This window comes from Manis javanica, chromosome 2 (assembly GCF_040802235.1).
Source record: "Manis javanica isolate MJ-LG chromosome 2, MJ_LKY, whole genome shotgun sequence".
NCBI classification, from domain to species: domain Eukaryota; kingdom Metazoa; phylum Chordata; class Mammalia; order Pholidota; family Manidae; genus Manis; species Manis javanica.
In genome coordinates this window covers 43,683,065-43,755,153 of record NC_133157.1, presented here as the reverse complement: position 1 = coordinate 43,755,153, position 72,089 = coordinate 43,683,065, and the positions used below count along the sequence as shown (strand labels likewise).

The window sequence follows — 72,089 nt, the reverse complement described above, 5'->3', positions numbered from 1 at the left end:
GTACTTGAGAATTGGAAGAATGAACAAAGATGAAGCAAAATGACATTTTCCCCAGATTTGAAGAATTAAAATGAGTTTCTGTGGTGGACAAGGGGATAAGCAAAAAGATATCCTAGACATTTTCTGTCGGAGTCTCTCCTAGACACATTACATAACCAGCCTTAGTTTTCTAATGAAATATTAAGAGTGGGACATAGGAACCTGGATGCTTTCTCATGCTATAGTTTCTAGTAGTTTCTCAAGGTTACTGTTACTGTCTTGTAGCCTGCTTCCCTAAGGACCTGAGAGTTTACACTCTTAGACCCTCACGAGAAATCCAAGTTACTAAGTTACAGTCTGGTCTACGGTCTGGACCCTGTGATTCCACTAAGCAAGCGTCACACTCACAACTCTAGACTCACAGCCAGTGGTGCCTTACCTTGACCACCACATCTCACCCAAACGCTGTGTCACAATTAATCCTACCTTTTTTTCTGAGGTAATTATTCTTCTGGTCTCAGTACTTTGCCTCTTGGAGTTAGCAGTTTAATTGTATTCAGTGATTTTTTTTGGGGGGAAAGGTGAACATCCAGAAAATTGACAAATATAAGAAGGCCATCCCTATTGCAAAGAAAAGAGTTTACTCTTTATGCTCTTTTATTGTGTGTTCTGTATCTTTTTTCCCCCGTCTTTTACACTGAAGGAAATTTAGAACAAAGTTATCAAAGGTTTGAATGATACTGACATTCAAAATTCTGCTGCTATTCCAGCAGCAAAATTCTATTTAAAATCCTCAACTTGTTTGCATTCTGCTGTGTGATCCTTCTACAGCATTGACTTGAATCGAAGAAATAAAGGGTCATCAGTGTTTGTGTGTGATATTGTAAAAGGTTGACAATGACTACCTACAACTGAAAATTAGGTATTACATATACACAGATAGGTATGTACATTTATATATATATAATGACTGAATCTGATAAAATATCACTTCTGAAATACCAATAGTACCATTAGTACTATGTACCATGATACCAATGATACTGTAAACTGGTATGCAGCTGGAGACCTTTTGATTTTTAAGAAAATAAAGGGTAACTAAGTAAGGAAGGCCAGTGGCATTTATTTTAAAGTTCATATTTTACATAAAACGATTTTGAGAGGTAAATTTGGGCCATAATAAATTCTGATTTATTTTGATACTTCAACAGTACATTCCATTTAGTTCATTCCTTATTTGCACTTTTTTTTGTTAATTCTCACAGACACAATTGTCAATTGTTGGTTCCTCTTACAATGATTTTAGTATTTCTACATGGGTATGGCCTTTTATTTAGACAGTTCTTCTCCTTCTATAAACTGATTTATTAAAGCTCATACTTTATCTTGAGTATTACTGGGAAATATCATTAATAATAGATGAATGTATTTGGAGGTTTTTTCAGCTTGTTCACATGATGGCTCATTATTTTTGTTATCTAGTAAAAATTCATTAAAACCTGAAGTCATTATATAAAAGTATTAAAACAAAATTATTTGCACATAACTCCCATCTTCTATCCACACTAAATGCAGGATTTAATGGGAACAGGCAATATGTATCTGAATTGTACTAAAATTCTTTCCACTTTAGCACAAGCAGCCCTTTAGAAGCTAAGAATTCAATTCCCTCAGCAACCTGGTATATTACTTTTTAACACTTGCTATTAATTTTAATGAAAATGATTGAAAGTAATATTCACTAAATGTTTTGGAAATTTTCCAATCTATGTTAATACTTAATTGAAATGTGCCTAAGGCACTTAACATATATTAGCCTTACACTGATGGTTGTTTGGTTTTGTGTAAGACTAAGAAAAATTGTAAATAACAGCAATGCCTTTGGGCAGGAAGCCTGGAAATTACAAACCTAAGGTTAATGAAAATGACCTTTCTGCACAAATGTTACTGTCAGAGGTAAAAAGAATGAGTTATTTGTTAGTTATGAAAAATAAACAAAAAATAAAGCATGCTCTCATATCCCACTCCTATTTTGCAATGTCTTGACCTTTTACTTACTTTCTGTGGGATATACATTTTTATCAATTTTGTTCTAACTTACAGTACTCCACTTTTACCTGATTTCTCCACTTGTGAGTTGAAAATATTTACCTTGTTGATAACATGGTAAAGAGTTTCCTTTTAAGCATGTATGTAATACTGTCAATTTGATATTTATCTTACAAAAAGTCATAAAAATGATTTGGGATAAATTCTGAATTATGTGTAAATGATACAGAATTAAGAGAAACAGGGATGTATAAATGTAGAAGATTCTTTTGGATCCATTCAACAGACATTCAACTTACTAGTGTGTTTCATGTATATTGTGCTGCCACATGACTAGGTGGAAAAGGGAAAAAAACTGTCTCTGCCCACAATAAGCTTACAGTTAACTTGGGTAAATATGACATATGCACAGAAGGAAATAGAGAAGCAGCTAAAATATTAAGAAATAGCAAAAATGAAGTAGTTTAGAGACAAACTTTGTTCCTGACTTTTCCTTTAAAGCTATGAGAAAAAATTGTCTTGATCACTCTGTTAAAAAAATCATCAAAAAAAGAGTATTACAGAAATAAAAGCACAAGAATTCTGCAAGACTTTCTTGGTTGATTATCAAAAGGAGTTTTCTATCCAAAGATTAAAAGTCACCAAACTCTATTGTTACTACTGTAGACATGTACAGCTTACAAATTTTAATGGAAGCATTAGTAATTTTTCTCTGAAAGATGCTAAACACACATTTAATTAGAAATGTTAGGGCTCACTTGAGAAATCAGAGCTCTTGTTAGCAAATCTTTTGTGCAAAGAAAAACTGGTTACAACAGAATATAAAATCATGTACAAGGCACTAGAGAAAGTATGTACAAAGACACATGAAATTAAAAAGAAGCACGTATGGATTCCTCTTTTCTGAAATAACCAGAAAAGACAAGGACAAAGGTATGCAAATAAATGAAAAGATATTTACAGATAATAACTATCAGTTGCTGGAGGTCAAGGGTAGAAGTGGCAATATTTGCACACAGCTAATATCTACTTCCAGTTCAACCACATTCATTCTTTCTGACATTACATACACAATTAACGTTGACTACCCTTAGATCCTTTCTCCTCTCATGGTTTTGTTCTGAGTATGCTCTTCTAGTTTGTCTATCACTTCTCTGATTCTTCTTTCTCTGTTTCCTATACCTGCTTGCCTTCCTGTTCTTTTAAGCTCTTCAGTTTGGGCCATCCTAAGCCTTGGAATACTTGTCTTATTTCTTGTTATTTTATCTATAATCCATCATGGCCTGTCACGAAGCTTCAATTATTATCTCTCCTCAGATGGCTCAGAATTCTGTACAGTTGACCCTTGAACAACATGGGTTTGAATTGTACAGGTCCACTTACATGTGAATTTTTTTCAATAAATACATTGGGAAAATTTTTGCGGATTTGCAACAATTTGAAAAACGATATTCTTTTCTCTACTTTAACGTAAGAATACAGTATAATGGATAAAACCTATAAAATATGTGTTGATTGACAGTTTATGTTATCAGTAAGGCTCCCAGTCAACAGTAGGCCATTAGTAGTTAAGTTTGGAGGCGTCAAAAGTTATACGTGGATTTTCGACTGCACAAGAGGCCAGAGTCCTCTAGATTGTTCAAGGATCAGCTGTATCGCCAGCTCTAAGTCCTCTCCTAAACTTCAAATCTGAATTTTTACCTCCTTCCTCTGCTGAACCCCTTGATATCTTTACCTGGCTTAACACATCTTAGTCAAACCTCTCCAGACAAGTTACATACGTCCTGCCGTCTCTTCTCATGCCTTAATGTCACTTGATCCCCGCTCCTCAATCTCCTCCTCTTCCTTAGAGGCTCAGGTTTGATGCCTATTTTTTAAATATCAAATTCCACCTTCCAAACAGAATGACAGCTCCTATTTTCTTCAAACTCCCATAAAACAAGTCTGCTTGATAGCTGTTTATCTTCTATTAAAATATTCTTTTGATTTTTAAATTTCTATTCATGGCACCCAAGCCCTAGTCTTTCAAGGTTAAGAACTTTGAGTAAGTTGATTTCTTTTTCTTTCTTATCCTCACATTTACTTAGTGATGAGAAAGTGTAGTTTTCACCCTGCAAAAGCCTCTGGTTTGATGCCTTATTTTACAATTCCAGATCCCCCTTCTCAGGAAGAAGCTGCTTCTTTCCTCTAAACTCCATCAAGCAAAGTGCTTTATTGCTATTTGTGTTCAAATATTTTATCCTTAACCATTATTATACTGGTGATAATAATGGTACCTTTTTCATCTACCTCTCATAGTAACATCAAACAGTCAATGATAAATTTCTTTATTTACTAGTAAATTATTATTTTATTATCTGTACCTATACCAGTCTACCTGCTATGCTAACTTATTAAAAACAGGAGGTATCACACCTCTTACTATTCTGCTCATTTCTGTAGCACTTCAAATCATATAGCCTTTCTTATCATCTTTTTTGTAATCACCATCATCTTAATCACCATCACATCCATCATTATTCTGATAGTGCATTCCATTTATTTGTTCATAAATTTTCATTTTCAAAGAATTTTCATACATGGATTTGTTAAAAAGGATAGCATAACATTTAAAAATCACATTACTAATTTTTCAGAAGATAATGAATAACCTGAAGCATTCAGAAATGTATAATAAAAAAATGTTCCCTGAACTTAAGAGGTTTAACCTTATCACAAATAAGTAATAAATACTGTATGCTTGTGAACTTTCAACTAGAGTTTGGAGACTTAAGTCTTAAATTTGAGTAATCTTATCTTCAACAAGTGACTAATGCTGAAGATATGCTAATGCAGGTGTCATGATATGAGGAACGTGTACAAGTATCCTTATGAATTTTTAATTTTGCTCTCAAATACCTGCACGGAGTCTACTTTAGTAAAAGATTTCTCACCTAACAATATTTTATTTCAAGAACATCAGTGCTTCCTGAAATGCACAGGAATTAAAGGGAAGTAAATTCTAAATCTCGAGAGAATAGTCCATGACTACTTAGAAATTTAAACTACTAACTTGGTCAGTGCTCCCAGCCAATCCATTAACATGATTTAAGAAATTATTTTATTCTTCTAGGTTTAATGAATACATCCTAGAGTTGTCATCCTGAAGACTTATCTCTGGCTTACAAGGATTGGGGACCTCTAATTTCCATTCTCCCCTGCGATATTTATATTCAAAGCCTCAAACCTTCTTTCTTAATCTTTTATTTCATCACAATAAATGTCAACAACTAGTTTTTTACCCTATTCAACCACAGGTCTAGGCAGAAAGCAACAAAATGCAACTTGAAAAAGTGACCTGGATTTGCCACCCTGGTAACTAAAAAGTTGAAGAAAGAAGGAAAAGAAAGCACAGAACAAAAATGAAAGAAGAGTTCATATGTCTGCTATGAACAAGATACTATGTAAGATAGTTAAGCATGTTATCTATTTTAGTTATTATTTAGAAAGACAGGTGTTATTATTGTCTATTTATATCCAAGGACATGAAAAATCTGAGATCTTGATAAAGATCAAGTTTAAGTCCTCAGTAACCAAAGAAACCACATTTAAAGCAAACCAAAACTGATAAAAAAAAAATTTTAAAGCTCATTCACATAATTAATGCACAATATAGAGATTCTGGATTTTTTTCAACCTTTTTTGCAAAGCTTAAGTTGCTTAAACATGTAAATTGGGAGGTTTAATTCAATGATCAAGCATATACCTTCCAAACAAAGGAAGTTTTTCTCAGTAAAAAGATGTTCATTGAGTACAAAAAACCTATATAGAAACAGATTCTTGGGGCTCAGTAGTTAGCCATGCAATTTGACTTAAAAGAGTATGCTTAAAAAGTGTGCAAACATCATTTTAGTATCGTATCAGAAATCACAATTGCAGCCTACCTGGTAGGATGCAAACTACCAGTACTCCAAAGCTTCCTTATGTACTTATGAATTAAAACAACCTTTTAGTATAATTACTTTTGATCCAAATTTATGCTCAATATACAAAATAAAGACTCCTTCACAAATCATAATTCATTGACCTATGTCTCTAAGCATTCAGGTCTCATCAAATACATTCTCCAAACCAATGAATTGGCAAAATTGTACCTGAGACCTTGAAGATAAACAACTGGATGGACCTCCTAAATCTTATAGGAGCTGTGCTTCAATCTGTCTTGGCTCAGCATCAATGAAAATGGTAATTTTTATCACCACATGCATATAATGTTAATTATTCCATGATACTCAGTCTGAATTCTATTTCTACTTTGTCAGTGAATTTTAAATCTAGTTTGAAAGACAAAAAATGGCTTTTGTTTGTTTATACATGAAACAATGACCAGCATGTTTGCTGACTAAATCAAATCATTTCAAGCTGTAAGGTCAGGAGGTCCTGACAGAACTGAAGTCAGAAACCCTTAAGTTAAAAATTCATACTCTCAAATCAAATACCTAATATTTTTTTTGACCCTGAAAAGTTAAATAAATAAGGTCAGAAAAAATTAAAGAAAACATAGTAGTGGCAAACCATGCTGTCATTTTCAATATGTCTTACACAGAAGCTGAGTCATTAGGTTCTGTGATTTTATTTGCTTTTAAATTATTTTAGAACCTTCTTAATTAATATTCCTAAGTGTCCCTTACCGTCCTTTTTTTCTAAAATTAATTTGATTTTAAGACTGCAACTCTTATGTTTGGTTAAGAGCTTAAATCTATGCTATTTCAAGTTACGCAAAATCAGTTGGAGAACTAAGGATAATTATCTAAATAAATCAACCAAAAACAAAGTTTTGCAGCATTTGACTGTGATGATAATGGAAATATGGCTCAGATACAAATTGTACAGAGGATATTTTCAGCCCTTTATTTTAAAGGTCTAAAGCTAAGCATGATACTTAGACGTACGGAGTCTATGGTGAGCAGAATAATGCCCCACCCCCCTGCCAAGGATGTGCAAGTTTTAATCTCTGGAACTTGTGAATATATTACGTTACATAATGAGGGGGACTTAAGTACTAATAAGATGACCTTAAAATAAGGAGATTATCTTGATAACATATAAGGAGATTATCCTGGCCCAAGGTATTCACAAGTGTCCTTAAAAGTGAAAAAGGAAAGCAGGAGTCAGTATCAGAGTGACATCATGACAAAGACTGCATTGGCCACTGGGTGCTTCTTGGATTTGAAGGTGAAGGCACCCTGAATCGAGGAATTGGGCTGCCTCTAAATGCCAGAAAAGTGAAGGAAACAGACTTTCCCCAGAGTTTCCAGGAGAAACACATTCCTGCCACCACCTTGATGTTAGCCTACAAAGATATTTCACACTTCTAACATCTAGAACTCTAATAAATCTGTGTTGTTTTAAGCCACCAAGTCTTTTTTATAGATTTTTTATAGCAGCAATGAAAAATTCAATACAAATATTTTCACAAATACAGCACTAGTAGCTCCTGGATGGATTACTGGTAGCCATGCTCCTACAACCCAATTCAGTGTCTGGAGCATTGCTAAAGTAATTAATTACATTTGACTGATTATCAGATTCCACTTCACAAAAATGTAAATCAATCAGAAAGACACAATATATTAAGTACACACTTAATATATAACCCCTAATACAAGCCATATTATAATTTGCTTTTTGAAGGATTTTGGAAGACTAGAAAGAAGAAAAGACTTTATCCTCAATTCTACATTTTTTGGGGGGTATAGAAACAGCAAAATTTCACATGGAAAAAACAAAGAAAAACACAATGGCATATTGGTAAAACTTGACAGCTACATGTAAGAAACTGAAACTGGATTATTGTCTAACTCCATACACAACAGTAAATTCAAAATGGATCAAAGACCTGAATATAAGTCATGAAACCATAAAACTCTTAGAAAAAAACATAGGCAAAAATCTCTTGAATATAAACATGAGCAACCTTTTCCTGAATGCATCTCTTTGGGCAAGGAAACAAATCAAAAATGAACAAACGGGACTACATTATGCTAAAAAGCTTCTGTATAGCAAAGGACACCATCAGCAGAACAGAAAGGCATGGTACAGTATGGGAGAATATATCCAAGGGGTTAACATCCAAAATATGTAAAGAACTCACACCCCTCAACACCCAGAAAGCGAATAAGCCTATTAAAAAATGGGTGGAGGATATGAACAGACACTTCTCCAAAGAAGAAATTCAGATGGCCGATAGGCACATGAAAAGATGCTCCACATTGCTAATTATCAGGGAAATGCAAATTAAAACCACAATGAGATATCACCTTGCACCAGTTAGGATGGCCAACACAGAAAAGACTACAAACAACAAATGCTGGCGAGGATGCAAAGAAAGGGGAACCCTCCTACCCTCCTGGTGGGAATGTAAACTAGTTCAACCATTTTGGAAAACAGTATGGAAGTTCCTCAAAAAATTAAAAATAGGAATACCACTTGACCTAGGAATTTCACTCCTAGGAATTTACCCAAAGAAAGCAAGATCTCAGATTCAAAAAGACATATGCACCCTATGTTAATCGCAGCACTATTTATAATATCCAAGAAATGGAAGCAACCTAAGTGTCCATCAGTAGATGAATGGAAAAAGAAGATGCGGTACATATACACAATGGAATATTATTCAGCAATAAGAAGAAAGCAAATCCTACCATATGCAACAACATGGAGGGAGCTAGAGGGTATTATGCTCAGTGAAATAAGTCAGGCAGAGACAGACAAGTACCAAGTGATTTCCCTCATTTGTGGAGTATAACAACAAAGCATAACTTAAGGAACAGAATAGCAGCAGACTCACAAACTCCAAGAAGGGACTAGTGGTTACCAAAGCGGAGGGGTGTGGGAGGGATGGAGAAGGCGATTGTGGGGTATCATGATCAGTGCACAAGGTGTGTGTGGGGTCACAGGGAAGACAATGTAGCACAGAAAAGACAAACACGGACTCTGTGGCATCTTACAACACTGATAGACAGTGACTGCAGTTGGGTTTGGGGGGACTTGATAATAAGGGTGAATGTAATAATCACTTTGTTTTTCTTGTGAAACATTCATAATAGTGTATATCAATAATACCTTAATAAAAAAATAATTAGCACGGAACCACAACAGACTGAAAAAAAAATGACATAGATGTGTATATAACAATGCTGAAACAATGCTACCAAAATACCACCAAAGTACTGGAAGTCAGAATTAATTTTATGGGGAAATAAACCAGAACATTATTTGAGAAAATCTCTTTTACAGCTACAAAAGCAGAAATGGAATTCAGAGTCTCCATTTTTAGCAGGAGTCAAATGAAAACTACTGATAATTAATAATGCCTACTAAAATTGACCTTACCATGTATTGTTATTTATATCTATATAATAATAATGATATTTTCAGGACTGTTAGGTTAAGGGAAATTACTCCTTCTCAAAGAGGCATATGACCTCCTATTTCACAGTTAATACTACTATGAAAATACATAATTGATTTTAGTAGTTTGTGATTATATAGAGAAAGCATTATTTTGCTATCTCCCATATCTACTCAATGAAAGAAAATAATGTAGTAGTGGAAAGATTAAAAAATAATTCACGAAGTGCTTGTAGGCCACTCCTTTTTAATAGTAATAGACAGGATTTATATAGGGGAATACTTTCTGGTATACTTTTTTTTCCAACTAACAAAGAACAATTGGAAGTAATATAGTAAAAGTGGGGGAAACAAAAAAGTGGACACACTCAATAGTTGTGATAGGACAGATATGATTAGAAAGACCAGAATATATCTTAGTTATTCTGTTTGCTTCAGATACCAGAGTAAAAATAACACCAGAAACATGAACCTATAAACTTCCTACCCTATTATAAATTATGGGAAAAGTATTGTTTGTTTATTTGTTTTTTAGATGTATACAAACCTGTGTTAAATTGTGCCTATTCTGAAATTACTTAGGGAGTCAAATTGCATTTTTCTCTGGAATCAGTGTCATGTGGGTCATTTATGGTATTTGTTACAATGTCCCAAATAAGTAAGAAAACTTTGCCTTTGTCTCTTGGAGGTTGTTTCATTACCCAAAAAATACCATTATTTCTGGGGAAAAGGTCAAACTACCTTAAGATAATCCAAATATATTATATAATTGGTTAAGTTGATTAAATTGAGGGTTATTTAATATACTTTGAGGCCATGGTAAATATAAACTGAAATTAGAGAAGCAGCTTGAAGGAAGTGTGGGAAAGAGCACATTTGATGTGCAATGATAAAATTCTGTTTAAGGTATAGAAGACTACATGTTAATCTCATTTAGCATAGATGCAAAAATCACAATCAATATTTTAGAGAGCTACACTCAACATTGCATAAAAAAGATAGTACATGTGATTGATCCCAATTAATCCAGTAATACAAGGGTGCCTCAACATCGACATGACTTTCAGCTTCATAGACATTTAAAGGAGAACACTGTATGATCACCTCAATCTTTATGGAAGAATTATAGCACTCAGTAGCAAGCCAACAAAATATAAAGTACAGGAGAAAAAAACCTTAGAGAAAGTGTATCCTCCAAAAACATAGTCCTTTTAAAATTAAGAACATTATCACTGCTTCTATTTAACTTACTTTACTTCTGGAAACCCTAGTTAGCACAGTGAAGAAAGGGAAATAAATAAACTTACTAAATTATTAGTAGTATAAAAACATTATTAATTCATAGATACTATTATTACACATAAAAACATTAAAAGGATCTACAAAAACAAGTCAGAGAAAATAAGTTTAACAGTGTGCCTGAATATATGGCAATATACTACACCAGGAGGAAACAGAGAATGCAACACAATCATCATTTTAATCAAGATCATTGTTATTTATAATAGCTATCAAATATACTTAGGTAATTTTTAACAAAAGATATTTAAAAGGTATATAGAAAAATAAAAAATTTTATTGAAATACATTAAGGAAGATTCAAATGATTGTATATACCACTTTCATGGTTTATCTCCTAATTTATTTATTTGAGAATAACTTGTTCTCACTCTCCAAATTTATGTATAGAGTCAATGTAATATCAATCAAAATTTTAATAGACTTTTTTGGAACTTGACAAGTTAAATATGAAACTTACACAAAGGATCAATGACCCACACAGAGCCATAGACACAAAATTTCATTTTTACAGAAATGTGTATATGCTGGAAAAAATAAGAATAGTCACTGCTTCCTGGAGGAATGCAGAAGTTGACATGGAGGAGCCATGGGAGAATTTTCTGGCATAATGGTGTTGTGATGTTCTTCTATAAACTGATAGCCATTTTTGTTACACAACAGGTGTATGCATGTGTCAAGATTCATGAAATAGCACATATCACATATAAAGCTTGTGCCTTTCACTGTATGCTTATTTTACCTTAAAAAGTTTACCTAAACAAATACTGAACTCAATAATATGCAATAAAATAATAACAAAAATAATAATGAAGTGTTTGCGGTGAAGAATAATGACATCCTCAACTTATTTGAATGCATCAAAAATAAGATGACTTGATGGATGGAAATTGGGATAGATAGAATGGAGAGATCTGTGATAGAGCAAATATTTTTTTAAAAAGTTGAAGCTAAGTTTATGGGTCACCAAGTAATGTTATAACACTTATTCAAGGGTAATTGGTGCAATCACTTTGAAATAAAATGTAACAGAACCTTGTAAAATTAAAGAGGCCCTGCAATTCTACCTGCACTAATTGATCAGAAATCATGTACAAGGTACAGTATAGTTCCTAAATAGCAAAATAATTGGAAACTCAACCTTCAAAAAAAGACAACAAAATTTTGTTATATTTACTAATGGAATATTTTATAATCATAAAAATACACAAAACGTGCAATGCATGGATACATTTTAGGAATATATTGATCAAAAATATTGTCAACAGAAACTATACAAGCAAAAAAGCAAAATAAACAATATTTTAGGGATACTTCCATATATGATAAAAGTATAATTTTAGAAACAAGAATGATAAATCCAAAATTCAAAATAACAATTACTCCTGACCATGAATCAAGAGGAACAGATAGTAAAGAAGACTGAGTTAACAAAGCAATGTTTGCTGTATTTCAGTTCTGAAGGGTGATAACTTCATAGCTGTCAGTTTTACTACTGTGGTTCATATCTGGCACATACATTAAATACATAGTTTTATGCATCAAATATTAGGAAATAAAATACAAATTACATTTACCTACAATAAATTTTCATTTTATTTATTTATTTATTAAATTCCATTTTAATAATGAAAAATGAGAAGTCCAGTAAGAAAGATGAGGAAATTAAACATCTGAGAACCTCTCCCTCCATGAAGAAATTTCCACTTAAGCTGCCTTCCACAAATGCAACTGCCATTGCTGCTGTTGCACACAGGTGTTAAATACTTTCTGACATGTTTAATATTCATCTTCTCAGTTTATCCTTACAACTACTGTGCAGGTACTATGATTTTCCCCATTTTACATGAGTTTGAGAAGTCAAGTGACCTACTCAAGGTCGAACAACAACTCACAGGAGATGGCAGAACTGGAATTCAGGATTGCCTGACTCGAGAGCCCAAGATTTATCATGTTATACCTTGAAGTACCCACTAATTTTCAGGGATCAACTGTCTCAAATGTCTCCAAATTGAACACATTGTAAACTTACTATAGAAACACCTTTTAAGAAAGCCCTTAACATTAAAAGAGAGTAAAATTACAAAATGCTTATTCCAAAACAGATTGAAATTGAAAATCTAAAATTTTTATCTAATTAATAAAGTGATAAAGAGAGGATTCATAACACCAATTAGGTAAATCGAACAATATTGGCTATTACCAAAAGATAATAAAATTAAGGTTTTGGTGTTTTTAAAGTAATATTTGTAGGTTCTCCTCATATCCAAAGATCTTCAAATATTCATCAGCTAAGAACTCCAATACTACCTTAAGTTCTAACAGGTAGAGAATGACCACTCTAATACACAAGTTATAATTCAGTGTGAAGTTGTCACATAAAAATAGGGCTACTTTAAAAATAAATTGCAATAGCATATGATAATCACAGTTCAAGTACCAATCTTCATGTGTGTCTTTTGTTATCAAATTATCTGTAGCTCTGAGGAAATAAAATAGATGCATTTATTTGGCCTACTCCAGTTAGGACATGTTTTGTTTTTTATATTCTATGAACAGAAATAGAATCTATGATCAACTTCTACATAAACACTGTTTCAGGGAAATGTAAGCCTACATTTAAACCTCAGGCAGCCTTTGTATGGATAATCTCTTGGCTATCCTCCAGTTTTGCTCTAAGTATCGATGACTCAAGAAATAAGGAAAATGTGGTTGAAGTGACAATTTGGTGTATATTCTAGCCTCCACATCCCACTCATAAACCCTATAGTGTAAGAAGTGACATAGAATTATCAAACATCCGAGCTGTAGATAATCCTCCAAACATTTAGAATCATGTGTAGAGCAGCGGATTTACTTGGAAGGAAAATGTATTATACAACCTTGAAAACAGGTTCAGACAGTTTCTCTTAAGAGTCAACAACTTCATACTTTTTATACTATATATATGAAACTATTCTTTCCATCTCACCTGATGACCTTGCTTCACACTTTGTTGAGAAAATAAAAAACAGAAGAAAGAACGCCTTCAGAGTCCTTCCAATAAAGCAGCTGCCTCACCTGTTTGAGCTTCTTTCCTTCTTATGACCAAGAATGAAGTGTCCCTACTCTCTTCCAGGGTCAGTTGTCATATATGTGCAGGCTCCCATCCTCTTGGCCCTGGCTACCCTGCCTCTTTTGGAGGAGGTACACCCTCTATCCTCTATTCATCTGATCTGGGATCACCAACTTCCTTCTCTATTGTATAATTCCCATCATTTAAAAAAGAATAAAGCAAAAAAACAAGTTTCTGTAATCCTGAATCTGCTCAATTATTATTCCATTTGTTGTTGGTGCTGTTCTTTAAATGGGAAAGTGTTGAAAAAGTTGCTACTAATTGTCCATCCAGGATCTGCTTTGTCAGCTGCCGATCTTTCTTTGAACCTGCAGCACTGAAACCACTCTTGTCAATGTCAAGCGTCAGTGATGACACATTTCATTACTGCTTTTGTGTTCTCTTCTTACTCACCTTATCCACAGTGTTTGGCACACTTGATAATCACCCACATTCCTGTCACAGGCTCTTGGCATCCATGAAGCAAGCTCCTGGTTTTTGTTCTACTCCACAAGCTGCTCCTGGTTTCCTATTCTGGTTTCAGAATCTCTAGATGAAATCCAAATATTTAGGTATTAAAGATCCCTTGTCTTTTCCATCTTTATTTACTCCCCGGAAGATTTCTTCTACCCTCTGTATGTCAGTACCTAAAGTTACATATCTAGCCACAATATAGTCCCTGAGCTTCAAACTTCCATATTCAAGTATTTATAACACATCTTCATGTATATGTCTAAAAGGCATTACCTTGATTTCTCTCTTGGCCCCCAGAGCAGACTGACTGATGTTATAGAAGGTAAAATGATATTCTATAGTTCCAGTGCTCAAAACCAATGACTTAACATCACATTTAAAGTAAAATCTAAATTTCTTTTCAGAGTTTACAAGGGAGTTCTGGCCCTCAGCTACCTCTCCTATACCATTCTTACCATTTCTTCTTATTTCCCACTGCTCACTTCAATTTTATATCTCTTTCAGACTTGACTAAAATGCATGCATTTTTAAATTTCTCATATTTGATCCACTTCAATAATTCTTCAGGTTTTCTTTAAAATTGCTAAAATATTTTTCTCTATTTGTACTGCACAACTTTTAATTGACCTCAAGTTATACTTTTTGAATAAATCAATCCTTATATTTTTTGATCATTCATGGTAACATTGAAATTTTTCACCACTGGTTTTTCAAATGCTCTGGAATTTGATGAAGAAGGCTGTTATTGTTACTATCATGATGTCATCATTATTTCAGAACAAAGATGCAAACACACAAATGAAACCATGTAAGTAGAGTCATCAGTAGGGTAACTACATAGAGCAACAATAGATTCTTAAAGATGTGATTTTCCTTGACTGACAAGGTTTCTGTATTCCACTTTTTTCATGATACAGAATGATTTAGAGGCTATCTTATAAGAATTTCAGTTTCTAATAATGGGTAAATGGATGATTTGAAATTTTGATTTTACTATACCATATGCCAGGAAGACTGATGGTCATGCCTTCCTTTTCCTCTTGTGAAAACGACTAACCAATTGCAGTAAACATTTTCTCTCAGAATGAAACCTATTCTTCCTCTATCATTTTGTTTCTATTTGATTTCATCTATAACTGCCATGTTTAAATATATGTTATGGTAAATTTTGGCAAAATCTTGTTGCAAGTAAGTGGGATATGTAAATTTTTTATATAAAATAAACTGTATAACAGTGTTGAGAAGCTTTCCAGCAGCTCGCTTAAAATGGAGCTTATGGTTTTAGCAGATGAGACATTGAATACAAACCTAAACTGTGGAATAAAGTTTGTAAAAATCTCTGTAATGCAAGGCTCCAGGAATGAAATACGTATTCTCAAGAGGGAAAAAATACTCACACTGTATTCTGTACTTATTCGTAGCACTGTTCAACAGAAATAAAAGGCAAGCCTCATGTGTACTTATAAATTTTCTTGTAGCCACATTAAGAAAGTAAAACAGAGAAAACTAAGTTCATTAATAAAAACATATTTCACTTTACCTAATATGTCAAAAAATGCCATAAGATCAACAATTAATATAAAGGTATTGTGATTATTTACTTTTTTCTAAGTACTTTAAATCCAGGGTGCATTTTACATTTATAGTGCATCTCAGTTCGGACTACTCAAATACTCAACCACTAGAGGTACCGTATTGGCCAGTGAATTAGACTATAGCTGTAAGTGAATACAAATTTAACACATGAGTACATTTAAGAGGGTATTAGAGTAATCAAAATCCAAATTGCCACTATGTGGAATACACAGGAAGTTTAAATAATATAAACAGAGGACAGACTTTCATTTCTGCTAACTGTACTTCAGAGATTCCATAATATAGCATTTTAAAACTTTCTATTCAAATAAACATGATTTTCTACTTTACCTCCTGCTGTAGCAACTTTAAAATGCTTCAAGTAAAAAGCTGCTAAAAATTACAAATTGCCACCTAAGCTTCCCTGCCTACTTGATAATAATTAGTCCTATTTTTGAAGGACCACAAATTATTGCCAAACAATTAGGTACATCTCTAGGAAAACTCATCTCTTTCCTTTCAAAATACATTTTTGGAAGAAGAGAAAAGTAATCTATTTCCATTTAGTTTGGGAATATTCACTTTTTTCCCCAAATTTATAAATAATTATTTATCATCTGCAGTATTCTCAGTATTTACCAGGGACGCAAAATGAATAAGATATTATCCTTCCCTTAGAGAACTTGCAATCTGGTCTCTTTATATAACATTGTCCTTCAAGAATATAGATATTGGAGGCGGAGCCAAGATGGTGGCATGAGTAGGACAGTGGGAATCTCCTCCCAAAAACATATATATTTTTGAAAATACAACAAATACAACTAATCCTAAAAGAGACCAGAAGACACAGGACAACAGCCAGACTACATCCACATGTGCAAGAGCCCAGTGCCTGGTGAAAGGGGTAAGATAAAACCCCTGGCCCGGCGGGACCCGAGCATGGCTCCCCCCAGCTTCCGGAGGGAGGAGAGGTATTGGAGCGTGTGGAAGGAGAGGGAGCCTAGTGGTACCCAAGCGCCCGTCACCCCAGATCCCGGCGGGAGAAGAGGACTGGGAGTGGGGAGGGGGAGGGAGCCCAGGACTGCTAAACACCCAGCCCTAGCCATCTGCAAAAGAGCGCAGACACAGTGCATGCATGGAGGGCTGGAAACTAGGGAAATAGGTCAGCAAGACCTCTGAGCGGGTCCCGAAGCTGATGCCCCTGTGACAAAGAAAAGCGAGTGCTTTTTGAAAGTCTTAAAGGAACAGGGATGCAACAGCTGGACAGGAACAATCCAGGTCACAGTCCAGCAGCTGGAAATTCCAAGGAATCCCAGGCACACTAAACCCCTGGGCAGCAGCTCTGAGACCCCTCACTGAGGTAAACAGCCAAACAGACCCCATCCATTACCCCTCCAGGGCACGGCCATAGCAGAGAAGCACCCTGAGGCTGGCCACACCCTCAGCAAGGGAGCTTCCTCCATACCCGCAGGGCAAGACAAAAAGACCCAGTCTACACGCAATTACCCAACACAAGACACTAGGGGTCACAGTTGTCCCAATAAAGAAAGGCCAGTAGCAAGTGGAAAGTATGGTTCTCCCAACTGACAGTCAATACCACATATCAACATGAAAACGCAAAAAAATTTGATCCAGACAAGACTAACCCAGACAGCTTCGGCATCTGCTACATCTTCCCCTGAGAAGGAATCTGGGGAGATAGATTTAACCAGTCTTCCTGAAAAAGAATTCAAAACAAAAGTCATAACCATCCTGATGGACTGCAGAGAAAAATGCAAGAACTAAGGAAGGAGAATACAGAAATAAAACAAGCTCTGGAAGGACTTCAAAACAGAATGGACGAGATGCAAGAGACCATTAATGGACTAGAAAACAGAGAACAGGAACGCAGAGAAGCTGATGCAGAGAGAGATAAAAGGATTTCCAGGAATGAAAGAATTCTAAGAGAGCTGAGTGACCAATCGAAATGGAACAATATCCGCATTATAGAGGTACCAGAAGAAGAAGAGAGAGAAAAAGGGATAGAAAGTGTCTTTGAAGAAATAATTGCTGAAAACTTCTCCAAACTAGGGGAGGAAATGGCCTCTCAGACCACAGAGGTACAAAGAACTCCCATGACAAGGGATCCAAGGAAGGCAACACCAAGACACATGATAATTAAAATGGCAAAGATCAAAGACAAGGACAAAGTATTAAAGGCAGCCAGAGAGAAAAAAAAGGTCACTGACAAAGGAAAGCCCATCAGGCTATCATCAGACTTCTCAACAGAAACCCTAAGACCAGAAGAGAATGGCATGATATACTTAATGCAATGAAACAGAAGGGCCTCGCCTCGAACCACGACTACTATATAAAGCACGATTACCATTTAAATATGAAGGAGGGATTAAACAATTCCCAGACAAGCAAAAGTTGAGGGAATTTGCCGCCCACAAACCACCTCTACAGGGCATCTTGCAGGGACTGCTCTAGATGGGAGCACTCCTAAAAAGAGCACAGAACAAAACACCCAACATAAGAAGAAGGGAGGAGGAGGAATAAGAAGGGAGAGAAATAAAGAATCATCAGACCATATTTATAATAGCTCAACAAGGGAGTTAAGTTAGACAGTAAGATAGTAAAGAAGCGAACCCTGAACCTTTGGTAACCACAAACTTAAAGCCTGCAATGGCAATAAGTACATATCTTTTAATAATCACCCTAAATGTAAATGGACTTAATGCACCAATCAAAAGGCACAGAGTAATAGAATGGATAAAAAAGCAAGATCCATCCATATGCTGCTTACAAGAGACTCACCTCAAACCCAAAGACATGCACAGACTTAAAGTCAAGGGATGGAAAAAGATATTTCATGCAAACAACAGAGAGAAAAAAGCAGGTGTTGCAATACTAGTATCAGACAAAACATACTTCAAAATAAAGAAAGTAACAGAAGATAAAGAAGGACATTACATAATGATAAAGGGCTCAGTCCAACAAGAGGATATAACCATTATAAATATATATGCACCCAATACAGGAGCACCAACATACCTGAAACAAATACTAACAGAACTAAAGGAGGAAATAGAATGCAATGCATTCATTCTGGGAGACTTCAACACACCACTCACTCCAAAGGACAGATCCACCAGACAGAAAATAAGTAAGGACACAGAGACACTGAACAACACACTAGAACAGATGGGCCTAATAGACATCTACAGAACTCTACATCCAAAAGCAACAGGATACACATTCTTCTCAAGTGCACATGGAACATTCTCCAGAATAGACCACATACTAGGCCACAAAAAGAGCCTCAGTAAATTACAAAAGACTGAAATCCTACCAACCAACTTTTCAGACTGCAAAGGCATAAAAACAGAAATAAACTGTACAAAGAAAGCAAAAAGGCTCACAAACACATGGAAGCTTAACAACACACTGCTAAATAATCAATGGATCAATGACCAAATCAAAATGGAGATCCAGTAATTTATGGAAACAAACGACAACAACAACACAAAGCCCCAACTACTGTGGGATACAGCAAAAGCAGTCTTAAGAGGAAAGTATAACTCAATCCATGCATATTTAAAGAAGGAAGAAAAATTCCAAATAAATGGTCTAATGTCACAATTATCGAAATTGGAAAAAGAAGAACAAATGAGGCCTAAGGTCAGCAGAAGGAGAGACATAATAAAGATCAGAGAAGAAATAAATAATATTGAGAAGAATAAAACAATAGCATAAATCAATGAAACCAGGAGCTGGTTCTTCTAGAAAATAAACAAAATAGCAAAGCCTCTAGCCAGACTTATTAAGAGGAAAAGAGGGTCAACACAATCAGAATCAGAATCAGAATCAGAATCAGAAACAAGAAAGGAAAACTCACGACAGACCCCACATAAATACAAAGAATTATTAGAGAGTACTATGAAAACCTATATGCTAACAAGATGGGAAACCTAGGAGAAATGGACAACTTCCTAGAAAAATACAACCTTCCAAGACTCACCAGAAAGAAACAGAAAATCTAAACAGACCAATTATGAGCAAAGAAATTGAAGTGGTAATCAAAAAACTACCAAAGAACAAAACCCCCGGGCCAGATGGATTTACCTAGGAATTTTATGAGACATACAGGGAAGACATAATACCCATTCTCCTTAAAGTTTTCCAAAAAATAGAAGAGGAGGGAATACTCCCAAACTCATTCTATGAAGCCAACATCACCCTAATACCAAAACTAGGCAAAGACCCCACCAAAAAAGAAAACTACAGACCAATATCCCTGATTAACGTAGATGCAAAAATACTCAACAAAATATTAGCAAACCGAATTCCAAAATACATCAAAAGGGTCATACACCATGAACAAGTGGGATTCATCCCAGGGATGCAAGGATGGTACAACATTTGAAAATCCATCAACATCATCCACCATATCAACAAAAAGAAAGACAAAAACCACATGATCATCTCCATAGATGCTGAAAAAGCATTTGACAAAATTCAACATCTATTCATGATAAAAACTCTCAGAAAAATGGGTATAGAGGGCAAGAACCTCAACATAATAAAGGCCTTATATCATAAACCCACAGCCAACATTATACTGAACAGCGAGAAGCTGAGAGCTTTTCCTCTGAGATTGGGAACTAGACAGGGATGTCCACTCTCCCCACTGTTATTTAACATAGTACTGGAGGTCCTAGCCAAAGCAATCAGACAAAACAAAGAAATACAAGGAATCCAGATTGGTAAAGAAGAAGTTAAACTGTCACTATTTGCAGATGACATGATATTGTACATAAAAAACCCTAAAGACTCCACCCCAAAACTACTAGAACTGATATCAGAATACAGCAAAGTTGCAGGATACAAAATTCACACACAGAAATCTGTAGCTTCCCTATACACTAACAATGAACCAATAGAAAGAGAAATCAGGAAAACAACTCCATTCACAATTGCATCAAAAAGAATAAAATACCTAGGTATAAATCTAACCAAAGAAGTGAATGACCCATACTCTGAAAACTACAAGTCACTCTTAAGAGAAATTAACGGGGACACTAACAAATAGAAACTCGTCCCATGCTCATAGATAGGAAGAATTCATATCGTCAAAATGGCCATCCTGCCTAAAGCAATATACAGATTTGATGCAATCCCTATTAAATTACCAGCAACATTCTTCAATGAACTGGAACAAATAATTCAAAAATTCATATGGAAACACCAAAGACCCCGAATAGCCAAAGCAATCCTGAGAAAGAAGAATAAAGTAGGGGAGATCTCACTCCCCAACTTCAAGCTCTACTATAAAGCCATAGTAATCAAGACAATTTGGTACTGGCACAAGAACAGAGCCACAGACCAGTGGAACAGACTAGAGACTCCAGACATTAACCCAGACATATATGGTCAGTTAATATTTGATAAAGGAGCCATGGACATACAATAGTGAAATGACAGTCTCTTCAACAGATGGTGCTGGCAAAACTGGACAGTTACATGTAGGAGAATGGAACTGGACCATTGTCTAACCCCATATACAAAAGTAAATTCAAAATGGATCAAAGACCTGAATATAAGTCATGAAACCATTAAACTCTTGGGAAAAAACATAGGCAAAAACCTCTCAGATGTAAACATGAGTGACCTCTTCTTGAACATATCTCCCCAGGCAAGGAAAACAACAGCAAAAATGAACAAGTGGAACTATATTAAGCTGAAAAGCTTCTGTACAGCAAAAGACACCATCAATAGATCAAAAAGGAACCCTACAGTATGGGAGAATATATTTGTAAATGACAGATCCGATAAAGGCTTGACGTCCAAAATATATAAAGAGCTCACATACCTCAACAATCAAAAAACAAATAATCCAATTTAAAAAATGGGCAGAGGAACTGAACAGACAGTTCTCCAAAAAAGAAATACAGATAGCCAACAGACACATGAAAAGATGTTCCACATCGCTAATTATCAGAGAAATACAAATTAAAACTACAATCAGGTATCACCTCACACCAGTAAGGATGGCTACCATCCAAATGACAAACAACAAAAAATGTTGGCGAGGCTGTGGAGAAAGGGGAACCCTCCTACACTGCTGGTGGGAATGTAAATTAGTTCAACCATTGTGGAAAGCAGTATGGAGGTTCCTCAAAGTGCTCAAAATAGACTTACCATTTGACCCAGGAATTCCACTCCTAGGAATTTACCCTAAGAACACAGCAATCAAGTTTGAAAAAGACAGATGCACCCCTATGTTTATCGTAGCACTATTTATAATAGCCAAGAATTGGAAGCAACCTAAATGTCCATTGGTAGATGAATAGATAAAGAAAATGTGTTACATATACACAATGGAATATTACTCATCCATAAGAAGAGGGCAAATCCTACCATTTGCAGCAACATGGATGGAGCTGGAGGGTATTATGCTCAGTGAAATAAGCCAAGCAGAGAAAGAGAAATACCAAATGATTTCACTCATCTGTAGAGTATAAGAACAAAGGAAAAACCGAAGGAACAAAACAGCAGCGGAATCACAGAACCCAAGAATGGACTAAAAGGTACCAAAGGGAAAGGGACTGGGGAGGATGGGTGGGTAGGGAGGGATAAGGGGGGAGAAGAAGAAGGGGGTATTAAGATTAGCATGCATAATAGGGGGGGTGGGAGAAAGGGGAGGCCTGTATAGCACAGAGAGGACAAGTGGTGATTCTGCGGCATTTTGCTATGGTGATGGACGTTGACTGTAGGGGTTTTGTGGGGAGTACCTGGTATAGGGGAGAGCCTAGTAGACATAGTGTGCTTCATGTAAGTGTAGATTAATGATAACAAAAAAAAAGAAAGAAAGAAAGAAAAGTGGTTTTACTTCCTGATAGGATAAAACTAACTGTAAATCAATGATTAATGCATGCTTTAAATATCCTTAATTTTGATCACTTAAAGGGTGCCAGATAATCGGCTATGGAGGTACATTTTTCTGATAATATTCCTTTCTCTTAAAAAAAAAAAAGCAGTTCCTATGTGGTGACCTCCAATGAGTTCTACACAATTGTATAAAGGGCATATCAAAGTGTGGGCAAAGGGTCTGTTTGTGTTTATACAGAGGATCAAAGCCTAATTGGGCTACCCAGGAAATGAACTAAGATACGATATGAAGAAGAACTTCTAACATCAGCACTCTCTGGAAGAGTCATACCGGAAGGTGATCATCAAAAAACCTCAGCAAAGATCCAGGCGCTGCTACAGCTCTAGCTGCATTCATCCCACTGGTTCCTGGACTTGCCATGGGAATGAAGAAGGAGATATCTAAGCTGGCCTGTCCATACAGTAAAACAACAAATTTGACTGAATCTATACTGTTGGAACTCAACCAAGAATTAGGAGAAGTACAAGTTGTAGCACTCTAAAATCTTACAACTACAGACTATCTACTGTTAAAAGAACATATGGGATGTGAACAGTCCCCAGGAATGGGTTGTTTTAACTTGTCTGATTTCTCTCAGACTGTTCAAGTTCAGTTGGACACTATCCATCATATCATAAATTTTCACAAATGCCTAGGGTGCCTAACTGGTTTTCTTCGTTTCATTGGAGATGGCTGGTAATTATAGGTCTGCTTTGGTTATGTAACTGTATTCCTATTATGTTAATGTGTGTGCACAATTTAACTAGTAGTTTAAAACCTATACATGCTTAAGTTACTCTACAAGAAGATATGTCAAAGAAATAATCAATCTTCCCATGTTTTCTTCCGTCTGCTACCTCTATAGCTTTTCTTCTTCCTTCGTAATTACAACCCTTAAATAGCATTCGTGCCTTATATCGAATTCACTGAGTATCATAACTCCTCCAAGTGGTAAAGATACCTGAAGACAAATGCTGGGCATAGAAGCCACAGGGCATAGATCTGCAAAGAAGTAAAAAGCTAACCTTTTCAAACAATATTGCTTCTCTCTCACCTACCAACTTTACATTTCCCTTTATGGCCCCGGAAGATGACTGGTTAGCTAGAGACGGGTAAGATTCCTCAAGGGAGGAACAACCTAAGACAGGCACAGTCACAGGGGGGCCATCAGGTGAGAAATTGGGGATCAACAGAGGTGAGGCCTAGAACCTCCCCCCCCTGTTTTGAGAGAAATCTTCTGCATCCGTGGATGTTTTATTGCCCTTGTCTAGCTTGAATTAACACTTAGTCTACTGGCACACACCTGATCATCACATTTGCTCTCTTACAACACTAAACTATGTTTTCTACCTTTATCTTGCATCTACCTACCACTTCAGCATTTAATTTAAAAAAAAAAAATAATAATAATAATAATAATGGAGAAATGTGGGATTCATATATAAATCAAGTATAAAATTCAAACGAATATTCATATTTACCTGATTGTTTATAGTTCATAATGCGTGATCAAAACCGAAAGTTTCTGTGATGACTGCCCTTGTACTGTTCCCCATGTAAGAACTTATTCACTATGTAGGAATTTGTTCACCATGTAAGAACTTGTTCGTTATGCTTCAGAAGTTTGGAGACTGATGAGAATTAGGCTTGGGGTGGATTAATGATTGTGCATTGAGCATTGACTCCCCTATACAGAATTTTATTGTTGTTAACAACCATTTGATCAATAAATATGAGAGATGCCCTCTCAAAAAAAAAAGAAAAAAAAAGAAACCTATACACACACATTTTACCAGAAAAAAAAGAAAAATAATATAGATATTGATGTTACTTCAGTGAAAGCTTCTAAGAGCAAAAATCTTTTTTTTTAACTACTTTGAGGTATGACAGACATACAAAAAGCTGTACATATTTAATATATACAATTTGGTGACATTGAAGATAAGTATACACCTATGAAACTATCACCACAAGCTATGCCATAACATATCCTTCACCTCCAGGAGATTCCTCCTGATCTTTTATTTGTTTATTTATTCGTGATAAGAATATTCAGATCTACCCTCTTAGCAATATTTTAAGTATGCAATTCTGTGCTGTTCATTGTAGGCACTATGCTGTACAGTAGATCTCTAGGATATATTCATCTTTTGTAACTGAAAGTAGCTACCTTCTGACTAACAGCTCCCTATTTCATTCACCCTCAGCCTCTGGAAACCAGCATTCTACTCTCTGCTGCTATTAGTCTGACTCTTGTAGATTCCTCCAAGTATTGCCATGTAGTATCTGTCCATTTGCATCTGCTTATTTCACCTAGTATATGTTGCCCAGGTTCACCCATTTGGCACAAATGTAGGGATTTACTTATTTGTTAAGGCTGTGATACAGAGATCACATTTGCTCTATCCATTCATCATCAATGAACATTTGTTACATGCCCTAATTATTTGGAATAATGTTGCTATGAATGGAAAAATTCAGATATCGCTTTGACATATGATTTCACTTTCTTTGGATGTACACCCAAAGTGGGATTGTTGAATCATATGGAAGTTCTACTTTTAATTTTTTGAGGAACCTGTGTAGTATTTTCCACAGAGGCTGTACCAATTTACATTCCCATCAATAGTGTATAAGGTTCCCTGTTCTCCACACTCTCACTAACACTTGTTATATTTTGTTGTTGTCAATAATAGCCATCCCAGCGTGTGTGAAGTTGCATTTACATGATAATTAGTGATGTTGAGCACCTTTTCATGTATCTATTGGTCATTTCTAGGTATTCTTTGGAGAAATGTCTATTGAAATCATTTGCCTATTTTTAATCAGATCATTTATTATTATTATTATTATTATTATTATTATTATTATTATTATTATATTGAATTGTGGATTTCCTTCTATATTGTAGATATTGGTTTGCACATATTTTCTCACATGCCATAGGTTGCCTTTTCATTTTGTTGATGTTTTCCTTTGCTGTGCAAAAGTTTTTTAGCCAAGGCCAATGTCAGGAAGCTTTCCCCTATATTTTTTTCTAGGAATTTTATGGTTTCAGGTCTAACATTTAAGTCTTTAAACCATTTTGAGTTGAGTTTTGTATATGGCGTAAGAGTCCAATTTCATTCCTTTGTGTGTGACTATCCAGCTTTTACAGCACTATTTGTTGAAGAAACTATCCTTTCCACATTATGGGTAATATACTAACTTTCAGGCTATTTCTAAAATCAAATAAGCTCGTGAGAAATTATACAGATCAAGAGAATCAAATGGGAAAATAGACCTTTGTGCACATAAAACTAGTTCAGTTACAGCAACTCACAGCCACCTACCCATACTACTATTTTATTACCTCTCTGGGTAACATTCCTTTTTCATCTTGTCCTCCCAATTAACCTAAAACAGAATGTGAAAATAAATTTTATAACATAAAAACAATGGTATATTGGATTTTTTTAAGAAGATATTATTTATCTACCTTTGATCCTTTGTAACCTCTCCAAGATATTGAACAGATTATATTTGCAATTTTAACTAGCACTTGGCACAGTGCCTGTCACAAAGCGGGTACTCATCATACATTTCACAAGTGAATGATCGTTACTTTTGTTAATAGAATAATGGGCTATTTTTTTTTTAATTTCTCACTAAGATCTGATCTCCATAATGCTAGAATATAAACTATTAGGGTGAATTATATTGTATCTGTCCCTGCTTAAGACAGCAGAGAAAACATATCAATGCTCCAAAATTATGTGTCAACTGGTTTTATAATGTATCAATATCCACAGACCAACAGAGCAAATAATCCTCATCATGAAAGGCTTACTTTCAAGCAGCACAAAAAATGATAAGAAAAATATTTCCTATAAATATTGCATGATAGAAGCAGTAATATATGTAAATCTGGTGGAGTTAGAAGTAATCTAACTTTATGTTTCTTTAGTGAATGTTGAATAAATACAGTGAAAGAGTGTATCTACAAATTTTTTTAACATATAACACTCAAGGTATTATTTTAACCTCCTATGACAAATGTTTTAGATTAATTGCTTTGATCATTTTGACAGTACTGTTATTTTTAAGTAATGTGAGGCTTATTCCTTACATCATATAAAAATCAATTTTAATAAAATCATCTTAAATATTGTTTCCTTTAGCTTTAGCAAATCCTTATTGTTTGTATAGGGTTTTATATTTTCAGTGGACTTTCACATACACTCATCTCATTTGATTTTCTCAAGAAGTCTGTGAGTTGATGTTACTATGCTACAAGTAAAGATGTTGAGTCCCATTGATTTTTCTTACTGCAGTTAAGAAAAATAAATCCTGAAAGACTGCCACAAAAATCCAGTCTTCCCTTCCTTTATAAATGTACCTTCACTTTATCCTTTGCCTTTATTAATATCTATGTCTGTTCGGCATCCTGGAGATAGTCTGCCACAAAGGACCCAGGAATTTTTCTCATCAACCTCACAATCTTTATGTTAAGCCTGATAAGTAAAGAGAGGGCATTGTTTTCTTTACATTTCTATTAATATTTTATATTTTTCCTCCTAACACTAATCCTAGTTGCAAAGTCTTTACTAGTCCCTCCCTTTCACCCTGCACACACACTGACTCCAAAATTATGAAATATTCAACTCTGCACAAGCATGATCTATATTAATTCTATTTATTCTAACAGAATTAATTCAAGATACATAACAGAAAGAAATAATCAGAGCTGACTTACCAATAAGACTATTTAGTGAAATCCAAGTTTTGAAATAAAAAGTTCTCTTCTACATCTCAGATATCTTTCAGAGTTGTCTCTTGCATGCTTTCCTCTTCATGTCCAATATGATTTCTACATTTGTAGTGTATTTTTTTGGTATTATTAATGTACAATTAGATGAGCAACATTATGGTTACCAGACTCCCCCTATTATCAATTCCCCACCACATACTCCATTACAGTCACTGTCCATCAGTGTAGTAAGATGCTGTAGAGTTATTACTTGTCTTCTGTGTGTTATACTGCCTTCTCCATGTCCCTCCCTCTGCTACATTAGGTATGCTAATCGTAATAACCCCTTTTCCCCCTTATCCCTCCCTTCCCACCCATCTTCCCCAGTCCCTTTCCCTTTGGTAACTGTTAGTCCATTCTTGGGTTCTGTGAGTCTGCTGCTGTTTTGTTCCATCAGTTTCTTCTTTGTTCTTATACTCCACAGGTGAGTGAAATCATTTGATACTTGTCTTTCTTTGCATGGCTTATTTCACTAAGCATAATACCCTGTATCTCCATCCATGCTGTTGCAAATGGTAGGATTTGTTTTCTTCTTATGGCTGAATAATATTCCATTGTGTATATGTACCACATCTTCTTTATCCATTCATCTACTGATGGACACTTAGGTTGCTTCCATTTCTTGGCTATTGTAAATAGTGCTATGATAAACATAGGGGTGCATCTGTCTTTCTCAAACTGGGCTGCTGTACTCTTAGGGTAAATTCCTAAGAGTGAAACTCCTGGGTCAAATGGTATTTCTATTTTGAGTTTTTTGATGAACCTCCATACTGCTTTCTGCAATGGTTGAACTAGTTTACATTCCCACCAGCAGTGTAGGAGGGTTCCCCTTTCTCCGCAACCTTGCCAACATTTGTTGTTGTTTCTCTTTTGGATGGTAGCCATCCTAACTGGTGTGAGGTGAAATCTCATTGTGGTTTTAATTTGCATTTCTCTGATGATTAGCAATGTGGAGCATCTTTTCATGTGCCTGTTGGTCATCTGAATTTCTTCTTTGGAGAAGTGTCTGTTCAGCTCCTCTGCCCATTTTTTAATTGGATTATTTGCTTTTTTTGTTGAGGTGTGTGAGCTCTTTATATATTTTGGATATCAACCCTTTATCAGATCTGTCATTTATGAATATATTCTCCCATACTGTAGGATATCTTTTTGTTCTACTGATGGTGTCCTTTGCTGTACAGAAGCTTTTTAGTTTGATATAGTCCCACTTGTTCATTTTGCTTTTATTTCCCTTGCCCAGGGAGATACGTGCATGAAGTAGTTGCTCATGTTTATGTCCAAGAGATTTTTTGCCTTTGTTTTTTTCTCAGAGTTTTAAGGTTTCATGACTTACATTCAGGTATTTGATACATTTTTAGTTTACTTTTGTGTATGGGATTAGACAATAATCCAGTTTCATTCTCTTACATGTAGCTGTCCAGTTTTGCCAACACCAGCTGTTGAAGAGGCTGTCATTTCCCCATTGTATATCCATGGCTCCTTTATCATCTATTAATTGACCACATATGTTTGGGTTTATATCTGGGCTCTCTATTCTGTTCCATTGGTCTATGGGTCTGTTGTTGTATCAGTACCAAATTGTCTTGATTGCTGTGGCTTTGTAGTAGAGTTTGAAGTCAAGGTGTAGTGTATTTTTTTATATCCGGACTCACCTGGGCTCTCAGAACCACTCAGCTATCTTTTTATTTGTCTCCCAATTTACTATATTTTAAATATCTTTCATCAATGTTTGATGACTACCTTTCATCAATATTTGTATTTTCTATACTTTTAGAAAAGAAAATCAGCTTATTTCAACAAATAGTTTTACTGCTTTGTTGAAAGACATGACCTCTCTCAGTCTACTTGTCTCCAACTTCATTATTTTTCTTTATCATCACCTGCCCTTTCTCTTTATCTTCTCTTTAAGAATTTATTCCTTTTCCAAGCTGTTTTAATCTGTGAATTTGAGTTCACTCATTCTTGAGACTGTGTTACCTTAGTTATATCTTCTTCCATTTGCCTGTTGATCTCACTTTTAATTAGATTATTCTCATTGCCTTAAAACACAGTCAAATCTATTCTATACAGATAATAAAAATAACAATGCCTTCAGCTAATTTTCCTACTCTGTTCTTCTCTTCAGGAAGATATTTATTTTAAAATATTGATTTCTAATTCCTGGTAACTCCTCAGTAATTTATAATCTAATAGCTTGCCTCTTACTGTCACTACTCTAAACTTGCTTATGCAAAGATTTCTCCCTGTATCAGTTATCTATTGATACAGAAAAAGCTACCTCCAAACTTAATGACTTAAAATAACCATTAATTGTTCTTCACAAGGTTATTTGTCAGTGGTTCTGATCTGAGCCTCACTGAGTTCCCCGAACAAGGCTTGCCTGTTTCTGTGTGATCAGCTGGCTGGTTGGTTGGCTACTGACTGGTTTAGGATAGTTGGGTGCCTACAGGCTAGGGTAGCAGGAGTTATCAGCTTACACTTGTTTCATCCAGCATAGTATCCAAAGCCTGTTCATAAGGGAATAGTAGGATTCTATGGAAGTGTAGAAATGTGCGTAGTCTCTTGAGTTGTATATGCAAAACTAGTGCATTCTCATTTCTATTGACAATGGCCACTGGCCAAAGCACATAAGGACAAGGAGTAGGGAAATAGACTCCCTCAGTTCACAGGTTACCTTACTTTACAAAGTTAGTTTACTGGGGTGGGAGAATTGGACCATTTTTTACTTGAATTCTATCCCATCTTGTTTAGCTTTTTTATAGTATCAAATATATCTTCCCTGGGTGTTCAGCAATTACAGTCTCCTTTATTTCCCCTTCCATTTCTATCCTACTCTCTTGTTACTCTTCTTAGTTGGCCTTTGTCAGTTCTTTGAATGTATGCATTTCTCTAAGTTCACTCTTTGATCTTTATCTCTTATAACTGTATATGTTTATTCCATATTACTCATCTTTTTCTATTGCCTTGTCACAGGCTCTGCTTTTAGAAGAAATGAATTAAAAAACATATTTTTCCCTAAGAGTTTTGACTGTGTTCAAAATGGCTTTTTGTTCAAGCCATATTCCCTCTTAGTTGAACCACTTCTCTAATTTCTTTCCTGGCATTCTTACTTTCAGCTTAATTTTTCCTATAATTATCTGCTGCCTGTGTAAGCTTTCTTAGAACTATATCTGATCATGACATGAGCTACTCTACAACTCTTAAACAATTACCTGCTCAAATAATTTTTACTTTTTTCTATTGAAAGATTAAATTCTGTTTTGAATTTAAGGCCTTACACTATCTGACATCAGTCTACTTTATTCAAATTTCCCTACAATACTATATACCTTTCACTTCAGTCATGTTACAGTCTCTATTTCTAGAGCATTCCCTACCAATCCCTGTTCTCTTAGCTTGAATAATCATTCCAAGAGACCCTCTACTTAATTCTCTGCCTTTTAAGAATCAGCCCAAATAACACTTGAAGTGAATCCTGTTCTTTCTACTTTGGGCAGTTAATATTCTCTCCCTGATTGCCTATTTTACATTATATGTCTGCATTTCTTCATTTTTTGAAGAAATTCAATATGTGGATCAATAATATGGAGGAAAAACATTGTGGAAGGAGAGTAGATTGAGAAACCTTTTATTATAGCTTTCTGCTTGAGTACATAATCAACCTCACAGTCAGATATTTTTATGTCTTAGAACTATTAGTAGTACTAATGTGCCTTATTAAAAGCACAAAAGTGGTTTTATTCTCAGAAAATGTTTTAAAGCACACAGATTCAGTAATATAAACTTTGAGACTTGCAGATTAATCTGATAAACTTCTAATACTGCATAGATACAAACCCACCCTGAGTTCTCACTTCATATACATAAAAAGCCAGGTGAAGAGATACATACCAAAAATTCTGATAAATTAATCCTTAACTTTAAGAAGTAGTTACAAAAATCAAAAAAGTCAAAAATCAAAAAATTTTAATGGATAATGATTTTTGTACCCAAAGCCAAGGGACATAAAGAAATTAACCTTCAGAAATACTAATTTTCTTACTTTGGCACTGTATTTTAAAGCATAAAATCCAAATTCAAATATAATATCTAATTTAAGTCTCATAAGAAAATTAACTATGATACATATCTGGCCATAATGGAATATATATACATATATATTCCATATATATGTATGGTACATATACACAATGGAATATTATTCAGCCATAAGAAGAAAACAAATCCTACCATTTGCAACAGCATGGATGGAGATAGAGGGTATTAATATAAAAATCTGCCCAATTTTTATATTAAAAATCTGTGTATTAGAAATTAATATTCTTAAGGTCCAAAACTAATAAATGACAAATCTTGTAAATGAGCTTTCTGACTCCCAGTGTAGTATACTTAAGACTCTACCAGTATCTATTAAACATTTTTAACACATAACCAAAATTTGTATATCATTTACTATACTAAAAACATTTTTAAATATACACAAAAACAATAGTTTTTAAATAATGAGATAAAAATAAGTATAAATAAGAGATCTGAAATTTTTAACCTGCTCCTAGCATACTTGCATACTCTCCTTGAAGATTATTAGTCAATAGTATATGCACCAATTTATTCTCTGAACTAAATACATTTGTAGTCCTCAATGTTCACCTACCAGAAAATAAATCCCAAGGTCCTTACACACCCTAGGCCTCAAATTACAAATGAATAAAAAGGAAAAACTGTGGACAGTTTTGAGGGAAAAATTATAGGTTTGGTAGATATAAGGACCATGAGAAGATGTTTAGAATGATTTCTAAGTTTTTTTCTTCATCCATTAGACAAATGATGATTGAGTCCAGGAATACAAGTGGTAAGACATCCAAGTTTAGTTTTATAGTACTACTAATCTGAAAATCTTTTGGTATATGTTTATTGGCTATTCAGTTTTTCTCTATTAATTTAAAGGATCCATTAAGTCTTTTGCCCTTTTCTTGGCTGAGATGATTTTATTTTTCTTGTTTTAAATTATTAGATATTAGCTTTTTGTCCATTTTATGTTCTTCTCTGTCTGGCTTCTTTTCCCAACATTGTGTCCGTGAGACACTCATATTTTGGTGTATCATTGTAGTGTTCATTTTTATTGTTGACTGTTGTATAGTATTCCATTTTGACTTCTAAAAATATTGCCTAACTCAAATGACTCAAACAATAAGGAAATGTATTTTCTCACATAGCTGGAAGTCCAGATACAGACAAACTCTAGGAGTAGTAACTGGACTGGCAATGATATAATCAAGAAAGAATTTTATTTCTTCTGTCTGTACTGCCGTTCTTATGATCACATGATAGCTGCCAAGAGCAATGGGGCTATGTACTTCCTTTCTGTGTCAAGCAAAATAGAGGGACAGACTCTTTCCTGACCAAAGAATATAAATCTTTCCCTTTAGCCTCTTGGGCCAAGTTTGTAAAGAAATAGAATTCCATCTCCAGTGTGAAATTTACCAAAGTTTAAAGAAACATATAACTCCATTGTTGTTTAAACTGTTCTGCAGCACAAATAGAAACAAAATATTTTTTATGGAATAAGCATAATTATAGCTATGACAAAGCCTGCAAAATTAGGAAACTACTGAACAATCATATCATGCTTAATAGAGAAGGCCAGAACTACTGCTATTAAAATAAGAAATAAATTACTTGAATAAGTCCTGGGATATAACATACAACACGGTGACTATACTTAACAATACTGTATTGTATATTTGCAAGGTGCTAAGAGCGTAGAGCTTAAGTTCTCATCACAAGAAAAAAAATTGTAACTGTCTCTGTTGATGAATGTTAAGTTACTGTGGTAACCATTTTGTAATATATACATATATAAAATCATTATATCTGTCCTAAAACTAATGTAATATTTTAAGTCAATTATATCTCAATTTAAAAAATTAATAAATTTCTTTTTTGCCTTGGACAACTTTCTTCATTGTTTGAGGAGGAAAGTGCCTCATCAACTTTCTTCATTGGTTTTCATTGGTTTTCTCATTCATAAGCATGAGAGAATAATACTACCTAGGATCATATACTAAGTTATAAAGAGCAAGGTATTTATACATAGTTCCTTGTGAAAGCTGTTAAGTTGTTGGGGAAAAAATGTCTGAAGGATGCTGGGCTAAAGCTCTTCAATATCTGTTTCAACTCTAAAATTATAGAATGCTAGTTTATAAGATACAAGAGGAACAGAAAACATTTCCACCTCAAGTTCTAAATCTAGATTTACATATGAAATGTTTACCAAGCATGGGCTGTTAAAACCATATTTATGTGACATACATATTACTCAGAGATATTTCATACTTTATAAGGATTTCCTTGCTTCTTTTAAACAACATCTTAGATTTTGTACTCATTGTAGTGTTCATTTTTATTGTTGACTGTTGTATAGTATTCCATTTTGACTTCTAAAAATATTGCCTAACTCAAATGACTCAAACAATAAGGAAATGTATTTTCTCACATAGCTGGAAGTCCAGATACAGACAAACTCTAGGAGTAGTAACTGGACTGGCAATGATGTAATCAAGAAAGAATTTTATTTCTTCTGTCTGTACTGCCGTAAATAGCAAAACTTTAGTCAGAATTTTTTCTTTTTAATCTGTACAGCAATCACATTATATTTCTATTTTAAAATGTTATGTAGTTTCAGAAATGCTATACCAGGGCTTATAAAGTCTTGAAGAAATTTAAGTAGATGCCAGCCTCTATTAAAGTGGTTGCCCACCAAAATCTGTTCTATCCTTCCACAATAAAGAAATTATATCTGGACAAAAGATTCTACAGCTTGACTACGTATTTCAGCCTCCTTGAAGTTAAATGAATCATATGATGAAGTTTTATCAATGGACTGTGTCCAGAGGAATTCATGTCATTTTCAGATCTGGGCAGACGTCCTACAAGTTCTCTTTCCCTTTACCACATGCTAAAACCTGGATCTGAAAGTAACTTACTTCTACCATGTAGATTAAACAATGACTCAGGGTAAGGCAGGAATCTGAGACCCTGAATGGCCACAATGAGCAGAACTTGCTGACATCCTAAAGGACTTGAATCAGGAATACATGTGACAGAGAAAAAAAATCCTCATTATATTTATAGTCACCAAATTGTTGAGATTTTTTGGTTATTAGTAACAGAGACCTCACCATAACTAAAAGCAGATCATTAAGTTTAAAATTCAATAGAGGTTATATGCTTAAAATGATATAATCAAAGATAAAATGATGAACCTGGAAAAATAAAAGACCAAGGAAAAACTTCTAAAAGCCCTAAGTATGAGATATGAGATAGATTGTTGTTCATTTTCCTCCCTCACAGAACACAATTTTTAGAGTAGAATGCTTATCATTCAAACAAAAGGAACCCCAGGAAGATAACACCAAGACATATAATAACTAAAATGAAAAAGATAAAGGATAAAGAGAGGGTATTGAAAGCAGCTAGACAGTAAAAAAATTACTTATAAGGGCAACCCCATCAGGCTATCAGCAGATATCTCCCAGAATCTTTACAGACCAGAGGGAGTGGAAAGAAATATTTAATGTATTGTAACAGAAGTACCATCAACCACAAATGCTCTACCCAGAAAGGTTATCATTTAGAATTGAGGGAGACATAAAAAGGTTCCCAGATAAATTAAAGTTAAAATAATTCACCACTATGAAACCAGCCTTAGAGGGTATGTTAAAGGGACTTCTGTAGATGGAAATGTTCTTAAGCCTAAGTATTTTTCATCAGTGAAAATAAACCCAGAGTAAATGCAGTAGACTAATTACATACTAAGTAAGTATGAAGTTAAAACAAAAGTAGTAAAATCAACTATGCACAAAATCAGTCACAGGATACAAAAAACTCCCTGCAGATTATGACATCAACATCTAACACAAAATGTGGAGGAGAAAGGAGAATAAAAAAGTACTTATAGAGTATGTTGAATACAGAGTGACCAAATATAGACTGTTATATTAGGAAACTACCTATGAACCTTATGGTAAGCACAAGCCTAAAGCATATAATAGCTACATTAAAATTTTAAAGAAATCCAATCACAACCCTAAAGAAAATCATAAAACAACAAGAGAAGAGTATAAGAGAAGAAGGAAGGATCAGAGAAGAGCTACAAAAACAACCAGAAAACAATTAATAAAATGGCAATAAGTACGCACCTATCAATAACTACCTTAAATGTAAATGGACTGAGGGCACCAATCAGAAGACAAAGGGTGGAAGATGGATAAAAAAACAAGACCCATCTTTATGACGCCTATAAGAGACTCAGTTCAGACATAAAGGCTTACAGAGACTGAAAGTGAAGGGATGGGGAAAGATATTTCATGCAAATAATGAGAATAAAGCAGGAGTAGAAGTACTTGTGTCAGACAAAATAGATTTCAAAGAAAAGAAGTAACAAGAGACAAAGAAGGACATTACATAATGATAAAGTGGTCAGGCCAACAAGAGATAAACATCTATGCATACAACATAGGAGCACCTAAATATGTAAGACAAATGAAAACAGAACTAAAGGGAGAAATAACAGTATAATCATTTACATAAATGGACAGATCAGTCAGAAAGAAATTAAATAAGGAAACAGAGGCCTGAACAACATACTAGATCACGTGGACTTAACAGATATATACAGAACACTCCACCCAAAAGCAGGATACACATTTTTCTCAAGTGTACTTGGAATGTTCTCCAGAAAAGATCACATTCTAGGCCACAAAAAGAGTGCCAATAAATTCAAAAAAACTGGAATAATATAAAGCATCTTTCCATGGTATGAAACTAGAAATAAATTACATGAAGAAAACAAAAAGCCCCAAAACACATGGGTACTAAACATCATGCATCTAAATAATCAATAGGTCAATGAACAAATCATAACATAAACAAGCAATACATGGAGACAAATGAAAACAAAAATACAACAGTTCAAAATATGCAAGATGCTAAAAAAAAAAAAAAAAAAGAGCAGTTACTGTGTGCTGACCTCCAATGAGTTCTGCACAGTGGTATAGAGGGCATGTCAAAGTGTGGGCAAAGGGTCTGTTTGTTTCTATGCAGAAGATCAAGGCCTAGCTTGGATACCCAGAAAATGAACTAAGATACAATATGAGGAGGAGCCTCCGGCATCAGCACTCTCTGGAGGACTCATGCCGGGGGATGACCATCAAAAAGCCTCCACAGGGATCCAGGCAATGCTGCGGTTGTGGCTGCGTCCACCCCACCGTTTCCTGGACTTGCCATTGGAATGAGGAGGGAGATGTCTAGGCTGGCATGTGCATACAGTGAGACAACGAATTTGACCGGATCTGTACTGTTGGAACTCAACCAGGAGTTGGGAGGGGTGCAAGTTGTAGCACTCCAAAATCCTATGACTATAGACTATCTACGGTTAAAAGAACATATGGGATGTGAACAGATCCCAGAAATGGGCTGCTTTAATTTGTCTGATTTCTCTCAGACTATTCAAGTACAGTTGGACAATATCCATCATATCATAGACAAATTTTCACAAATGCCTAGGGTGCCTAAATGGTTTTCTTGGCTTCACTGGAGATGGATGGTAATTATAGATTTGCTTTTTTTATGTCACCGTATTCCTATTATGTTAATATGTGTGTGCAAATTAGTTAGTAGTTTAAAACCTATACATACTTAAGGTACTCTACAAGAAGATACGTCAAAGAAATAATCAATCCTCCTATGTTTTCTTCCATATGATACCTCTATAGCTTTTCTTCTTCCTTCCTAATTACAACCCTTAAATAGAATTCGTGCCTCATATCGAATTTACCGAGTATCATAATTCCTCCAGGTGGTAAAGATACCTCAAGACAAGTGCTGGGCATAGAAGCCACAGGGCATAAATCTGCAAAGAAGTAAAAAGCTAACCTTTTCAAACAATATGGCTTCTCTCTCACTTAGCAACTTTACATTTCCCTGTATGGCCCCGGAAAATGACTGGTTAGCCAGAGATGGGTAAGATTCCTCAAGGGAGGAACAACCTAAGACAGGCACAGTCGCAGGGGGGCCATCAGGTGAGAAATTGGGGATCAACAGAGGTGAGGCTCAGAACCTCACCCCCCCTGCTTTGAGAGAAATCTTCTGCATCTGTGAATGTTTTAAGGCCCTTGTCTAGCTTGGATTAATACTTAGTCTACAGGCACACACCTGATCATCTACATTTGCCCTCTTACAGCACTAAACTATGTTTTCTACCTTTATCTTGCATCTACCTACCACTTCAGCATTTTATTAAAAATAAAAATAATAATAATAATAAAGGGAGAAATGTGGGATCCAAATATAAATCAAGTATAAAAATCAAACAAATATTCATATTTGACCTGATTGCTTATAGTTCATAATGCATGATCAAAACCGAAAGTTTTTGTGATGACTGTCCTTGTACTGTTCACCATGTAAGAATTTATTCACTATGTAAGAATTCGTTCACCATGTAAGAACTTGTTCGTTATGCTTCAGAAGATTGGAGACTGACGAGAATTAGGCTTGAGATGGATTAATGATTGTACATTGAGCATTGACCTCCCTATACTGAATTTTATTGTTGTTAACAACCATTTGATCAATAAATATGAGAGATGCCCTCTCAAAAAAAAATATGAACTGTGTCATAATGCATGAGCAAAACCAAAAGTTTCTGTGATGACTGCCCTTGTACTGTTCACCATGTAACTTATTCACAATGTAAGAATTTGTTCTCCATGTAAGAACTTGTTCGCTATGCTTTAGAAGATTGGAGACTAACGAAAATTAGGCTTGGGGTGGATTAATGATTGTGCATTGAGCATTGACTCCCCTATACAGAATTTTATTGTTGTTAACAACCATTTGAGCAATAAATATGAGAGATGCCCTCTCAAAAAAAAAAAGTACACACTTCCAATTGTAAAATAAATAAGTAACTGGGATGTAATGTATAGCATAAGGAATATAGTCAAAATATTGTAACAACTTTGTATGGTGATAGCTGGTAGCTAGAATTATCATGTATATAAATGTTGAATCACTGTGTTGTACACCTGAAACTAATGTAATACTGTGTGTCAACTACCCTTCAATAAAAAATAATTTAAAAAAATATGTAAGATGCTACAAAAGCAGATCTAAGAGGGAAGTACATAGAAATACAAGCCTACCTCAAGAAACAAGAACAATCCCAAATAAATAGTCTAAACTCAACTAAAAACTAGAAAAAGAAAAAATGAAACCCAAAGCTAGGGACATAATAAAGATCAAAGCAGAAGTAAAATAGAGAAGAATGAAACAATAGGAAAAATATCAATGAAACCAAGAACTGGTTCTTGGAGAAAACAAACGAAATAGACAAACGCCTAGCCAGACTTATCAAGAAAAAAAGAGAGGGGACACACAAAATAACAAAATCAGAAACAAAAAGGAATCCTTACAATTGACACCATAGAAACACGAAGAACCACTATAAAGTGAAAGATTATATGTCAATAAGTTAGATAACCTAGAAGAAATGGACAAATTCCTAGAACAGTACAACCTTCTAAAACTAATCCAAGAAAATCAGACAAAATTGAATTGGCAATCAAAAAACTCCCAATAAACAAAATACCAGGATCAGATAGCTTCACAGCTGAATTCTACCAAACATTGAGAAGAGCTAATACCCATCCTTCTTAAAGGATGAAAGATACTTCCAAATTCATTCTATGAGGTCAGCATCACTCTGCAACCAAACTAGGCAAAAACACTACAAAAAAAAAATTATACATCAATTAACACTGAAGAACATAGATGTGAAAATCCTCAATAAAATATTAGCACACTGAATTAAAAATTGCATCTAAAGGATCATCCATCACAACCAAGTGGATTTTATTCCAGGGATGCAAGGAAGGTACAGTATTTGCAAATCAATGTGATACAGCACATTAACAAAAGGATACAGCAATATGATCATCTCAATAAATGTTGAAAAAACATTTGACAAAATTCAATGTTCATTCATGATAAAAACTCCCAACCAATGGGTATAGAGGTAACATACCTCAGCATAATAAAAGCCATATACAACAAACCTACAGCTAACATCATACTCAGTGGAACAAGACAAAGATGTCCACTCTCACCACTTTAATTCACCATAGTAATGGAGATCCTTGTCACAATAATCTGACAAGATAAAGAGATAAAAGGCATCCAAATTGGTAAGGAAAAAGTACAACTGTCACTATTTACAGAAGACAGGATACTATGTATAGAAAATGCTAAAGACTACACCAAAAAGATATTGGAACTAATAACTGGATTCAGCAAAGTTGCAGTATAAAAAATTAACACAAAAAAATCTGTAGCATTCTCATATACTAACATTGAACTAGCAGGAGAAATGAAGAAAATAATTCCATTTACAATTGCATCAAAAAGAATAAAATACCTAAGAATAAACCTAACCAAGGAGGTGAAAGACCTGTACTCTGAAAACTATAAGATTATTGATGAGAGAAATTAAAGAAGACACAAATAAATAGAAATCTATCCCATACTCAAAGGGAAGAAGAATTACTATTGTCAAAACAGCCATCCTGCCCAAAGGAATTTACAGATTCAATGTAATCCCTATCAGAATACCAAATACATTTTTCAATGAACTAGAGAAAATAATCCTGAAATGCATATGGAACCACCAAAGACCCCAAATAGTCAAAGCAAACCTGAGAAAGATGAAAAAGGTAGAATATTAATATTCCCAGGCCTCAAACTATACTAGAAAGCTACAGTAATCAAAATAGTATGGGATTGCACAAGAACAGGCCCACAGATCAATGGAACAGAATAACAGCCTAGATATAAATCCATGCATATATGGTCAATTAATATACAATAAAGGAGCCATTAATATATAATGGGGAAAAGACAGTCTCTTCATTAACTGGTGCTGGGAAAACTGGATAGCTACATCCAAGAAAATGAAACTGGATTACTGTCTAACTCCATAAATATCCAACCAAAGTATCCATTAGTAGATGAATGGACAAAGCAGATGTGGTACATATACACAATGGCATATTATTTGGCCATAAAATGAAATTCTGCCATTTGTGATAACGTGGATGGACCTAGAAGGTATTATGCTAAGTGAAATAAGCCAGGTGGAGAAAGACAAATACTGTATGATTTCACTTATTATGGAAAATAAAAACAAAACAAAGTGAACAAAATAGCAGTAGATTCATAGATACTAAGAAGTGACTGGTGGTTACCATGGGGGAGGACTTGGGGTGGGTGGGTGGAGAGGATGAGGCAGATACAGGAGCACAAATATTCTCAAGTATAGATTGGTAATGAGGATGGCAGTACAGCATGGAGAATATAGCCAATGATCTTTATATGTTGTAACTGCATTAGTTGGGGTGAGGATTTAATAATGTATCTGTTGAACCACTAAAAATACTAAAATAAGATTGTGTATCAACTATACTTCAATTAAAATAAAGACTGAACAAGACAAAAAATGTTTTCAAGTATTCTTCAAATATTTACAATGTTCAAGAAGTTCAGCAAGGACAACTTGTTCAATAATCTATATATGTATGCATTTTACATTGTTTTTATATCCTAATTATTTCTAGAGAAAAAGATAAAGTATAGTTTTGTGAGCAGCAGCCATAAAAAATGAGGATAAAAAATGCCAATCCTCCTCTCTGAATTTTTTTGCTAATACATATTTTTATTATGTTTCTATTCAATTACAAGCCCTTTTCATTACACAACAAACCTGAAATCCTGAAAATGTCTAACAATGTTTGATAATCTGAAGTTTAACTTAAGATCAAATGAGATTCTATGTTAAACTTTTCTAAAATCAGCTTTCCCCATTTAACTAGTATATTTTGAGGTAACAAAACATCTCCTATATGATGCTTCTTCAGTTATCAGCAGATAAATTCAACAAAGGTGAAATATGTATTAGTGTTAACTAGTCTTATGAGGCATTTTGGTTTCAGAATTTTTAACTTTTTAGGAATCATGTTTAAAAGTAGTCATTTTTGTGTGTACGTGCCTCATTATTTTACAAAAATTTTTCACCACAGTGACGTAGATGATTTTAAGACAAAAGTTAAAAACTATATAAACTATTTTGCTTGGTTGTTGCATATTTGCAATTTTGCCACAGTTAGCAAATATTTTTGAACATTTTGTTCATTACCTTGTAGGGATTTACATATCTAGGGATTTAAGTCCCCTTTGCTTATAAGGAATGAAAAATGTCAACTCATTTAAAATATGCATCCGTTCTAACACTCATAAAGGCACACAGGAGCAAAACAAGGAGAAAGCAAAGAAATGTGTTAGAATAATATGCATTTATGACTTTGTGTTTGGACTGTAATTCTCATTGATGGAGCACTTACTCTGAAGTAGGCATTTGTATATAGCATCTCAATAAAATTTTTATAATATTTTGAGGTAGATGTTTTTTCATTTTAATGATGAGAAAACTAAGGCTTAGAAAGATTCATCAGTTTAAACCCAAAGTTACAATTAGGTAGTGGTAGGACCAATATGCTTTTTTCCCTACTCTTTAATTCCTATTTCCTAACAATGTTTTATTTCTTTCATTGTAGAAAAATGAAGGAGACAGACATGTTTTTCATGTAACTTTTATTTTCACCAAGTTTCTTCTCATATTTCTCTGTCATAGTGGAAGATTTCAATATTCACTACTGAGTATCAACTACCTTTAAGAAAAATGCATAGTATCTTCAAAACTCAGGATAAGAAAAATCACAAAACTATTTCCCCTGGCAACTTGTTTTGTTAATATATGCTATATAATTTAAACTTATGGAATACACCATACATAAAACAAAAACTCAAACCCATGGTATTTTTTTCTAGCTTTAAGAAACTTCTTGTGATTTTTTTCTTTAACTGAAGTGTTTTCCATTACTTACACTCTTACACCCATTTTTTTCACTACTTAGTAGGTAAAAGCGTTAATCATTAACAAAATGCAAAAAAAGTGATTTTAGAACATTTGTTGTTAAAATTACTCACATTTTTTTTCTGCCATTGAAATTATAATGATGCCTTAAATCACCTTGGGGGCTTTTGATACAAAATTAATTCGTAAGTAAAAATTATTAAATTTTAGACAAAATAAGGCAAAGTAGCTGTGAACTGGCTATGCTCTTTAATGTCATCTAAAATGCAATAAAAATGAATAAGCTAATCTTTATTTAAAACAATGTTACATAAAGCAAAAATACCTTATAGAGGATAACCAAAGTCAGATATTAAAACCTGAAAAATATACATAAATGCCCATTTATTAAAGAAAAGAAAACCTAACACACTTCGAAGAATAGTGGTGGGATGTTCTTAACGTTCTTTTTAATGCATGAGATTTATTTACCAATTCAAAGGTTCACTTATAGGCAGATACTAAAAAGTGCCTGGGGGTAAAGAAATTAGTATATATTAGATATGTAAGGACTACAGCCAGGGGCAGACATGAGTTCCTAAATTATAAATATTACCTTTATAATAAAACGATGGTACTTTATAGGATATCCAAGTAATACCAACTTTTAAAAACAAATACTTAAAATATCGTCCACATAAGAGATAATGGCTGGAGGTTTTAGGGAGTGAAGTACGAAAAACTCAAACAACTCAAAATGCATGTTCATCCCTCAAAGAACCGAAACAGGGTAAACAAACGCAACAGGTCCTCTTAACACCCAGAAAAGTTCAGGCATTTGGAGGCGCTGACTGGCATCCGTTTCTTGCTGTTTTCAAACCCGCCCCTCCGTTCCTAGGCTTCTCTCCATGGAAACCGGCCGGGGCCAGAGCAGGTAGTCTGGAGACGTGGGGACTGCAGAGGACCCGGCGCCCTTGTCTCTCAACCTTTGCGGCCCTAAGGCGAAGCGGCCCCAGGACGGTCGGCGCCGGGAGGAAGGCGGGAGCGCACAGCTGTCCTAAGCCTCCGCAGCGGCGAGGCGCGGCCTGCGCGGGGCGGGGTGGGGGCGGGGCCCGTCGAGAGGCCCCGCCTCTCCTCGGCTGCGGCCTCGGGCTACAGCCAGGGCTCGGGGGACTCCGCGGCCGGGGATCGCCGGGCTGCCTCAGGTGCGCGCGGAGGCGGCCCGTCCTTTCCCCCCTGCGGGCGCGGCCCCCGCTGCTCGTGGTGCAGCTGCAGCAGTGCGCGGCGGTACATGGCCTCCAGCTTCTCGAGGCGGGCCCTCAGGGCCCTGGGGCTGCCCGGCGCGTCCTCCGGGCCGCTGCCTCTCGCTCTCCTGTTCGTGCCGACCTCCTCAGGGCCCGGGATCGCATTTGCAGTCTCCGCGCGCGCCCCGTCGCCGCCCTCGCCGGGGAGGCGCAAGGCCTGACGGAAGAGGCTGCGGTTCTCCCGCTTCAGCCTCCGGTTCTCGAGCCTCAGCCGGGCATTCTCCTCGCGCAGCCGCGCGTTCTGCCGGTCCCGCTCGTCCCGCGCACGCAGAGCCTCCAGGTGGCTCGCCGCCAGGTCGGCAAACCGCTCTTCCAGCTGCCGTCGGGCGCCGCCCGCGCGGCCTCGCCAGCCCACGCCGCCACCGCTGACACCGCCACCCCCACGAACCCGGCCCCGGAGGCCCAGCCCGTCGCTGTCCCCGCCGCCGAAGCTCCCGCGCCTGGCGCCACCACGCATGCGCCACATCGGTCCTGTCCCAACCGCGCCGCCAGCCCCGTGGGCCAAGGGGGCCGCGCGCCGAGGCGCGGGCCGAGTTTGGGGCCCGGCGGGGCGGCCCGGGCAACAGCGGAGGAAGAGAGGAGGTGGCGGGCGGCGGCTGCTGGCGTGGGGCCAGAAGAGGCCGGGAATTTGCCCGGTCTGAGGCGTGTCTTGTCGCGGTGGTGGAGCTGCCCCCTGGGCCTGCGATCTCTGGCCGGGCTCACACACAGTGCCCCCGGGGAGCGCTTTGCTGCTCGGCCCCCTGACAGCGCGGGGGAAAAGCTGGTATTCTCATCTGGGTTCTGCCGGGTGCCTCCGGGCAGGCCTGGCACTACTGGAACCAGCCGGCCTTTCCCGCCATCCAGCGCAACCACCAGTGGTTACTTTGCTCTTTACATGACAATCGCAAACAAATTATAATAAAATGGTAAGTTCTGGGACAGAAATATGGGACCAGTTGAAGAGCTGTGACTAGAACATTAGACTGTTTAGAACATAGCAGTTTAACTCACCTCTGAGCTTCCTAAAACACTGAGCAGAATGGAGCTGAGCGCCTGTGATGAGGCCCTCAAGTGGGAGCAATGCAGCTCTAGAAAGAATATAGGCAATTTCCTGAACAGCCAGGACTACACTTGGCAAATTGTTTACAACTCAATAGAAGCAAGGTGATACTTAAGTTTTGTGGACAGGTTTTGGCAAGAAACTGAATACTCTGGAAGTTCCAAATTTCTGGTAATAAGTGGATACATTTAATTGAATGAACCACATTCCTTGTTTTTAAGGAACTCAGTTTACAAGATAATTATTGCAAAGTAAATTAAGGATATGATACTGATACCAGAAATTTATGGGGGAGAAAGGTAGTCACAAGAATCTGTATTTTTAACAAGGTCCCAGGTAATAATGTTCACTGAAGTCTCCAAACCACTGGAAACAGTAAATGAACAGGAAGAACATACGAGAACCCTGATTATGCACAGAGCTCAGGGTTACACTGAACAGTACACATAAAAAGAAGTAAGATCCTAAAACACCACAAACCCCCTCACTTGTCACCATCGCTTTGCAAAATAAAAAGTAGGAATATTATAATTTCAGAATTTCAAAATATAAATTCAGTTTTATGATAGACTATATAGTTCTTAATTTCCATTAAAGGTAGACAGTAAAAACTCTGTTGCAGATATGTATCCACTACTCTATGGATAACTGAACAAAAAAATAAGATTTTTTTCTCATGGTGTATATAAAGGACAGAGGAGAAAATGCTAGTATGTGAAGAAAGATGATTAGTTCTCTGTTTTAGATATGCTGAATTTTAGAGAACTGTGAAATAAGAGTATGTGCCCCATAAGCTAGAGGAAAACTCTGCATAAGAAAAATTTAGTCACCACCCCCCAGGTGTTGTTAAGAAATAAGTACTGTGTTTTATTTTTTGTTGGCTCTACTCCCCTTCCTGAGCATTTGTTAAGTCTACCAGTATCCTCTTTTTATTGCTTCCCAGATTAAAGCAGCTCCGTCTTTCTTGTATAATATCTTCTAAATTTGTGTAACTAACTCCTGTAATGAACAATACTGGGTTTCCTAAACAACAGTAATGCTGATTGTTTTAGGAGCCTCCCCTCTACACCTGGCCCAACCCCTAAGTATTCTCATTTGTCTTGATAAATTAATAAAGTAGCATGAAGTATTATGAAAAGCAGATAAAACTGATTAAGCAGAAGATCCAGTAAAATTATCAGTCTCTTTGATACATTTTAACAGTAGCTAATCTGATAATATAGTATATGTATCCTCCCAAAAGACAGAATCCATTAATACTACTACTCTTGAGTCAGGGATATGGCATATATAACTACTGTATTAAGGAAGAGGGGGAAGGGAAAGGAAAGGAGATGAAAGGAAAGGAAAAAGAAACATGGAAGGAAAAAATTGATCCAACCAAAAGCTCTCAATAACAGTCATGAAAGGTTGTCTGTGCATTGCAATGAACATTCACCTTATGGTTAATGGTGATTCCACTAATCTTCCCAAAGAGGAGATAGAGACAATGGATATAATTTCTAAATTGAAAGAGGATTTGCAATAACAGAGTTACTAAAATGATCACTGCCAAAATTACTGACATTTTTAAGTATATTAAAATTTACTTAGAATAATGTCAAGAATTGTATGCCAGTAGATGAATATTACATTATTTCTATATATATTAGCATTAAACTTAGTAAAAGTGCTTCTACCCATTGTGCATAGTCTGCAATGAAAGTATTGCACAAATAATATCACATGTATATGAAAATAAAATAGGAAAAAATAATGGAACTGATACAATTTAGAAGAAATATGGGGATATCATAATCCTGAAGAGACTATAGGCAAACTATGATAGTTTAAAAATTGGGATTAGAAAAAATATGATAGATGCCTGTGCTTTCTTTTAAGAATAGGAATTTCTAAACAGTAAAATTACTTGGTTGCTATACAGAAAAAAATCTCTAAGGACATAGGTAGCTCTTTGCTGACATCATATTCATCATCCTTGTAAGAATTATCCTATAGTATATTTGACAGTTTTATAAATTGAAATAAAGAACAAAACTCTGATGGACTCTGTACTTCATGTTTAGGAAACTCTAAGGCTGAAGACTGTTCCTTGACTAAGGTTATAAAGCTTGGAGCAGAAGAGCAGAAAAATGCAAGTCAGTCATTTATAGCACTTGATATTTCTGTTTCCCTGAAACAACAACTTCTTGTTTTTATTTTTTATTACAGAAATTTTTTTGTAAGTATTTCCCCCCCTCCACACCCTCAATGTCCATTCCCTAATTCTTCAACAACTTAAATTTCATAAAAAAAAAATTGTTTTCTCTCCTCCTAGGTAAGAGAAGATGAACAGATGAAGTTACAATCATTATGCTTCTTAATATGATGCCTTATAAACATTTTTGTAAGTACTCTAATTAAGAAAAGCTATTATCAGCAACTGGGAGTATTTCTCAAAATCAACTGTGACTGACAGCTAATGAGTTTATTGCCCCCTTTCTCCCAGCCTCCAGACAAGTTCTTTCCATATATTTCTAGGTGCTTGGTTGAGAAAGTGGCCCTATAGTGTGTATAGTTCACTTCTTGTATCCCCAGTTGATTTCTAAGATTCTTTTATTGCCATACTCATTTTGACTCATTTCTCTATTTTGAATCACATTTCTTATAAAGGGTATTATAGGTAATTTTTGGCATATGCACACTAGGATAAGTCAGCATATATCTAATATTTCTCTGTTGCCTGTATCCTGAAAACATCCTATACTATCTCACCAAAGGAATTTTGGATAACAAGTTTGAACAAGTTTTACTGAACTTCTGAGTCTAGCAGTTAACTCCTACCCCTAATGTGGGTGCCTGGGGTATTTTCCATGCTTACCTTGGAAATAGACTCCTCTGTTGGTTTATTTATTACCAAGAGTCATTGAGCTCTTTTGCCTTGGAATTTGGTTTTAATGTACCTTTTGTGGACTGAATTGTGTCCCTTCCACATTCATATATTGAAGTCCTAACTGCTGATGTGACAGCATTTGGAGATGGGGCCTTTCGGAGGTAACTAGGTTTAGTGAAAGTCATGAAGGTGGGGCTTTCATGATGGAATTAGTGCTCAAAGAAGGAAAGACATCCAAACGTTTGCTTCCTCTCTTTGCCATGTTGAGTACCCACCCATAAGGTGGCCCCATAAGCCAGGAACAGAGTCCTTACCAGGCACCTAAATCAACCAGCACCTTGACCTTGGACTTCCAGCCTCCAGAACTGTAAGAAATATTTTTGTTGCTTATAGGGCACCTTCCATTTTCTTTCTCACCTGGATTGTAAGGAATCGATCAAGGCAAAATTTATTTCCTGCCCTTTTATACATTTGTCAGGTCTCCTAAACTCAAGGTGCTTTTTCCCTTTTAAACAGTGAAAAAGTTATGCCTTTTCCTGTAATTTGATGCTAAGGTCTTTCCCTGTGTTAATATTTCTTGTGCAAGTGGATCTGCAAATAGGGTGTTCCTGGAGCACTGTGTATATACATGTGTGTGTGTACGTGTGTGTGAATGATACAAATATTTCTTTAATGACTAGGATGTTGAAAGCATTTACTCCTCATTTTTTTAATCTTTACAGAAGATTTTTACCAAGTATAACTGCTGACCATTGAATAGTCAATAAGGTTAACCTATATATCTAGCAGACTGAGCTAAATTGAAAATCACCAAGAAATGTTTTTAGAAAGCTGGAATTAGTCAGACTGAAACAGAAGGGAGGTAGGCACTGCCTTGTTAATGACTTGCCTGAATAAAGTGGGTCTTTATATGTAGACTTTTAAATACATAATAATAAGAGGTATGAGTTTTGGAGTAAGACACCTGGATTTGATACACAACCCTCCTGCCCCAGATATAGGGCATTGGACAGCCTCCTGAAGCCATAGTTTCCTCATTTTTACAATGGCATTAAAATAGTATTTACCTCATGGAGTTCTTGTAAAGATCTCTGGATATTTTAGAGTCAGGCAGCAAGGAGCCTTCAATAACTCTTCACATTATTATTTTGTAGTTGTTTCAATGAGATAAACATTTATAGGATTAGAGTTCTTGTAAATAGCCAATGCTGCTTCAAATTTCCATTTGAGTTAATTTGCCTAAGGAGCTACCCCAAATACAATATGTAGTCCCTTTGCAGATATGATTCTTGTTTCTTGATAGTTCTCATTAAGTGTTTGGATTTTAAAAATCCATATTTTGTAAGCCCCATGTGGTGAAGAGTTTGGTTATTCACATTCTGAGCTTGGTGTTTGCTAATATTCTCTATAAAGCCTTAGCTGAACATTCTTTATTTTCTGGGAGCAGATTTATTAGGGCAATGAAGAGCATATATTGATGCTTGGTAGCATGAATATCTCTTTATTGGAATAATTACAAGAGAGTTAGGAATTGGGAATATTGATTGCATTTATTTAGTCTTTTGATATGGACAAAAATATTAAAAGCCATCAAACACTAGCATTGCCCTTTGACAGCATCATTTAATTCTAGCTACGGGGAAAATTGTGACATAAACAAAAGCAACACGACTCATCTATCGTAATTAGGGTATTTTCTACAGTGGGTGAAATACCTCCTTCCTTCAAATATTATAAAAGCACTAGCCAGACTAATAAAAGAGGGGAAGAACATTTAGGTTAGTAGAAAGTAATGTAGCTGAGAGCAAAAGATATCCACACAAGATACTGGGCCAAAACAAGAGACCAAAATAGACTTTTTAAGGTGGGAAATGGCTGGTAAACATCTTTGTTGGCTCTGATAGTGTTGTTTCACAAAATAGTGTTTGTAGATTAGCATTATTCCTTGAAGAATTTGTACTTGTGCTGTCCACTAGTGACAGGTGTCTACTTAGATTTAAGTTAAATATATTAAATAACATTTAAAAATAAGTTCCTCAGTTACACTAGCTACATTTCAAGTTCTCAGTTGTCACATGTGACGTAGTGGCTGGTACGATGGGTTCAGCAGGTACAGAGCAGTTTCATTATCATAGAAAGGTCTGTTGAACAGCACTGGGACAGCCAGTATTTTCCACTCACTCTATTATTGATGTAAGCCTTCAGAAAGCCATGCCAAAATTGATAATGGAAAAGAAAATGCAAGAGATCTCTCTCTGCATATTTCCAGACCTTTCTGTATGTTTGATTTCATGCCAGTGAAACAGTTTTCTCATCAACCTTATACATATATTCTTAAGTATATGTAACCTAAGATAGTGATTCTGTCTCAGTCTGAGCTCTCCAGTTACATGCACATCACTGAAGATAGTAATAGGAATTTAGGAATAGTTACTAATTAGAACAAAGTTAGTCATGAGCTATTTTCAGAAGGGTGCAAAAGCAAGTAATTAAATTTTTTCTCCTTCCACTGCTCCTCAAACCCATTCTGTCCACTCTTCTTTCCATTCCCTTGGATAATATCTCAAGTAGAGCCATTAATTTGTAATTATTCTTGAGCATTAATGACAGTCTTCATTTTCAGATATTAAAGGTTCATTGCAATATAACTCAAAACTTGAAATGCTCGTCCATTTAATTCACGTCCCCTCATCTTGTCTCAGAAGTAGCACTGTCCATGCCCCAGGCTGGGATTAACCAGCCTTCCATGGGAAAGGAGGGTAAAGTGATGTTTATTCTCTCCTGTGCTTCACCACTTCACTCTCCTCTAACTGATTTTTCTGGCTTCTTCAGGGGCAGGAACAGGGACAGGGCAAAAGTGCAATAAGAGGAAGTTTCAGGAAGTAAACATCATAGGAACTGGTGCTGCCATTTTCTGGAATTAGATCCTCTGATGCAAACACCTACAGGCAAGCCTTTTCCCTCTTTGGATAATCTGTGGGTTCTCTGACCATTGCACAGTGATCCATCCTCTGGCATAGATCATGCCCTTCCCTTTGCCTTTAATGACTCACTCCTCCACCTTTGCTCTGGTGGTAAACTTTGCACAGCCTCTTTCTGTGGGATTGCCTTAACTTCCCACAAGTAGTTCTTTTGGAGAAACGGTTTGGAGAAGTTAGTCAGATTCTTCACTTCCCCCTTTAGTCCAAACTCAGCAAGTGTAGATCTCTTTAGAAGTATGGGTTTGTCTTGTCATCTTTCTCTGTCATCGAAGCCATCCATGGGTAACCTTTAACCTTTAGATTTATCCAGGCAACAGTGTCCCACAAATTCCAAAAGTCTCAAGGCTAATTTCATCACATTCCACCTTGTGGAAGCATATACTGAAAGTATGAGTTCCTGCAGTGCTTCACACTGAATGTCAGTCCATTCTGGGGACTATTCACACTATTTATCTGTGGTTTTTTTGAGGTAGTTTTACTTAGAATATGTAGGGAGTGAGAACCTTGGGAAAACAGTCTCAGACGCTTCCAAGAATTCATACTTTCCAGTCTCTCTGATCATGCCCTCTTCTTACATACAAGACATTGAACCAGTTCCCTATCTTCAATCCCTTGATGAAATTTCTAGATATGGTTTAACCTCTCTTAGACAAGAACCTATAATCCATGTTAATTATGGTACTTCAGCTGAGATGAGGACAAATTCTATTGTATTTCAAGTGAAGGCTGCACATTCATTCAATAAAGTAATATTTATTGAAATATAACTATGAACCAGTATTTAAAATACTTAAAATATGTAAACTGCCTAGCACATTGTAGGAACTTGAACATGTATTGCCATTACAGTTGTAACCTCTAAAACTGTAAACCCTCAGACTTATGCTTAATCCCTGTATCTTTTCTGTTTTCACTAAGTATTTCATTCAATCTGTTGACCTTAAATTTTTTTTTCTATGCTAGTGATTTCAATATTTGTATCTCAATCCAAAAATTCTACTCCGGTTCTGGCTTCATATGTTAAGTCTTATCTCACATGTCATCTTGAATATTTCACAGGTGTTTCAAACAATAATTTCAAAATGAAATTCTTAATACACTGTCCTCCTTCCTAACCTGTTTTTTCCCAGACTTCCCCATCTGAGCAAACACCATCTGTCATCTATCTGGATATTTAACTCAGGTATCTTCTTTGATTCCTACTTCTTCCCTAACATTCCCATCCCTGGTACCAGATCCATCTCAAATTATTCATTTCTTCCTCTAATATAGCTTGATCCTTTTCTCAGCATCTTCTTTGCCATCACATTAGTCCAAAGTACTATCATCTTTCATGTGGCCTGTGCATCAGATGCTTTGCTGACTTCAACACTGACCCTCTCAAATCCATGCTGCACAGAGCTACCTGTGATTTTTTGCAAAGATAAATAGGAACATGCTGCTCCTCCACTTAGGTCCTTCCGGAGGCTTCCCATTATACTTCCAAAAAAATCTAAAATCCTTATCATGGCCTACAATTTCCTGAATAATCTCTGGCTCCTGCTGCTTTTTAAGAATCATGTATTTTTTTTATTGCCTGCTTGTCTGCTACACTCTAGCCATGCTAGGTTCTTTCAGTTCTTAGCGTCTGTCAAACTGTTTTGGAGATTTTGAACATTCATTTCCATCTAATTGGAACATATTCTTCCTATGTTCTGTGGCTTGCCTTTAAAAAAAGTCCTTTAGATCTCAACTTAAATATTCTTTCTGTCAAGGTCTTCCTAGATAACAGTCATCTTTGCTATCAAACCCTTCACCCTTTTCATTTACTTCAAAATGATGAAAATTAGTCATAACTATATTTTGTTAATTTTTTCCACTAATCTGTAAGTTCCATTTTAACACTATATTTTGTTTATTCCACTAGTCTGTAAGATACATAGAACAGAGAACATATCTGATTTGCTTATCCTTTTATACTACCTAGGATAATGTACATGCTTAATAAATATTTGTTGAACAAATGATTGAATGCAGGGATGATCAATAGCTATTTTTTTCAGCTATTAAGTTATAAAAAGCCTTGATTTAAAAAAATCTAGTTATTATGGAATTATTTTTTGCCAAGCTTAATTTTTTTCTAAATATTAGGATAACAAGAGGACTTTGGAGTTCCAATGTTGATAAACAGTGGCTTAGTTTAATCATATCTGCAGGAAATATCCAGAATTAGAGATTCACCAAGAAAAGACAACAATCTATCTACCTAATTAGTAGAATTTAGATAGAAGTAAAACAAGATGGGAGAAAATACTACAGAGTTGACTAAGCATTTTAAAAAATGTTTGAATGTAGAGAACTGAGTCATCACAGTGTGATTCTAGTCCAAAAGCAACTCTGGTCTTCAGCAAAAAAGGAAAACAAACAAAACAACACCTTGTCTACATTTCTACTCCTATCCTGTATCATTGGATTCTTCCTATCCTGAAACCTGAGACAGCAGTTGAAGGGGAGCTTGGCCAACAGACCGTTGATGAGGAAGCAGCTAACATGTTAACAACAAAACACTGGGGACTAGGAATAGGCAAAAATGTGGCAAATGTAATAGGTGAAGTTAATTGTCTAAGTGTCCCTGTGGACCCAAGGCAGATGCAATAAACTAGTCACCACTTTACAGTTAAATGGAAACCATATCTAAGAGTTCACCAGTGATTATTTATAGAATGAGAGAGAAGTATTTGCATGAGATTGTGTAGAAGCAAAGAGGAACACGTGGTAGAAGAGTGTGTTCCTCAAAAGAGAAAAATGGTGGAAATAGATTATCTAAAACAGTATGCACACGGGAGAAATGAAATTGGAGAATGGTACTATAAAAATTAGTTTTAATTTTTCTCAAGTATCTTTTGGCTAGAACATAGATTCCAATTTCCTAGGATACAGCCTAGAAGTTCATAAACCATTTTAAAACAGATGGATAGATGGCTGAATGATAAAATGGATAAACAATGGGTTGGCAATAATATAGCAATAAGAGATGGCAAATATGTGGCACTAGGACTGATTCCCTCTCCGACCCCCAGTTCCTGTGCAAATATCACTAATCATTCATACTCTTCTTTCCTACTAAGGTTGGATTTGGACTCAATCTTTAAAGCTTTTTCAACAGTTTTCCAAGCTCCCCGTGCTAATGTGTGGGAAATCTTAATTTCCGTTTCTTCTACAAGCAATTGAGAAAGCAAAGAGCAGAGGCTGGTCCTCACCTTTCAAGGACAATGTATATTCCTAATTATGTGCTTGAGTGTTGTTACTCGGTATTTTAGCTGTAACTAGGTGAAAGAGATAGTAATACGTCTTTGTGCTCTGAATCCCAACTAACTTTGGATAAATCACTGACTATTCCCCTAAATGTGTAATCACACGAACTATCTCCTGACCCACAAGAAACATTTGATTAAGTTTTAAATGTGTTACTGTTTTTCAAAATGAAATATTATACAAATATATGCATTTTTCTTTATGCAGCTGAAAATTATTATTCCCATATACCTTTGTCTTTTTACGGCATGTAGTAATGAGAGAAACACATTTGTTTGTATAAGGTAATTTGAGTTACTTATAACAAGTACAGGATAAATTATTGGTCATTTACTTCCCTTTATTTACTTGCTACTGAGATATACCACAATTTGGCAAACTCTGCAGAGTAACATCAGTGATGATCCAACGAGTGGGATGAAATGGAAGCCTCCCATTTCCCAGTCCTACTCTTCAAGCAAGCTCTGAGACCTTTTGTTTGAAAGGCTAGAATAATACTCTCCCCTTATTCCAGATATCAACAAACAACAAACAAAAGCCAAGTCTTTTCTAAAATCCTCTTAAATGTCTCAGATCAGGACTGTCAGCTGAGCCTATTGTTGCTTAGAGATTTGGAGGTTTCAGGGAAGAGTCCAAGAGAAGAAACACTGTCTGCTTTAACAGCTCTGACTTGAAAAAATTTTTTTTCTCAGCCACCTCACAAGCAAGAGGCATCTGTCTAGGGATGAGACAAAGAGGTGTCAGAACAGAGCTATGCATCAGAATGTGACTTAAGGGAAAAGACTATTCATATTTAGAAAAATAAAGTAATTGAAGTTCATAGAATGAAGACTAGAACAGACATAATATATATACTAACAGAGATAACTGGGCTCAGTGAGGAATATCTTCAAGGGCAAATATGCTTCACATTCTACTCACAGGGACTGTGCTGTTTGATTTGTTTGCTTATTTTTTAATTTAATTTATTTTGTGACAGTTTGGTGGTTATCATTTAAAAGTCTGTGTATTTTAGTATACATGGAATGCTAGTGCTCAAGAAGGTCAAAGTCCTGTTGATGGCTGAGGTTCCCTGCCCAGGGATGGGGCAGGGCTGGGCGGCACCCACAGGTAGTGCTTCGTCTGCCAGGTCAGAAGTTACTGGTCCCTGCTCATGCAGAATCTTACACTGTCAAGAAGCATAACTCCACCTACTTGTTCCCAATACTGCTTTGTATTTCAGGAAAATGAAATGAACAGCAGGTTTGCTGGTAAAAAGGCTGGAGATTCCTGCACTAGATCCTTTTTGCCAATAAAATGTCAGCTGCAACCAGTGATGATGAACTGGGATTGACCGTTTTCTTTTAAATCCATCTTGGAGAGGTTTAAAGGGAAGGGAAGGGAGCTAAGTGAGATGATATGAGTACTGGTAGATAAAGGTATGATTAGAGAAACTACAACCCAGTTAAAATTCATTATTCTTATTTCTCACTTATGTGTCTCATCTCATGTCTCACAGGAGTTGTCCTCCTTTCCCATCTTTTTTGTTTTAATGTAATGAAATGTTTAATAGAATATTTAGAATCATAATCCTTATTATGGTTTCAGAACATACTTAATGTATGACCTAATGGCAAATGATAGAAACCAAATATTTAATAATTTCCAGTCAATTCCTGTGTTCAGGGCTCAGCTAGGTATGAACTTTCCAGAAGTTAATACATAGTCAAAGTGGAAAATTAGTTCTTTCTCTTTCCTTTAGCCTATCACTTCCTCATTGTCATTTTATCATTTCTTATTCCATTGCCATTTCTATCAAAATGAAATTTCTAATTTAAGATCATTACTTCTAGATAAAAACAAAAAAATGATATGTAACTTCAAGTACATAAAAAGAGAAACATCTTAGAGCACCTGAAAGGGCACTGAACTATAAACATATGTGTGCTTCTTTTTAGTAAACACACATGAATCTGTTTGGTTTTATCAAGAAGATTCTTACATGCCCTGGAAGACCTCAGATTTGCTCCCAGCATAATCAGTATGACCTCTTATTGGAACTTCTGCTGGTTCAAAATAAGACAACTGTGAAAATTCCAGCAGCGTTTGATGGCATTAATTTATGCAAATGTCACTCTCTGACCTTGGCAAGTTGCAGTTCTAATTTTCAAAGTACATGTAGTTCTTAGAACTTTAAGTTCCATGTTATCATTGGAGGCCCATCAGCTTGCTTTTTTGTCCTGTGTTCCAGATCTGACATAGGCTGTGAGTGTCAGGTTCAGGGAAAAGACATGGCAAAGAAACCAAGTCCTTTTTCATCTACATATATTCCTTGAATTTGTGAGCACCTACATATGCCCAATTCAAGGAATTCTAGTTAATTCTTTTTAAAAAAATCACTGCTCATTGAAAGAAAATTAGTAAGTCATGTTGAAATCCAGATTTTCCCTATGCAAATTACAATAAGCTGATTTTGTCTTGAATAGAATTCATGATCTCTGACCTAAAGATGTTTATGGCAAGTAGTGGACACTGACAGTTCAAATCTGCCTATAACGTAGATAGTAAACATAGCATTGAGTATGATTCCAAAGAGGGTCAATCTCCCTTGTAAAACTGTCATGTATGCTTCATGTAGATTTTGGTCTGGACATCAGTGCTGGTGGATCTTCCTCCCCTGGTATCTGGAGGCAGAACACCGGGTGGAGTGGGTACTTGTAAATGAGACTGAACAGAACTCACTGACTTACAGCTCATATTTCATTGGAGCCTGGGCTATTTTCCTCCAAGATTCACAGGTCTTATTTAATATCCTAATTAGCGTTATTTATAATATAGCAGTTAAGAAATGTATATTATATAGTACAGTATGACCACAGTGAGAAATTAATTTTATATAAAAACTCCGCATACAAAAATGTGTATATAGATAAGAGCATGTAACCAAAATGGAAATTTCACAAAATAACATTTAACTTACTATATATGATGTCTTTTTATTTTTTTTATGTTTCTATTTATTCAGGAAAAACATTTTTGGTTGGAATCTGCTAATACATTACAACTTAGCTTTAAAAACACTATAATAGATGCGTAAGGAGCTGTAGTCTATTATATTACTAGTGACAAACATGGTTTTTAAATCTAAAACAATATGTTTTAATTAAAATGTTATTAAAAATTATATTTCTTTTGCTGCCTGTTGTGGTTTGCTTTGACTCTAAGTATAGTGATTTTAATAAACATATTTTGGGCATAAGAATGTTAATTGTAACTCAGTTGTTTTCTTCTTGACATTAGTTATTTCAATGGAAACTTATAAGGAGATTGAAGAGTTTGAAAATCTCTTAGATGATTTCCACAAAGGTGTGGTAAAGTGACCAGAAAGTTAGAAAAATGCTCTTATCAATTTCAAGGATTCTTAAGCAAATCATTTGTAATTTTCTCAGTTGTTTTTTTAATGTTGCCTAAAGGTACAAGATTTTAACTATTAATTTAATGTATATGGAAAATTTCCCACATAAATCATATATAGAAGTATTAATGGTAGGACATTTTATATGAAAGGCCCTCAAAATAATCATTTTGTAGAGGAACCTCTAATCTGAGAAAGATTAAGTCATTGGATCAAAAACTGGTTAGCAGAGAAATAGGCCTGGAATTCTTACTTCCTCATCCATAGTGTGTTGTGTTTCCACTATAGCAACAGATCCCAGTCTTGCAGATTATTTAGGGTGCATATTAGAAATGAAAAATTTTAAATACTGTTCCAGAAAATTGTGAGTCAGTAAAACTGGGATGAGACCCAGGGATTTGCATTTTTAACAATCATTCTAGATGACTCTTACACTCAGGCAACTTTGGGAATCACTGTCTCTGATTACCTTAAGACTGGATTATTTGTTTCTGCTACAACATGGACTATTTGTGGCCAAACGTAAGAATGAGTTTCAGTTAAAGTGCAACGTATTTCCCACTATCCCATATGCGTGTGAAGAAAGCTAAAGACCTTCAATGTTTTGAATAAGCTGTTTTGCCCATTTAGAAATTAGTAAGGAACATGCTAATTATAGAGATTTGGATTTAGCATAATAGCAAACGTATACTTTTCATATGTTAAGAAGGTGATGATGGCCAAAGAGCATTTGGCTCACAGTCTTGCTTTTTATAAGACCTAACCCACTGTCAAAGACCACGAGGACAATCCCTTTACTAGCCTCTTAACACTCTTTGACCTCCTTCCTTTGGACAACTTTCACAGTGCTGCCTCTTCATCCACATGTCCCCTAGTTCACAGCCCAAACTTTGCAATCATCTAGAGCTGCTATACATCTGAAAACTTAAAACACTGCTCTTCCAATCTCTGCCTACAAATCCCCATCCTTGCAGATGTCATCTGCTTTTGACATGCATCTTACTGATGGAGAACTTCAATTTCCCACCCATCTCCCACTTCTCCATTTCCTAGCTGTACTGCCCTGCACTGTACTCTAGCTACATTGGCCTCCTTTCAGATCCTTGAACCTGACAAGCTCCTTTCTTTACCTAGATCATTCTGCTAGCTTTCATATGGTTTCCCCTTAAAACTTGAGGTCCTTACTTCAGTGTTCACACCCCGGAGGTATTTTTCATGACTTGTTACCTGCAGGAGTTGACCACTGCCCCCACTAATTACCTTCTTCACATCCTATTGCTGCCCCTTCACAGCTCTTTTAACAAGCTGTATTTATTTTACATACACATTTGTTTCTTTGGACTATAATAGGCTATAAGTTCTGGGAGGGCAAGGACCATGATTATTTTTACTATTGTATTTCCTAACACCTATCATAACGTTTAGGTTTTAGTAGTTAGTCACTATGTTCACCTGAACATTTTTTCATATTAACCTATTACTTCCCCTATACTCATTGTCTCAACAAAAGGAACATTTAGAAAGAATATGGGCTATTTCAGAGACTGCTTGGTAGTGCAAGCCAACATCTGATCTGTTTCAGATGAGGATCTCAAACAATAAGAAATGCAGAGAAGAAAGACAGATGATCATAAATACCTCGTTCATCTACTAGGCAAAGCTAACTGGAAAATGTCTCAGGATGTTCAACCTCTGTAATTTATTTTAAAGTACTATATTTATTTTAGTTGCTATTCTATTAGATGTTCAAATCATTTTTACCTAACCCAAACATATTGTGCAGTGACTCATCAGACATCTGTGGCAAGTAAATATACACAGGGTATTTTTAGAGTAGCAAATATGTGTGTATGCATTTATAGTACCAGCAAAATTAAACTCTATCTAAAATAAAAGTGAATTTTTTTAGCCCTGACCATTGTTATGCCATTTTCATCTTTAGAACCTACATTTCCATGGTACAATTTTCAGATCACCTCCCACCTTCAAATGCCAGAATTAATGGGAAATTGTTCTTTTTTTTCTGTATACTACTTTGTGAGAGAAGCCCTTCTGCAATGAATGTTGAATGCTGTTAAGCCCTATTTATGGCTTTAATAGCTTTGCATTAATGGAAAAATCAGATACCCTTTATATACCCACCTCAGGGGTTCATCTAGGAGATGTTCTATCGATGTGAAAGAGTCAGATTGATTTCTGCCAAAGATGAGAAAGTAGTAAAGTAGTAAAAAGGCTCAAACTGCATGTGGATAATGAAATGGCTTGTTTTATCACAAATATTCACTGCACATGTTTTATACTTATTTCTTCTAATGTCTGTCCTCTGCTTTCCATATAACTCAAAAGTCTGATGTCTGAACTGTTGTGTGTGTCAACAGAATGACACACTTTAGTGAGAAGACAGTTAAATGTAGAGATACTATTCCAGTATTTTGATTTGTGTGTTAAGGGTTATTTAGATAAACAGAAGGTTTGCTTTTCAGATGAGTTAGACTTCCTGGAATCTTAATCACTGCATCTGCAAAAATGAGGTGAAATGCAGGCTAAGAAATTTCTAGCACAGAGCTGTAATCTTTTTTTCCAAGCTATCAAAATTTGCTGAATCTGGCTATGAACAGTCTTCAAAAATAGTCTATGTATTTCATTTATTTTCAAAATACTTTCTATTTCTGTAGGTTTCCACAAAGTAAAAACATTTACCATAATGGATGAATTTCATCAGGGAGCTGCTTCAGTAGTCCTAACTGAATAGAGTAAAAGCATTACAAAGATATAGTCAAAAAGAAGTAAGCCTATTTTTTTTTAATGTGCTAAATTTTAAAGCCCATCCTTTTTCTGCAAGTTGGACAGTGTCCCACGTATTTTATTAAGAGTGAGTGCTGTAGACAAGTCAGAGACAAGAGATAGATAGAATTTGGCATAGAGCTGGATGAGAGCCACTAGACTACGTCTAGTTGTACAGACAAGACCACCAGGGCCAGTGGAAATGACACACAGGCTGAGAGTCACAGTGCTGCCAAGATGGAACCAATACAGATGAAAGATGCCTGGGGCAAGGCGAAGAATGGGAGCAGCAGAAACTAATGAATCAGACTCAAACATGAGATCACAAGATGAAACAAAAGCCAGCTCAAGCAAGAAGTAACAGGAAGGAAGGGCATGATCAGAACCAGCCACAGCATGTGTGCGAGACTAAGTTAGAGACATGTATGTTTTTGTGATTCATGAGGTCTGGGAAGAGGTAAAAATTCAGGTAGCAAGTCCCATGGCATTTGATTCAAATGTAAGTAATCATCATGATCAGTGACTAAAATTAGTCATTCCCTTCAGTTTATGTGTATAGACACTTAAGAAAGTTGAGTAATCCATACACAGTGGAAAAAATGAGGGAAATCTTAACTGACACGGAGTAATTTTCAGGATTTATTTTTAAGTGCAAAAAGCAAAGTGAAAAATAATATATCAGGTAGCCTTTTATAAAGAAAGGAAAGTAAATAAGAAAATACCAATATATCTGCTCATTTGTGCATAAAGCCATGCAGGCAATAAAATCCAGAAACTAATAGGTTACCTAGAAGTAGTGGGAACAAAGTGAAAGGAAGGGGGATTCAGAATGGGTTAGAAGAGGAAAAAAAGGAAAGAGAAACTTCTCTGAGTCTACTTTTATGTAATTCTGTATCTTAGAATCATAGCAATATTTTACGAACAGAAGCAATAAACAATGAAGCTCTAAGTGGAAATAAGGGAAAGACCAAATGAGTAACATAGCCACACTGCAGCAGTCAGAGAAAATCAGACTGAGTAACTTCATAAAAAAATATTTTGGCAAGTTAACTGTAAAGCTAAAGAAAAAAGAACTGTACACAAATACTATATTATACTCCCATTAGTAAATTTGATTTTTCACTGGGGTAGATTAGCAATTTTTAAATTACCTTATATAAGCATTTCTTATAGAAATAGATTGTGGATAATAAGACCCTGGTTTCTCATTATCAGAGACAGAAGTTACAAATATGGGAAGGGAGAGGCTAGAATGAACTCTATAATGTTGGATTGGAATTGGAAATATCAATTGGAACTCATGGATTTTATTTTAAACAATGTGAATAGAAAGAAATACATGTAGATGTGTAATATATGAGGGTTCCTATCTATACAAATACTTTCCTAGTTGTCTTCATTGAGAAGGCATAACAGCAATGACATCCCAGTATGAGAACACCATATGCCTAGATTTTGGTTTCCATAAGCAAAAAGAAACACAACCACTCGAAAAAAAAGGTTGATAGGGCTGGGAAAGTACAAGCTGAGTCTGGAACACCTCAGAGTGCTATAAAGTGAGGAAGTGTGAAAACAAACAAACAAAAAGGATAGTGGTCACAGAAACCAACTTAAAGATGCTCCCAATAGCCAACATTTATTTGCTGATATAAATAATTGAATGCATAAACAAATAAGGGAGAGGGGGAGAGCCTTCATTTGAAAATATACCTATGTGAAAAGTGAAAATATCCAGGTATTTGACTGTCATTGTAAAAACCAACCCAACACCATATTTAAATTGTTACCTCCAATATCGAATTCTTAATTCAGATACTATGTTCAGATGTAATTCCTGAAGATAATACCTGATTGCATTAAACAAGGAATCAGTTAACTGTAGGAAATACCTACTTAAAAATTTATATTTAACATGTGAATTTTCAGTCTTAATTTTCTTCAAATTGTATTATGTATTTTCAAGAGGAAGGAAATCCTGTACAGCGCTTCACAAACTTACTCAACCAAACTGACTACTATCATCTACCCTTTCCCCAGAATATCTGAAGGACTAGTATTCTCTGGAACACATCTAGAGAAATAATATCCTAAATAACAATAAATTAATCATCAAGAAATCTTCAACCATAATAAAAAGAGAAAAACAAAGTCTTTGTGCATACAGATGTGCTGGGAAATTAAAGCTTACACTTAGATATCAATAAAGAAACAAGTAATAACATACTGAAATTCCAGATGGTTCAGATGATGATTTTCATAGAGAATATCAACATGTGTTAGTCTATAGAGAGGTAGACTGAAGCCAGGCTGTGATGTATGAGTAGGTTCTGCATAAGTAGAGAACAGAATTGCACAGAATGCTCCACACACAGTAGGTGTTTATTAAGCACTTGTTAATTAACTAACTAGCCTAAACTATAGCCCACAGAGGGAGCATGGCTTGACTCAACCTGGAGAGGAGCCACTAGTAAACTTTCCATCTGGCAGTGGTGCCATGGAGGCGCCTGTGCAGGAAAATCATTAGAGCCTCTTTGAAGAGACTACACAAGCAGTCTCTCCAGCAACCTGCAGTGAGACCATTTAGCCTGTTATGCCTGTCCTGGAATTCTTCCTTCAGAGATGAAAACTTGGCTGAAATGGTAGAGGGCTTGAGGGTTCAGTATATTCATCTGTCTCAAAGAGTATGTATTAATATCTCCTGCCTGATGAAGACCTAGCCCATTAAGTTATGACTCTGTCAGCACTCCATACACTTAGTTTCCACTCAATCAAAGATACTGGCTGAGCAAGATCATACAAGCAAGACTCTATGACAGGTATTATAATATGGCAGATAGGAACACATACCAATCGACCTAGAATGAAAGAGGCCAATATATACTTGGCTAAAACCTTCTTAAGTGTATGACTCATATCTTGTCCATCTCTGTATTCCACTGCCATGCACTGAACATAGTGTGTACTCAGAATACAACTTTACCTTTGCTTAGCTAGGACATGGTTAAAGTAGTATGTCCAGAAAACAGCAGGAACAATATTACCAGGTCATATTTGATTAAGTTGTTTGAAATAAACTTCAGGAATTATGGAACATGACAGATTAAAAAAATACTGGTAGAGACCTCTACTTCTGCAAACATTAAAAACAACAGCAACTGACATATTAGAAAACATTAATATGAGCGATAGTAGCACATTGAATGGATTTAGAGATGACTCTGTTAACTAATGTATGTATAATTACAGTATAAAGCAGAATTCATACATTCTATCCTTACAAATTCCAAAGCTATAAAAGATTAAAAATAAAGAATAAAAATATGCTCAATCAATTCCTTCAGATTTCAAATGAAGAAAATCACATAAAATGAATACTAAATAGAAAATGTAAAAGAATGCAGTAGATATTAGCATATATTAATAATCAAAATATGTAGAAATGGGTTACTTTGCCAGTTTATATTTTTATCACGTAAAGAGTTATGTGATAAAATCTAAATGTTGACACAGAAAACTGAAAGCAAAGGGATTGTATCTACACATACATGCACATGCACATGAGTGCACGCATGCACATGCACGCACACACACAGACATTTCGGTGAAATACTTAACCAAAAAAAACCTGGAGTAACACTATTATACAAAATATATTTAAAGGAAAAGTCATTATTGATTTTAAGAGGGTTGTTAATGAGAAACTGAAAAACTAAGATGCTCTAACAATCATGGCTTTATAAAATACATTAAAAAATTGTCAAAAGACAAACTGATAAATTCCTAAGGAATTTTAACATTTCCATTTCAAGACTGATAGGTCAAGCATTCAGTCTGTATTAAAGAACTTACTCTGTTCATATTACTGTGGTCAGAAATGAAATTTGAACTTGATCTTGAAAGCAATGGTTAGACAAAGTTGAGGAAGGCATTCCCCACAGCAGACTTTTAAAAAAGTTTTTAAGATTATCAAGGTCTAAGGCCTTATCACACAGTCATGTCATATTTATTTAGATATTTAGAGTAGCTTTTGTTTTCTTAAAGAATCCCATGTTTTGTTGAGAAAACTGGACAGTTACATGCAAAAGAATGAAGCTGGTCACTGTCTTATACCATACTGAAAGATTAATTTGAAATGGATTAAAGATCTTAATATAAGACCTGGAACCATAAAACTCCTGGAAGAAAACATAGGCAGAACACTCTTGAACAACACCATTACTAATTTATTTCTGGATATGTCTTCCTAAGCAAGGGAAACAAAAGCAAAAATAAACAAGTGGGATTACATCAAACTAAAAAGTTTCTGCACAGCAAAGGAAGCTCAACGAAACAGAAAGAAAGCTTACTGAATGGGAGAAGATATTTGCAAATGGCGTATCTGATAGAGGGCTATTATCCAAAATTTAAAAAAAAGCTCAGAAATCAGCACCAGAAAAAAAACAAATAATCCAATTAAAAAATGGGCAGAGGACCTGAATAGACATTTTTCCAAACAAGATCTATAGATGGCCAACAGGCACATGAAAGATGCTCAACATCAGTAATCACCAGGAAAATTCAAATCAAAACCACAACATATACTTTCACAGTGTTATAATGGTGATTATTAAAGAGACAAAAGATAACAATATAGTACTGTATATCAACTATATTTCAATAAAAAAAGAATCCCACCTTTCTAGGTAAGTACCCTGCATTAAAATTCAATATTGCCACAAATAGCCAACAGTATAAATAACTGATTTGATTCACCAGTGACTTGAAATTTCTTTGAAGATACTTTGATATATACCTTGTAACACCAAATTTTATGACATTCTTTTGTTTTTAAATATAATGACATGAAAAGATAAAACCCCCAGACATTAGGTGATACTTATAAAATTGCATATTAAAAAAAATTAAGTCAAATTGACTCCCTTAATCTTGAAATCTTAATTCAGGTACCTACATACAGGTGCAAATTCCTAAATATACATGACTGCATTTAACAAAGGATGGGTAATCTAATAATAATTTCCTTTGATCCTTTTTAAAGCATGTATTTATTGAACTCTGTACATTTTGGTATACCTAGTATTATCAATTATAAAATATTATTGAGTATTAGTAAATAAATTCTTTTGGATGTGCCCTTTCCCAAAGCTTAGATCCTTAGTTATCAATAATCAAACCTGTTGAAGTAAGAAACATTCTTCATTAAAAATTAGAATTGAGTGGTATATGTTCCTTACTGTTGATTGTCCAAACACTTCTTGTGAGAATAGGGACTTTAGTTGTCTTGTTCAACACTGTATCCCATCACCTTGGGTACAAATAAAATAAATATTACTTCAGTGTATAAATGAATAAACAAAGAAAAGAAATAAGCATCTTGCCAGGAAAACTTTATATCAAAAAATAGATGCTTTATTTAAGTGGAAAAGTACCAGAGATTTTCAGGAGTCCTTTGATTCTGTGACAGAATGGGTACCATTCCTGGAAGAACCAAATATAGTCAGGGTCTTTAAAAATTAGAAAGAGAAGCTGTTCACAGCCCTGGACTGAAAGCTGTGTGTGAATTTTAATCCTAGCAATTTCTAAGGCATTTGTCTAGGACAATGTAACAACTGATTCTTCCTGAATGCTACTAGCCTAAGAACAAGATAACTCTACAGTGTTCATTCTTTGACTTCAGTCTTTGAAATCTTGGAAACTATGTCTTGAATCTGGACATGACTCCAAGCTTTCTTCTTGTATTCCTTTCTTGTTCAAAACCCGAGCCTTCAGCACATTCAAGCTCTTGCCTTCTTTGCGTTTAATGCTTTCAATTTAATCTTCACTAAGATACCTCAGCCTACACTCTATACCTCCAGCCTACACAAGAGCCCAGTTTGTTCTTACTTGAGGAAGGAAGGGAGGAAGGAAGGAGGAACTAAGGTATTCAACTGTACTTGGATTAAGCAGCACATTCTTTGAGAAACTTTTATTTAAATCCACATACCACAAGGAAACTTAAGATGAAAAATAATCATCATCCCTTTATTTGAAAGAATTATCAATCACATAGCTTTACTTCAAGGAGAAAGCAACTACGGTGGGAATAGATTATTGGGCATCCAGGAGGCAAGGGACCCTAGAAAAGAAGTGAAAAGGGCACAGAGAGAGAACAGGACTCCAAAACCTAACTTGGCTTATCTCATACATTATTCCCCGAATTTGTATATGTGCAAAATCTGAATGCACCTGAAGCCTTTAGAAGACTTCTGCATAGCTTTTAAGCCCCAATCTATTCCAAGCCAAGTTTACAAACTTAAAGTACACTACTTAATTTCATTTGGAGCAGAGGAAGACAGACCTTTAACAGTTCTATTTGTGATAATTATTTGGAAAAGAAAAATATTTTTCTCTTTGTATGTTTTTTATTGAGTCTTACTAAAGGGTATGAGCCAAATAATATAAAAACTCTTTCTCATATATATATTTTCTGCCTCCTGAATATATAAAACTCCATTTCATTAAAGACAACTTACTCATCTTTACCACATAAAATGTGACTTTTCATAACTGCAAAAAAATAGTATACACATCATTCAAAACTAAAATGAAAAAATCCTTATATGAACAATAAATACAATAAACATGTTTAAATGTAAATGTAAAACACAAACTTCAGACAATGAGCCTACATAAACACTGTGATATTTAGACGTTTGTCAGGCAGCCTTTTCCCTGTTTTGACAGCCAAATGAATGTTATATATAGAGGGACTCTCATTGGAGGACAGACTTCCTTGCCTGCTTTTCTTTACTCTGAATACAACTAAGACATTTCAATGTGTGGGAAGCTTCTATGGTACAGAGAGTTGGAAAACATTCAGGCATTTAGTACCAAAACAGTCAGATACTTGCAAAACCAATATGCTCATCCATAATGATTCATTCTATATTTAAAACACATTCTCAAAGCCCAGGACAATCCAACCTGCACAGTTAACAAAGACCTTTTGCTTTTATGCTTCTTACAGATGGGCTTAAAAAGAAGGTATGCAGAATCTAAATTTTAACAATATTGAGTTGAAGAAGGTGCTTTTGTTGTAGTGCTCTGAGACAAAAATTAACTGCAATCATCATATCGTTACATTTTCTGTAGTCTTTGTCCTTTTTTTTATTTCTGCTTTGTAAAAAAACTTCAAGAGGAGAAACCAGCAGTTCAACTTTCTGCATAAAAGAAAGTAATGATTCCCAGAATCCTGGTTTTAATATGATTAATATTTCAGTGTGGGTTCCATTATATCCAGCTGGAAATTATCTTTGAGATCTTTGGACATGATAAATGTGTGGGAATTTTAAATTGGTGAAATCAAAATAACAACATTGCTGATGAATCACCATTTATGACAAAACCTTGACAATTTTTTCCTTTCACAACTTTTAGAGACCAATGCTGTAGACAAGTATATTCTCTCCCACAGTATGTTCATGCTCTGCTCTCGAGAAGAGCTTGTTTGAATTATTCTACTCTGAGAGAAGTATGTTTAATATAATCTTTCACTTTTGATTATGTTCTGTGACTTAATTGATCAGAGTATTTTTTGAGCAATGTAGAGTAAGCAGAAGAAAGAAGAAATATAATAAAAGTGGGAAACTTGAGGAATATTAGCACTCTGGCACTCTGACATTTTGTTAACAGTATGGCATGTTGTTAGCATAAGTCTAATACTCTGAACAACTATTAGAGCTCTTATGGAGAATATGGAGAAAAAAATCATAAATCAGGAGCATGTTTTAGTTTTGGAATTTGCAAACAAAGTAGACTTTGCAAATATCACATTGAAAATTTCTTTGAGATCTGACCAAAGTAAACCCATTAAGACATGAAGGTAGAGTGAAAAGACCATCATTTTCAAAAAATTATTTCCAGTCTTAAAAAATACAATAGTATATTCATAATAAGTCCCCTTCAAAGCATTAGAGGATGTAGAAAATGAAAACATACAACTTTCAATATTCTTATTGGAGTAAGGTCCTGACATAGCCCTATGTATAATCTTTTATGACCTATACATTTTTTCAAAATTATAAACAAGAACAAGAAAAGTTAGTTCCTACAGGATACATGAATGCAAATGCTTTCCTAGATTATGGTCCAAAACGACAGCTGCCACTTGCTTTCCATCTAAGTCATAACTTTTACTTTTACAAACACACTTAAAATTTCTTTACTTCTTATTTCATTTAGATGCTTATTTTTTAAATGCAACCAATCTAAGTACATACATATAATAAAAGGACTGTACTGAATATAAAAGAAAAAGACAAATAGAAAAATGGCCAAAAGATTTACGTAGATACTTTGCAAAAGAGGATATCCAATAGGCCAACATGAGAAGGTGGTAAACTTCATTGGCCATGATGGAAATGCCAGTTATAATATTTTGATATTACTGTAAATAAACCTGCCAGAATGTCTAAAATGAAAAAGACAGACATTACCAAGTTTCAGCGAAGATATGTGTAAATTAGTACAACATTTCAGGAAAGTGTTTGTTGATATCTTCTAATGATGAACAGTGATACTCTATGACCCAGCAATTATCACTCTAGGTGTATTAACTATCAGAATTTCCTTCTACACACAAAGACATATAAAATAATATTCACAGCAGCACTATTAGTAACAAACTCAACTGGAAACTGCCAAAGTGCCTATCACAGAATGACTATATAAATTGTGGCATAGTCATACAATGAAAAGTTATACAGCAATGAAAAGGAAGAAACAGACAAAATGTACCAATAGTGTGCTTATAACAGTGCTTTTCAAGGTGTACTGATACACATACCGGGAAAGGTCCGACCTATATAGATTGTCACTTGGCAGCAAGGCTTCTTTCCTTCAATCTATCAGGTGCCTCCTCTAGTGGAGCAGTTTAGAGCCAGCCACTTTGCAGACTGACCCTTGGTGAAAAACCAGCTAGCCATACTAGCTGTATGGCTATCAACATGAGTAAACTCCCAGGCCTTAGTTTACACATGTATAAAGAGGAATGATAATGGGATTAAATGAGAGGTTTAGGGGAGGAAATGGTTGACTTAAGTTTTACGAGTTCTAGAGAGGAGAAAACTCATTCCAAATGCCTTCTGTTTTACTTCCTCTCTACATGCCAGGGTAGTTGCAAAATGCTTAGCTCAATGTCTAGAATATATTAAAAAGAAAAGAAAACACTCAAAAGCATGACATAACATTAAGAGGGATTATTTTAATTTTGTACTTAAAAGAACAAAGTGACTTGGAAATAATTTAACAATTATTCATATTTTTATAAAATAATTAGGTGCCTAGCTGATCCATGATTTGATATTATGTAATGCAAATTAATAATATTATTACTGATAGTGATGATTATTATGCAATGGAAACTTCTAGGCTTCAGGGTAGACCTTGAGACAGGGTAGACCTTGTCTCGAACTAGAGAAAGTATCTTAGGTTTGTCTTTATCTCTTGCTTTTCAGATAGTATGGTACTGAAACATGTTTTTCAATTGTTCCTAATATTCTTTGATTAATGTCATGAGCATATAAGGAGAAAATTCCTAAAATAGTCATTAATATTTGTTGACTAAACACAAGAAGAAGAATATTATGGAAGGCTTGATGTACTTAGGGTTCCAATTAAAATTAAACGTGGCAACTAAGTTTGATGTCCTTCACTGGTGATTTGCATGGTCCTTAAAGATGTGATTTGTAGACTAAAAATCTAAAACCCCTGGAGGTCACTCACGGTCCAGCAATCTAAGTGCTATGACTCCAGAGAGTGCAAAGCCTGTGGAGGCATCTTCAGCTACCTGCTGAATTATGACTGCAGACTATTTACAATGATTACTCCCACAGCACCACTGTTATTTCCCCTAATGTGAGAAAAAGTGTAAAAAGCTTTGAGTTGCTCTCCATGGCAGGTGTTGGGGATTCTAATTAAACAACCACTTCCTAGGTTTCCTTCCAAGGAATGACAGCAGCCCATACTCTGTGCCTGCTCCTTGTTTCCAAGTTCCTTCAGAAAAATGCCAGATGCTTTGTATTTAAAAAAGTGTCTTGTTCAGCTTGACACAGTTCTTATACCTTCTCTAGCAGGAGTCATCCCTCCTTGCAAGAATACAAGCAAAATACAACCATACTGCAAATGCTGTTTTGTTTACATTTCAAAGCTTCATTTAAAAAAATTTTGTTTATATCTATGTCCATATATAAATGGAGGCTTTCCCTTTCCTTTTCTCTCATTCCTCATAAAAGAAAAAAAAGGCAACAGGAAGAGTTTTTGAATACTTTTATCATATGTAATTTATTTTGTCCTTAAAATAATTCTTGAAAGTATGTATCATTATAGCTCAGGACCTACAAGACAGGGGTTTAAGATGTAAACATTTATTTTACAGCTCTGAATTTAGAACCATAAATTGTTTTTCCTCTAATTGAAAAAGAAGTAACACAGGGTAAACAGACTCACCAGCTCTCAGGAACAGGAGAGCAAGCTAGCTACCTGCCTTCCACTAGCTCATTTACCCCAAGTTGGGGACAAAGAGAGGTTCCTGGCCCAAAAGAAGATGAAGCACTAAATGCATCTTCCCAGCCTGGACATGGTGCTCACTGAGTGGAGTTAGTGTGGGAAGAGTGTTGCTTCACAGCTAACGGTCACTACAGAGTGAGATCTCTGCCTCCTTCAGTCAAGTCAACCACAGTCCTTCTGTCTGAGGCTCCAGCAGGTGCAGTACAAACAGCAGGGGCTGAAGTGCACACCCTCTCCCTTAAGGCTCTCATCAGATATGTCTGGGCAACTGGGGGTGAGGTCAAACGTGCCTAGCCAGGAATAAATCCGGAATCTTCTCAAACCATATCCCTAATATCAAACCACAAATCTCCTTTTCAACCATTCTATTAGCACCTAAGTTCAGTGTACTCCATTATAACAAAATTATTTTCTCTTGCTTAACGTTAAGTTCTACAGACTTTGATCATTATAATAGATAGTGGTGACTGAAATAGGTTACAAATTGACATTTGCTTGTGGAAAACAAGAAAGATCAAAATCCCACAAAAGTGTGTTATCTTGGGAACTTTATCAATGCAGAGGAATAATTTAACTTACTCTTAGTCACAGCTAAAAACGTGACAGAACTGGTTTTTGAATAGAGATTTTGTGATGTCCAGTACAGTATCATTTTTCTTATGCCTCTCCTGTCTAGTAAACTCAGAAGACAAAAATAGAATTTGAAGGGTTATCTCTTACTCAGAAATAGTGAAACCCTTAAGAACCCTCTATGTTAAGGAATAACTGCTAATACTCCAAACAGCCTCAGAAGCCTGATTGCATTCTATTTACTGAATGATCACTGGGCACAACACTAGGTGTTTTGTATGCATTACCACATTTACTACAGATAAAAATCCTCTGAGGTAATATTAAATCTGTAATAGCTACTTACTTATTTTTTTGCTTACTATGTTTCAGGTACCACCCTAAGGGATTGACATATACTGACTTACTAAATCTTTGCCAATGAAGCTAATATGGTAGAAACAATTTTCACCTTCCACACTTCACAGTTGAGAAAAATGAGGCTCAAAGTTATACAGCTTACTCAAAGTCACACTGATAGTATGTGGCAGAGGCAGGAGAAAAGATCTAGTTGTCTAGTTCCAAAATCTGTACTCAAACACGATGGATCACTAACTCTGTTATTAGCACCATGTATCACTTGACTGATGAGGAAATTCCCTTTACCTTGACTTCCAAATGAACACCACAGCCCTCAGGACCAGTCACACAGGGAACATGCATACGGCTGCTTCACTCAAGGTAGTGCGGCAGGGGTTTTGGGTTTTGCTTGCCATAGCAATACAAATTATTTAA

General features: G+C 35.5%; 1 protein-coding gene across 1 annotated transcript; it reads right to left on the bottom strand.

Annotated features, from left to right (window-relative positions):
• Window positions 1-42,253: 42,253 nt before the first annotated feature.
• On the bottom strand, window positions 42,254-44,446 carry TUSC1 (tumor suppressor candidate 1). The gene has a single exon (XM_037020475.2). It carries the CDS (start codon window positions 44,300-44,302, stop codon window positions 43,685-43,687), a length of 618 nt encoding a protein of 205 aa, XP_036876370.1. The 5' UTR covers window positions 44,303-44,446; the 3' UTR covers window positions 42,254-43,684.
• Between the last annotated feature and the right edge of the window lie 27,643 nt (window positions 44,447-72,089).

What these genes read in the sequence shown, in the direction of transcription:
- TUSC1 (XM_037020475.2), bottom strand. Translation starts at nt 44,302, where the DNA reads ATGTGGCGCATGCGTGGTGGCGCCAGGCGCGGGAGCTTCGGCGGCGGG.